The sequence below is a fragment of the Taurulus bubalis genome (assembly GCF_910589615.1).
Source record: "Taurulus bubalis genome assembly, chromosome: 14".
NCBI lineage: Eukaryota > Metazoa > Chordata > Actinopteri > Perciformes > Cottidae > Taurulus > Taurulus bubalis.
This window is the reverse complement of record NC_136602.1, coordinates 16,794,750-16,856,126: the sequence shown is the minus strand read 5'-3', so window position 1 is coordinate 16,856,126 and position 61,377 is coordinate 16,794,750. Positions and strand designations below refer to the sequence as shown.

The 61,377-nt window shown below is 44.0% G+C and overlaps 2 protein-coding genes across 2 annotated transcripts; both read left to right on the top strand.

Moving 5' to 3' along the window:
* Positions 1 to 8,137: 8,137 nt before the first annotated feature.
* tacc2 (transforming, acidic coiled-coil containing protein 2) lies at positions 8,138 to 49,786 on the top strand (the record flags this gene model as incomplete). Its single annotated transcript, XM_079229557.1, has 20 exons — positions 8,138 to 8,418; positions 18,814 to 19,950; positions 24,011 to 24,307; positions 35,271 to 35,377; positions 35,814 to 37,212; positions 38,941 to 38,998; positions 39,116 to 39,323; positions 39,756 to 39,805; positions 39,936 to 40,045; positions 40,364 to 40,517; positions 40,908 to 41,054; positions 41,393 to 41,485; positions 42,343 to 42,402; positions 45,189 to 45,329; positions 45,417 to 45,493; positions 46,560 to 46,603; positions 47,899 to 48,059; positions 48,183 to 48,289; positions 48,624 to 48,744; positions 48,851 to 49,786. 20 exons carry the CDS (start codon positions 8,138 to 8,140, stop codon positions 48,914 to 48,916), a joined length of 4,818 nt encoding a protein of 1,605 aa, XP_079085683.1. The 3' UTR covers positions 48,917 to 49,786.
* Positions 49,787 to 50,953: 1,167 nt separating this feature from the next.
* Positions 50,954 to 53,708, top strand: ly6pge (lymphocyte antigen 6 family member pge; the record flags this gene model as incomplete). Its single annotated transcript, XM_079230151.1, has 3 exons — positions 50,954 to 51,014; positions 52,834 to 52,950; positions 53,515 to 53,708. 3 exons carry the CDS (start codon positions 50,954 to 50,956, stop codon positions 53,706 to 53,708), a joined length of 372 nt encoding a protein of 123 aa, XP_079086277.1.
* Between the last annotated feature and the right edge of the window lie 7,669 nt (positions 53,709 to 61,377).

Here is a 61,377-nt window from a genome sequence, read left to right as displayed (position 1 = left end):
TGCCATCTCCTGGGTCTTTTAAAGGGACAGGCACCCTTTATGCTGCCTCCCCATCTCTTCCTCTCTGCCTCTCTGAGCATTTTTTTCCCTCCAAAGCAGCGCTTCAGTCACGCCCGTGCAGCGATGTGAGGCTAAGCTGCATCTGAGGCTGGAAACAGAAGCTCCCTTTTCTCCACACTCGTTTGTTGAGGTTGGATTCCTTATGTAATGTAGGTTTTATATAACAATGGCTTGAAAATATATGTCACAGGCGCACCACGGGCTATGCAGGGCCGTGCACTTATTAGTCACTCAGACACACACTCATACAGCCAGAGGCGTGCACGCACACTCACTCAGCAGCTCCAGCAGAGAGCTGCCTTTCCCGGCGATGCTCAGTCTTAACTGACTAACGATGCAGTTCTGCAGGAAGGTGCTCTGCAAGCCATGTAGTGCCAGAGTCACTTCACCAGAGGAGGACATGGAATACAAGATGGGGAGCTGCATCGGAATCTCACGAAGACAGGTAAAGGGGAGGAGAGGGAGAATGCTGAGCAGAGGCGGTCTGCGGTGTAGCATCAATGCCTGCCCGAGCGAGCAGGAGACGGAGTCGTTTACACCGGTCAAGAACTGAGTCTTTACTCAAGTCTTTACTCGGGCGAAATGAGAGAGAGAAGGTGTCTTTAAGTGTTGGAGGAGGGGCGATTTCAGCAGGAAAAAAGGAGATGTGAAGACGGTGAGGAAGGGAGGAGCTGAGAGAGTGATGCTGATGGTAGTGGAGGAAGATGGGAGGCATGTTGACCAGAGAATGGATAGTGTGCATGTGTTGGATTTATTTTGACAAAAGACTGAACAACAGTTGAGAGAGGAGAAACCTGGCTTGTCAGAAACGGAGCTGATCCAATCAGTGTTATTTATAGTTATGATATTAGGCCTGCTGAATCCCAGCCTGGGCACTAAGCTGAAGATGGCTTGTGATGAAGGCAGATGAAACAGGATCCTAAATATATTTCAAACCCTCTGATGTCCAAATATGTAAATGTGACTCCTGTTTCCAGGAGCTGCTTTCTTATTCTGCCATTAGTCGTCGTGTTAGAGCAGGTTTGCGGTAGTGTTGTAACTGTTGTCCGCACATGTCAGTCACTGCCAAATGGACATGCGAGAGGCACTGAAAGAGCATCACAGTGTTGTTCTCAGTGTTGCCTCAGAACTAGCGTCCCCTCCAGCTGACTGCCAGGCCTCCTGAGCCCGTCAGAGCAGGTGATCCTTTCCCCCACTCCCAGCCTATAGCAGACATGGCTTCCCCAGCTCCAGTTTGGTCTCCTCCCCTCGGTCCTGTCCCTGTCCTGTGTCCACCCTCCGTCCTCGTGCAATACAAAAATAGCCACAGCGGGACCGGGTCTCCTCAGTGGAGAGGACAGACACAAACATTGGCCTTAAGTTCGGCAGTAAACAGAGTGGATTTGGGTTTGTCACAAGCTTGACACGGTGTGTGGAAGAGTCTCTTGTTTGCAGCGGTGAGTAGTTGATGAGTTGCAGCAATGATGCCGATTTACAATTATTTGTTTGGTTTGTAGGAGTCAACAGTATATGGAAATTGAAGAACACAGGGTAAAGAGTGGGGGTTGTGAAGGTTTCTATTGAAATGTGTGTCTGTTTTCCTTTTATTATCATCTGGTTTGATGTTGTCTGATGATATTAATGTATTTACTACAGTGGCCTTAGTCAGGTGGAATAACTTGGTTTAAACCACAACTTTATCTGTACTATGAGCACCTGCTTTCCTCGGTCTCATACCTTGCTAAATTATATTATGTGTGTTATCTGAGTACTATAATGGATTTTAAACTTCTTTTTTGTTAGAAATGCAACATTGCAGGTTATGGTTCTGCTGGTTTTCTTGTGCCAGTGGAGGGGTCAGTTACAGGGCAGGAAACAGTAACCTCATACTCTAGGTGTCCATCCAAAACCAAGAGCTTAAGCGAGGGCTCATGTTGAGTGACTGACTGACAAGACGAGGTAAGAAGAGACCTGGCAACAATCGAATCATATGATTTGCCCCGGTGCCAATAAAACACTAAAGTGCGCACACGTCCACAGCTTGAAGGCTGAAATTACACCCCATTCACACAAATAGCAAGCAGGGAGAAGCGTTGCCACATCATAGAATAAGTGACAATTAAGATGTAAGGGTAACAGTTCCTCAAGGGATACTTAAAGGAAATATGCTGGACAAAAAGAATGTATTAATAATTTGCATATGTAACATTTGCTTGGAAATTGGACAAATTGTGCACAAGACTGGAATAAAGTCGAACAGCAGTGGACAAGGCAGAACTCTATTTATAAAGTCTTGCATATTCAGGTCAGTGCTTCCTGACTATACACAGCGACCGTACAGCCCTGCAGCCGTATATGAGGAATGCACAAACATTTCTGTTGGCACGAGTGTTTACTGCTCAGCTGCAATTCATACAACAAAGAAATGAGCAACGAAGATAATTGTCAGAGGATATTTCATAGGGTTATGAAAGCGATTCTACTCATATTTGATATAAAATCAGTCCACATATAGAATCTTTTGTCCACTTCTTCCAATAATTAAAATATTGTTACAATGTCTTTCTAAAATATACTGTTTATGTCATGATTACAAATTGGATTAGAGATGCTCCTGAATGATTTCAATAGCCTTGACTTCGTTAACAGACTGAACACTGCTGGAAGCCAAGAGGCGCCACAATCTGTTATTTACCACATGAGGATTACCTTACTGAGCCTCAGTCACCGTGTCAGTGTGCTACAGGCACTCAGTCGCATCACACGCACAACATGACAGGCTGCATGTGAAGGTGCTTTCATTCTGGGAGGCAATGCCATTCGTTTGAGGTAATCCAGACCAAAGGGACCTGCTGGTCGCAGTAAATGTACCATTAAAGTAATAAGAATACATGTTTTATAACTACAAGATGATGTGAGGATGCTGTTTCTGTTTTTAAGCCCACATCAGCAGAGGTAAAGCCTGCACTTTGATCTTGGAGGGAGGTCTTGCATCACAGGTCCCTAATCTCTAAAACAAGACACACACTCAACCGTTCTCCCTCCCTGCTGGTTCCACCTCATACCAGAAACCTCTAATCCTGTGCAGCATGAGTCTGAGACTGCTGAGGGACCACAGATCCCCCGTTCAGTTTGTGTCTCTCTGGGAATAGTCGCACTCTGATGGTCCTCCTGTGCCGGTGTCTTTCAGCCAGCTGATGTGAGAGGCTGTTGGTTGGGGCAGTTGTGGCGCTGCAGCTGGCTGAGCCATGGGGAACGAGAGCAGCACACCTGAAGTGTCGGTAAGGGCGAGCTCGCTGGCTTTGGATGGCTGGGCGCGCTATACTTGCAGCCCAACAATAACAATACTTACAATACTAACGCTGGCTCACATGGTTACTAACTGTTGGCTTCAGTAAAACACATCGGATGTACTGGGAGCTGTGTACATTCCCACGCTTAATTGAGGCTTGTCTAATAAGCATTTAGATAACATGCCTTGCTCCATGCTTAACTGTTGTAAAGCAGAGGTAAAGATACATATTAGATGTTTATGCCATCTGTGTTTACTGCTACCCACGTGGATACTTCTGAGCTTCCTTTCCTGCTGCTAATGAAATCCATCATCCGTATGATGGTTGAAAGGCTGCTACGAATGCCTCCAGTGTGCATGCAGAGCTATCGCTGGATTAGCTTGTTTTAAGAATCCATTTTTGCTGTATTTATGTACTTTATAATTAAAAATAAAGACAGCAATAACACAGTAATTTCCACATGTGACAGGACTTCAGGGGTAGAATTCAGGATTATTTTAATAGGATTAACTAAAACATTTGTCTCATGAGCAACAGACTTTCAAATCCATGTGCTGGACCTTATTAGATGTGAATGCAGGGTGAGGCTTAACATTTTTACTTGTGCCGTAAAAACAATAGTGTTCTGTTTTCAGTGATTACTGCTATACACTGTAATCTATGGTTTCCCCCATAAACACCTCCAGTTGAACTCGTTCACTCCCTATTACAGCCAGAAGAGGGCGCTCCAGAAAATGTTCTTCTGTTTCCACCACAGGAAAATCTAAGTGACTCTCTACAGGTAAAGTGTGTGTGTGTGTGTGTGTGTGTGTGTGTGTGTGTGTGTGTGTGTGTGTGTGTGTGTGTGTGTGTGTGTGTGTGAGAGTGTGAGAGTGTGAGAGAGAGAGAGAGAGAGATAAACATGAATTCTTAGAAATTATGATTTTGTTATGGCTCTCAATAGTGCCCCTAAAAAGTGTGCTTTGGATATTTTGAAACTCAAAATCAGAAAGTGTGTCCTTTATCTTATAAAAGGTACAGATTGTGTATTACAACTTGCATCATAAAAATCAAATCAATCATACTAAAGTACTTACTGTTAAAGTAACAAATAATTAATTAATTAATCCGATTTCAAGCTCTTTATCCCTATCACATTTGTGTCAGTATCCCTTAAGGTGACGCATAAGTTTGGCCATACAGGTGTGCTGCAAAGTCAAGTGTGCATGCCTTTTGGCATCCTCCAGAGGCTTCTGACTCCTTGTGACCGCAAATCCATCAATCAAATAAGAAAGGCCCCAAAAAATACACAGAAGATAAAATTGTTGTCAGCTCAATACCAGTGAAAAGCCACAGGAGACACTTACAGCTGAACACGTGCAGTGTGCTGACAGATGTTTGTGTTTCTTACCCAAGAGGCATTCAAGATGAACACAAGGTGCTAATTAAGTATCAAGGTGAAGGTGCTGTTGTGTCATGTGTAATAATGATGTCATCCCTTACCGACGCTCAGAGGTCAACGTTGGATGAAGTGGCAGCTTTTGCAACGCAGTAGCATCATAGAGTAGGATGCTGTGTGTATGCAACCAAACCAAAGCTGCTTGGAGTGTAACCCGATCCGCTCTCAGGGGGTCACTGCAGGCCTGACCCTTGGCCTAATTCCCAGGATTCACCTGCAGAGGCTGTCAGTCAGTCAAGGCCACGAGCCAAAGACACAGCAGCGAGAGAAGGGAGGAGGGGGAGGCCGGAGCAGAGGTGCGTAGGGAAGGACGGGAGAAAGAAAAGGGGGAAAGGGGAGAGACCTAGGAGGAGGAATAGAAGGAGAGCTGCGAGGAGAGTGTTTACAGTAAAGGGGGAGGAGAATGCTCGGCACTTCCCCCGTGGCCATACCCAGTCAGCAGCAACACGCTGTGTTTGTCTCTTGACTCCCAACACGCGCAGCGAGAGCCCGAGGAGGCTTATCGAAATTGAACAGGGGGAGGGAGCGGCACTGTGGAAAAGAGGGAGGAGGAAGTTAGCTGAGTCACTACAGGAGAGGAGAGGAGAGTGAGCGTCAGCAGCATGTGTTGCGGCATGTTTGTGTCTGCGGAGTCCCGCACAGGCTGCCTGTACGGTGAGCGAGGGAGACGGGTAGAGGAGCCGCAGCGCAGCGCACTGTAGAGTCACCTTCAGCTCGGTGGAGCACGCGGCCGGGTGAGTGCTACACGGGGGGTGAGACGTGACAGAGAGGGAGAGAGGGAGATAGAGAGATAGAGAGTGAGTGGACGCGTTAAAGCTATGTGGGGTGTGTGTGTGTGTGTGTGTGTGTGTGTGTGTGTGTGTGTTGTTTGTGTGCTTGAGCGCGCGCGCGAGGGCCTGGTTTCTGCTTTAGCACCGCCCCCCTCCTTGTTGACAACAGTCATGTGTAAAGCATTAAAGTTGAGTTAGCACATGAGCACTGACACATTGAATGAGCTGTAAGGAGAGTGTAATGACGGTGGAGCAGTAGCAGTTCCCAAGCAACCTCAGCTTGCTTTCTGTGTTGTTCCTGCTGGTTAATCAGTAACAGACAGTGCTTTATGTGTGTGGAGGTCAGGATAACTCATAATCCATCTCACTGAGCTTCCACTTCTTTGTACAATATCCAGTCATATTGTGAATGAGTGTCTCGAGTAGCCGTAAACTGGGACATGCTATGCCACCTTGTTATTCTGTGTTTGAGCTGTTCTGAGTTGAGTTTCCACTGTTACATCTGGTCTTGATAGCAAGGTGAGAAAGACAGTTCAGGCTGGAAACATGAAGCCCAAGACACGTCAACATACAGCCATCTACGGATAATATCTACATGTTCATGCCTGTAAACACGGCAGCGTTAAATCATTTTTTTAATAATCAGATTATGCAATAGCGATGCAGAAAAGGACAGCAGCATAGAGATCACAGCCATTCAGAGTGACACGTACCCTGCAGCAGCACTTTTTTCCTTTAATGTTCTCTTGTGTTTTTTTTCCTGCAACCAAAGGTTTGCTAGCAGGAGTTGTCTAAATTAGAATGTTTATAAATAACCTAATACGGCTTGAGCTTGGCATACACAATGAAGAGAGCGGCTACATAATTGCCCGACATTCTTTAACATTTGCTTTAAAGGCCTAGTGCAGTCAAGATTTTGACTGTTTTTATTCTTGTGTGAGCAAAATTCATGTCTGCGATACTTCAACTGTGCTGAATGTGTCACACAAAGACGACTATTTGTTGTAGTTAAACAGGTGAGAGCCTCCCCAACACACACAGCTTTACTGGTGAACCTGTCTCCAGTATCCACATCAAGGAAGTACACTACTGAGGGGAGAGGTGGCATTTTGTATTCTGTCTTGAAGGAGGGGTTCAACATTTTTTATTTTTTATTCAATCAATGCAATGCAAATTTGGCTTGCCATTTTGTTTTTTCCATTAATGGAATAGATAGATAGATACTTTATTAATCCCACAAGGTGTGTTACTACAGCATTTATACATACAAGTAAAGCAATATTAATTATAAAATTGCACAATAAACAAAAAATAGAATAAAATAATATTAAATGAACTAACAAAACAATAGTGCAAAGATGTAACTAACCAAACAAACAAACAACACTAATGTAAATGAAGGAGAATGCAAGCATACACTAGATTATATATATTTGTCTCCAAAAAGAGTTATTCATTGTTTCCGCTTGTCACCTTTTCCTGTGTGCAGCCATGCTGTCTACGACTGGTTTATAAATAATGAATGAACAGATTAAATTCTGAATCTCAGCTGATATTCAGCGGAGAGCATAATGCTCAGTACTGTTTTATCTCTCTGTATCATGCACGTTAAATCTACTCGCATCGGCATTTTCTAAAAACAGGACCTCTCTGAGAGAAAGCGCTCACATGTTCCAGGCATACTGAGTGTTAAAGGGCTGCGTTACATCTGCACATGTTTATATGGGTCTTTGCGAGTTAACGTTTTTTTTTTTGCACCTGCACACCTCAGTTTATATCTCACCGGGTGAAATAATGGAAACTTTCCCTACTGTAAACTGAAGACGGCCCATGCGGGACAAATTCCCCAGTGGAGTGTTGTGAGGGCAATGTTGCTGCAACACGATGCCACAGCCAAGTGTTGTGGTGCGAGGCTGTGGTCGGACTCTGTCTGTCAAGCAGTGTGACAGACGGAAAGGAAACACAGCAAAAGCCAAGTGCTCCATGTTTTGGCTACACACAAGATTTCGAGCTGCATATTTAAAAGCCTTCTTTTCCTCTACATCTTAATGATTTACTTGAGATAAAGCCAAGAATGAAAGACAGTAAATTACATCTTAATGAAATGCTGATGACAATGTTTAAACCACATGATTGTACTTGTCACAGTCCAGCTGGACTGGTTTGTCTTTAATGATTAGTCCTACTCGCTGGGTACAATGTTTTATTGTATCAGACTTCCTTGTAGAAACGGGGAAAAGCACCAGACTTTAATGAAACATAACTTTAAGTAGTTAATTTTTTCTTAAAGAATCGTCGTTATGTGACGCTTAAGAGTGCAGTGTGAACAAAGCTACAGAGAGCTTGACATACATTATAGGCTATACTGCTGGAAATAATCCTTTAATCATAGTAATAGCATAAGAAAAACAAGTTGAGGAACAAAGATAGAGGCTCCAGTCAATATGTGCTTTGCATTACTACACCAACGACACTTTACCTAATAGTTTAATACATGGGTGGAGTTATTGGTTGGTGATTGGCTTTGAGCATTGAACCTGGAGGTGTTCCCAAGTTGGCACTCCACATGCTCACACTTGTTTAACCTCACACTAACTATGCATAGTGCAGAAGAGACTCAAGCAAGTTTTGCTGTCCTGCAGGCCGAAGCTCCTGCTGACAGTTTGACCCAGAGGGACGACAGAGCGCTTCTGACCGAAACCTCGACCAGCCAGCAGAGTCTGCTGTCTGAACCAGTGCTCTCAGACATCTCAGTCATCACCGGAGTGGAGGAGAGCAGAGGTGCATGTGGAGACCAGGACGAGCTTGAGTTTCCACACGACCTGCTGCCCAGTCTAGACTTCAGCAGTGAGTTTAACATCTGGGAGTCCTCGTTGGGGTAAGTTGAGTGGTCACACACACACACACACACACACACACACACACACACACACACACACACACACACACACACACACACACACACACACACATACATAAATCAGTAGGTAATTAAATCAGGTACTCTCATAATGTCTAGATAAAACTGTGACTTGTTATCACAAAAAGGCTTTTGGTGGCTGTTACAGTTCGGAGGAAATATGAATCATGTTATTAAGTACAGTTTGTATTCCTTGTCTACTCCAGTAGGTATTTTTGAATTATCTGTGTTAGATGCGCAACAATGTATAAAACACCAAATACCACTGTGTAGTATAACTAGTTTTAAAGACCTAATTGTCTTAATCAACTTATTATTATGAGCAGTGGGCTCCTAAATGAACCTCCATGAATGTTCTGTTATTTCAGTTGAAAGTTTCTATATTTGAGTTTTTGTCGATGCTTTATCACTGCAGTAAAGTAAGGAAAAGATGACATCACAAAATGTTGTGCACCGATCAAAGTTTAGCAACATTTGGATCACAATGCAAGGGACCCCCCCCTCAGAACATTATCTTGTATTGTCTATTCAGCACAACATATTTATTGTTATCGAAAAACTATTTTTATGTTAGAGATCTTTCCTGTCAGACAGACCCATTCCCTGATAAGTCTGCAGTTTTTTCAAAGCATCCATCCATCTATTTTTGACACCTGTTGAGGGTCATGGGGGCACTGGTGCCTATCCCAGCATGCACTGGGTGAGAGGTAAACATGACCCTGGATAGGATATGGGACGCATATACAAACAATGTGATTAGCTTTAGATTCTGTAGGCATTCAAAAGTCTTAACTTTACTTTTGATCAAACTTGCCTCCACACTGTCGTAACAAGAAGCAGTTTATCATACTTAATATTGACATTAGCAAGGTTTTTACAAAAGGTATAGTGATTAGATACACCAGTTTCATGATCAATAATCATATTATTATTGCATTACTATAGATAAATGTATTGGATACTATTAGATAGCCTGAAAGAAACTGATTTGTACCAATTCTTCAGTCAAGGTGAAAGTTAATCAAGTGTTTTTGTACATGTGTGGTGTGGGTTTGTGTTAGCAGAGCTCAGACTAGCTCATGTGAGAGGAAATGTGAACAGGTGAACCCTCTGCTGGCGAGCCTGCAGCACCGCACTGAAGTCAGTCGACCACCGGTGGTTCTAGATACAAGGTACCACGTAGACTCAGCATGATGGGGGAGCCGGGCGTCTGCTGGGAGAGTGGGGTCAGCAGGGAGGATGAAGAGTAAAACCAGGGAGCATGGAGTGAAACAACCCTGTGATGATATCGCCTGTTTGGGTGTTGCCTGTCGAAGCAGCCTTGGCTTGAGGTCTTTTTTTTTTCATGCTTGGGTGAATAATCTGCAGACAGACATCATGTTCTGTTTCAAGTGTTGCCTGACATCCTGCCTTTGTCTGAGTGCTGAAGTTAATTGCACTAATTTGTATGAGGCTTTAATGTGTTCTGACAACCCAACCTCTAGCGCTAGTTTAATTAGAATTGCTTGATTTGAGTGTGTAAAACTATGAGTTAAGATAAGGGTAACACAGTAACGAAGTAAATACCGACAGATGATCATGAAGTAATGGGGGATTATTTAGTAACTACTCAGTGGGATGTACCACTTAACTTGGGGGTGCACAAAAAGAGAAACCCCTAATTTGTGCTGCTCGGTGGTTAATTTGCTAATCAGGAACTGCGAAAGTTTTTGTTTTTCCAATTGATTTATAGACTCATCATTACAAAATGATCCACTGATATAGTAGATCCTGGTCTGTTCTATAGTAACTCCTCCAGTAACAATTCAGAGTTATTCAGGAACTACCCATTAACAATTCATTAATTATCAGTATCTAATAGATAGATAGATAGATAGATAGATAGATAGATAGATACTTTATTAATCCCCAAGGAGAAATTTGTTTTCGTAGTAGCGCCTTACAATTTACAGCTTGCAGATACAAATAAACACACAAGATAAAATATATAAAAAAGCAACAGGAATGAAAGATATATACAAAATAGCCATACTAACTACTCATATTTGTATGTACCATATTGTGAAGTGTTACCAAACTAAGTACTGTGCAAAACATTCCTTGGATAGATTAAAATTCAACTAAAGAAGCCAAACAGTGCAGAGTTACAGGAGAGACACAGCGCCTGGTCCATTCCTCTTCAGGTAGATACGGCAGGCAACAGCTTGTTGCATAGCAAAACCTTCAGTCGAATCTGCTGCTCCTCCCTTTTGGTGAGAAGTGCCAGGTGAATGAGATGCAGGCTTGAGCAGCAGGTCGGTGAGCTGAGTAACATGTTGTCAGGGCTGAGGTTTTGTTTCCACAAGCCTTTATGCAGAGACTGTATTGATCACTTCCATGCAGTGACGCTCAGTGACATTATTTATCTTATATTCTCTTATTTATTTACATCTCAACACGAATAATGACGATAGTGGTTGCTGCATTAGTTAAAGAAATAGATAAGGACTTGGTTTTGTAGGGGGAAGATTTCAAGATACAAGCTGATGACATGAGTAGCCAATCTTATCTTATTAACTATTGATGGTGGATCCATACACTCAGTCTGGGTTAAGGATTAAGACGGTCCCTCAGCATTATCCTGTGTTGCCAGCTAATGGCTGAGCAGTGACTCAGCAGTTACAACTTACTGGCACGAAGCTCGCCGAGTTGTTAAAGGCATTATCTGTACTTCAGGGAGTGTTCTGCAGGGCAATGCCACTGCTTTGATATCTTTTGATATACCGTTTATTATGAGGCAGTATTTGGTTTGGTGAAAAAGCACGAGCATGTGTAAGGTTGTTTGTCTGGTAACAGGATTTTCAGGATTTTATGACCATCCCTTTTTTTCTGAAGGCAATAATGATTAGGCTCTATTGTAGCATTTTCAGTTACATCATAGAGTTGAGTATTCATCACAGCGATCAGAATGATGGGATGGATTGTATTACTCAGTAGACATAATCACAGTTTACAACAGCTGTGGCTCGAACAAAGACATTTCTTTGTGCTTACTAATGTACAATATGTGGATGCACCTTGGTTCTTAGTAGTTGCTTCTAGTTGTAGTATTGTACATTTGTGCTGGTAGTACTAGGTTCATACTTATAAGGTATGAAAGCATGGTAATAAGCATGAAAAATATAGGCATAAACACCCTTGTTAAGCTTTTAGTACAATTACAAAATCAAGCAGTCACTTCAAAATATGGAAATTATAATTAAAGGCTTTTTGAAAATTGCGATGCATAATACAAGTTCATAGGTAGTACATACAGTAGTGTAACACTGGAATAAACCATGTTTTGGTGTGTATGAACAAACCTGCATGTTCAATAACAAGCATATGCTCACAGACAGTTGGTATTATTTCTTGAAGGGGAATGCACATCTCAGAATAGGCGTCCTGAGTACGGTTGTGTGTTGTGTGTGCATAGCGTGGAGTGCTGTGTCTGAGCATGTGCTCTACCAAAAGCAGCGCTTTGTGGCATCGTGGAATGACCAGCTGTCTGCCAGCCAGACTCTTAACTGTGTCACCCTACCCTTGCCTCAGGCCTCATGACAGCGACCCAGTTCTCACAGATGCTCAGCCTTCACATCGGCCTGCTGCCACACCTTACCCGTTGGCCCGACCCGTGTCTCCTTGTTTATCCGTGCTCCTAGACCAGGAGCTCCAAGAGGCCTTCCAGGAATGTGAAGAACAAATGGCCTCCCTGGGCATAATGAATCCCACAGGGCCGTCCAGCACCACGTCTGAGACGGTTAATGATGTTGAAAAGAAAACCGGAGACGGGATGGTTAATAAATCCAATGAGTCATCGTCATTGCCTCCAATCGTAGTCCAGCCAGGACATAGCAACGGGGTCCATGGAAACAAGAGTACACACGGAGAGAGTGAGGCAGCAAACAGTCAGGCGGATACAGTTGTGTTTAGTTTCAGGAATTACATATTGGGCACTGGGAATAGTTCTATGGCAGCAAAGACAGAGAGTGAAATAAAAGCAAAACAGAGCCTGGATACATGTCCAGAGATTAAGACAGAAAAGGAAATACAGATAGAGGAGCTGAAGGAAACATCCTCATGTACACAACTAGAAACAACTACAGATGCATTTAAAGATGTTGCGTTCTCTGAGCAGAGAGACAATTTGAGAGAGGAGCATGCAGATTCTAATGCAGCCATGGAGGAACATGGCACTCTGGATTGTAATACTGTGACCAGGGAGAAAGGTACAGAGGCAAGAACAGAGATTGGAGATATAAAGAAAGAGAATTGTGGCAATGAGTCCAGTAATAACGTTTGTACAGTTGAAACGGGAAAGACAGATGATTCAGGTAGCAAAACATCAGAGAGCAGTAAAGATGCATTATCGGAGACGACTACAGGAGCAAATAATTACAGTGATGAAGATCAGGAGTCAAACACGGACAAATGGATGAACTCATGTGACCAACGGGCCGGGCCGGACAAAAAGGCAAAGAAGAAGGAAAAAAAGAAACAAAGGAAAAAGAAAAAGATGGAAGAGAGGAACACAGAGCCTGAACAGAAAGCAAAGACAGTAGTACAACCTGAAAATGATTTACAGGTTGTGTCTCTCAAGGATGCAGGAAATCACACCGATTCAACATCAAATGTCGAATCAGTGACACAGGCAGACGCTCAGGCTGTGATTAGTGGGGAGCAGCCTGATAATGGGTTTCACTTCCAGCAGCTGAGTCCCGGGGGAAAGCCCAGCCCCAGTTCACTATCACCCTCTCATAGCAGGCGGGATCGTCTTACTGACTCGGCCTGTTCACCTGCTTCCAACCAGGCGTTTTCACAGAGGCCTCATCATTCAGATGACCACACCCATACGAGCGTCCCATGTGGCATTAATCACAGCTCGGACGAAAGCCCACAGCGGAAGCAACATGTAACCGGAGTTGTCATCGACATCCATAATACACCCACGACATATGTCCAAACTGCAGTTATCAATCCAGCCGTTTGTCCCGATAAGAGATCAGATGCACAGGAGGCTAAAGTTACATCAGAAGCAGCGGTACTCACACATGAGATTCGCAGCCCACTCTCCAACACCCAAGCTTGTGTGGGAGCGAGCGGCGTGGAGAGTGCCCTTGAAGAGGCTTTAGTGGTGGTTGCTGCGTTGCCACGGGCAACACCCACGATGCCAGAAGTGATAGAAAGCAAGAGAGAGGGAGAAAGCGAGAGGCGTGATTCACTGGAGAGAGTAGCTACTGTAGCGATCGCAGGGAGTGAGAAAGCAGTAGGAGAGAAAGATCTGGGAGGAATAGAAAAGTGCCTCAGCTCCGCAGACGGAGAGAAAGCAGGACTCCGGGGCAGCCTTCCTCCGCTCGCATTAATCTGTGCACAGGGCAAATGCTCACTTGCATTCACAGCCAAAGAGGGAGAGGCTACATCTGGGGAAAGCTGCAGCAGCAAAATGCCACACAACTCGGCTGAGACCGAAGTGAAGGGACCGAGAGAGGCAAACGCTCGCAGTGCGGACACAGAGACACCAGCTGATGATGGACACGGAGAAAAGGAGGCTCTCCGGTTAGATGCCGATATCAATACGTCTCCCTTTGAGCTATTCACTGGTGCTGATTGTCAGCATCACGGTGCCGTGGGATTGGAGGGAGGAGGAGGAGGAGGAGGAGGAGAAGAAGAAGGAGGAGAGGAGGTGGGAGAGAAAGGAGGGCTGACTACAGAGCACAGCTCATTCAGCCAGACAGAAGGCTCTGATAGCGGGGTGTCATCAGCTGAGACTGAGGCTCGTCCGCCCACTGATGTTGCCGAGTCACAGCTGAGGTCACAGAGTTGGAGTGAGCCGATTGCTACCATCTCTGGGAGCATCTGCACTGAACGGGACCGTCCCTCTCAGCCCTGCCAGGAGCAGCATGGAGCAGCAATTTTACCTCTCCTCCCTCACCCTGAACGGAGCTCCAGCAATACAAACGGAGGGGTAAGGGCTGATCTCAAACAGAATTTGATTGCAGAGGAAGCCCTGTCTTTGGGACACGCTTGTGAGGAGTCATCCATCACAGAGACGGAGAGAAACCACCGCCACGTCTTCCTGCCTTTAATCTCACCTCAGCATCTGAGTACTTCACAACAAATCCCAGCCGAGCTGCAAGCGAGCAGCAGTCAACAGGTCCAACCTGAGAGTAGCACAACAGAAACCAGGACAGCCGAAAGTGCAGCTGATTTCCGAGACCAGAACCAGAGTAAAAGAGGTGCTATGTCTGTTGTGGGTGTGTACGCATGTGGCAGCCGTAGAGGCAACAACAGAGTTCATTTCGCGGACACTGTAAAGCAAGAAGGCAGTTCCTCTGCGGTTCTCAGAGGCTTGTCGGTGTCGGCTATGGACTGCGCCTCTTTGCCTCCGCTGACTGTACATGAGAGCTTGCACTATCCCGTGGTTGAGGCCAGCTACACCTTCCCAGACTTCCTCGGCCTGAAGAAGCCAGAAATCCCCACAAATGTACCTCGTGCCACAGATGAACTAGCAATACGGAGCTCAGCCGACTTTCCAAAGCCACAGAAAGATGTCCATTTGGATGAAGGAGGTACAGAGACTAAAGATACCAAGGAAAAGATTAACATCGATCCATCAGGTCACGACAGCTTGAAGGGAAACACTATGGATTTACAGTCAGTGGGCGAGACCTGCTCAAAACCGCCCCTATGTGCTACTGAGAATAATCTGACTGGTGACCTTTCACAAACAGCAGAAAGTGCCACCTCTGAGGCTGATCTTTCAACCGTTGAACAGGTGTCAGCAAAGGTGACAAAGCACTCCGAGGCGGAAATGGAGAAGGGTGCTGCAAATCTGTGTTTGTCGACTGAGAAAGAGATGGATAAGTTACATGCTGAGCCTCAGGAGTCGCCTTTAATTAGTGATGAAGGTAACCAACATCCTCTCTCATGTTCTGTGCATCCAGCTGATGATGTTACCTGCAAGCCTTTAAGTGAGTTACCTGCTGGGCAGCTCTCTACGGACCTTGAGTCTATGATCTGCACAGCCTCTTTTAAAAAAAAACCTTGGGTCCCCAGTTATCAGCCTCCCACCCAATTGGATCAAACAGCTCCTCGCGAACTAGTTAGCACAGATGCCGTGAAGCCCATAATTCACTCTGCCGATCTGCCGAAGGATGAATCAGCGACTTCAGAAGTGACATCCTCTGACCTGTCAATTCTTGTTATCGAGCAATGTTCCAGTAACTCTTCTTTAGCGCTGCGGCCCCCTGGCCCAATGTTGAGTCACTTGGAGTTAATCACAGATTGTGATATCACTCTTCCTGAGCACACAGATTACTGTGGCATTGATGGTGACAGCACCAAAGTCGAGGGAGAGGTTGATGGCAACAAGAGCAGGGAAATGACACAAATGTCCTTAGCACAGACTAGTTCGAAACTGGAGGACCGAAATTATATTATGGAATCTGTCGCTAAACTTGAGGATTCTGTAGTTAACAATGTAAATATTCCATTTCCACAAGAGGAACATCTGTCTCCTCCTCAGCCACCCAGTACAGTGGATGTACTGGGAAAAGGTGGGTCTGATGATGTCATTCCTCTCTCTCACACTGAGCCAGGCCGTATTGGCATCAAAGCTGGTGTTTTTGAAGCTTCCATTAAGGATGATCTCGTTAATGTCAGCTGCCGATGCAGATCTGACCTGCCGACCAAAGAGGCTTATGATGACATTAATAAACCCGATATGAACAAGAAACTGCGAGATCAGACCTCTGTGCTGTTTGCAGAGGAAAAGAAAAAAGTTGAGGAGGCAACAATAGATAATCAAAAGGAAACGACAGACAGCAGCAAGCTGCAGACAGGAAAGACAGACAAAACACCACAACAGCGTAATGGGCCAGATAAGGAGGCTGTAGAGGAAATTGAAGACCTGCAGCCACGACATGAACATACAATTCAAAAGACTGAATCCACAGTAACGGATATTAAGGAGGAAGGAGAAAGTGGGATAGCATCTAAAAGCCAGACAGAAACGTCTTCCTTAACTCCCGCAAAATCTGCAGGGTCACTCGAGCATGGGCTCAGTACGAAGGTAGAATCTGGTATTGAAGCTCACACTATTTACGATCTGAGTTTGTGCCGAACTCCGACGGCAACACTGGAATGCAACTCCGACAGGGACACATCACCAGATTTGAGTGCAGCTCTTGGCCAATCACAGTCCACACCAGAGCCAAAGTGTTTTGCTCAGCAACAGGAGCAACAGCAGTGGCGCCTGGGATGCAGACATCCGACAGAGGAATTACCAGGTAGCTGTCTAGAGCGGGAAGAAAAGACTAACAGTCAGGTCAGGCAGATACAAGCACTGGCTTTAGGGGTGAAAAGGGTGGTAGAGGGAGGAGACAGCTCTATTTGGAGTTTGTGTCAGTCAGGAAACGAGGGTGAGTTGATATGTGATGACAGCAGTGGTAATGGACGAGCAATAGGTTTAGAGAAAGGCAAGGCAGAGCGAGCTCAGTCTGCAGCAGTGGTTGACAGGGTTTATGTGCCGTCTCACCTTGCCAGTGATTTTAATGAGAGTGGAAGGGTGGCTGAGAAAAATGCCTCGGCTGACATAGTGAAAGTAACAGTTTGCTCTCATGTAGGTGAGATAAGCCCCACGTTCGAGGTAGTTGGGTCAGATGCAAACATTGGGTTTGCGAGTGATCTGGTTTGTAAAGGTCAGCAAAAAGGCAATCTATCAGCTGCCTGTCAAGACCAACTTGGAAAACCAGAGACCTCAAAGAACACTGCTGCATCTGTTGAGTCAGCATCACAGGAACCTGAGACATCGCCTATCCAAACGTCTGTTTCATCAAAGTCCATCACAGACAGCCATGGCATTCATACAGCAGTTATTCCAGGTGAAAACCAGGCTGGAGAAATTCCTACAAACACATTCTGTACTCTGGTTGGGCAGACAGGATCTGTGGAAACGGATTTCAGTGCTGCCAAGGCTGTGAAAAGAAACAGTGGTGAAACTGAGGAGTGTGAAATTCAGAATACAGTGTGCGAGCCTCTACAAAGCTCCAATAAAACGTCACCCACACAAAGCAGCCCAGGAATACAAACACCCATAAAAGGCCCTGATGTAGAGGAGATCACAAAGGAAGATAAAGCTGCTTTGGATGAAGAGAAAGCTAGCAGCCAGGGGAAGGGACAAATTGAGATAAAAGCGACGAACAATAAAGCAGTGACAAAGCAGGAGGTCATAAATCAAACTCGGAGTCCTAAAGACGGTGACTCATTTGATCTTTCTAAGGAATCAGAAAATTACATTTCCCACTGTGAAGGAAGACCAGTTGGAAAATCTCCAGTTGAACAAGTGTCTGTGAACACAGAGGCTGCCGATGTGTCAGAGAGTCCTGCTCCTGGGCTAACGGCCGGAAAACCAGAAACAAGCTGGATACAAGCTCTGAAAGAAGCTGCGTACCTTTCTAAACAAGATACCTCAAGGTAAACGCAAGAGCATGCATCTGTGTTTGAAATGATCATATGAGAAAAATGAAAAAAAATCTGAGATTAAAGAAGTACACATTAGATTTACACATACAACTCTGTTGATGGCAAATAAATGCTGTGCAACCACACGTGTCTGAAAGGTCAGTGGAGGTCATCATGGGCCGAACCTTAATGTGCCATACAAAGTAGCATGTTAGCATGCTGTCTCATATCATCTGTTCAATTACATCACAGAGAGAACGGCATATGTGTAGTCTAATTTATGTCTGTTTACCAACCACAGCTGAATAATTATGAATTGGGTAGTAAATTTACATTTACTTGGATTTTTCCATGGGTTGTAAATCTGTGATGTTCAGCCGACTGGTTATTTTGTACTCGTATATTGCTGTCGCTTATTTCCAATTTAGCATTCCAGTAACACCATGTCCGGGACTTGTTTTGGAGTGATATTACAGAGAGCCGTGTGACAATGAATATGAATGAGGTGGTAAACACAGAGCTGCACTTTGTTTTGACTTGAGCTTGGGTCAGATGACTGTGCCTTTTTGAAGTCTAATGGAAGTAATGCAGCCCTTTATATTCAAAGGATGACATCAGCTGTGACATCGGCCCTGCTCTCCAGGGCAAGAATGGGCCTTTTCTCCCAGACACAATGCAACAACACAATGCAACAACTACACAAACACACACATGTACCTACAGTAGTTCTGCACACATATATGCACTTGTGGCGACACAAGCTCCCCATACCACACAAACACACACATTTGTCAATTGTCAATCAAACCTTGTGCATGTGCTGTAAACTAAACAACAAATCCCTCAACCCCCTCCTTTGCATTGTTTTTCCAGACCCCTCCCATCTCTGGAGTCTCCTCAACTAGAGTTTCATACTCCGACTGAAGAAATAGCTGCCCCTCTGAGACAAGAGGAGATCCAGCCACCAGACCGAGCAGCAGAGAAGACAACAGAGATACCACCTCTGAATCTTGTGAAGAAGCCAGTGGATCTTCCTGAACCTTTAAAGACGACAGCAGAGCTCCTAAAACCAACACGGAGCACGGAAGTAGAGTTCCCTAAAGAAGCGAAGAAAGTAGAGCTCCCAGTAGAAGCGAAGAAAGTAGAGCTCCCAGAACTAACACAGCAGAAAGTAGAGCTCCCAGTAGAAGCGAAGAAAGTAGAGCTCCCAGAACCAACATTGCAGACAGAAGAGCTCCCAGAAGAAGTGAAGAAAGTAGAGCTCCCAGAACTAACGCAGCAGAAAGTAGAGCTCCCAGTAGAAGCGAAGAAAGTAGAGCTCCCAGAACCAACACTGCAGAAAGTAGAGCTCCCAGAAGAAGCAAAAAAAGTAGAGCTCCCAGAACCAACATTGCAGACAGAAGAGCTCCCAGAAGAAGTGAAGAAAGTAGAGCTCCCAGAACTAACGCAGCAGAAAGTAGAGCTCCCAGTAGAAGCGAAGAAAGTAGAGCTCCCAGAACCAACACTGCAGAAAGTAGAGCTCCCAGAAGAAGCAAAGAAAGTAGAGCTCCCAGAACCACCACTGCAGAAAGTAGAGCTCACAGAATCAACACTGCAGACAGTAGAACCACCAGAACTAACACAGAGCACAGCAGTAGAGCCCCCTGCAGAAGAAGTTAAGAAAGTAGAGCTTCCACAAACAATCAAGAAAGAAGAAGAGCCTCCAGAGGAGCTCCCAGAACCAAAAAGGGAGCCAGGAGCTTCCTTAGAAAGAGCAAAACAGCCAACTGAGCTCCTAGAACCAACACAAATCCCAGAAGAGCTCCCAGAACCAACACAAAATGAAGTAGAGATCCCAGAACCAACAAAGACGTCAACAGAGCTCCCAGAACCAGAGAAGAGGCTGAGCAGTGAGCTGCCGAAGGAGCTAGGGGAAAGACCTGTAGAGCTCCTACCTGAGGAGCCATTTGAAGTGCCAGCTGAGGAAACTGCAGCAGCCCAGGACCCTGCTGAGGAGCAACAAGACAGCGGGTGAGTGGCTTTGTAAAATCGCAAGATTGATACATAATCAATCACGGGGAAATCTTTCTTTTAACACTGCACTCATTGTCCCAATGTAGAGTTTACAGTGAAAGCATCCATCACCAATTTGTGGAGTAATGTTTCCCTATGAGGCTGCTGCTCTTTCAGAGCTAATTCAGTCTGGATTAAAAATACATGCCCTTGTAATCCTCAATCGACTAAAATATCAGGATTATTGCCTTTTAAAATGAAGAACAACAGGTTTACGGGGAGAATGGTACATTTGTGGTTGACATAGATTTTCAAGAGCAGAATGATTTGTACATGACCTTTTAGACTTGATAGTTTTTCTGAACCATATACCATTTCCATTATAGTGATGTAATGGAATTGCCGCTCATTTATTTGAGAAAAGGGAGAATCGCAGGGTGACATGTGCTTTAAAGCTCAGCAATGTTGCCTGTCACACATTTAAAATGGATTTCCATGCGCTTGGAGATTCCCCTTGGTGGGTTTGTTTGATTTTGGACACCGCGAGGACGTCTGGTAGGTTGTTGCTGTCTGCAGCGGTTTTGCAGTGGATTAGACATTTGTTTGGGTCGGTGACACGGCAGTGAGCCATTTCTGTTAAAACTCTTGACTTAGTTAAATACACATAGTAAACCAGTCGCTCAGTTCGTTGGCCATGTGCATTCTGTGTTTATTTAAGCTTTTTAAGCTCTGGCTTGACTGACTTTCCATGTATGTCATTATTTTATTGTAAAACTTAATATGTCACCAGAGTGTTCATTGTGTATTTAAAGGTTTGTTTTTCCAGTTTATTTAGTGTGCGAGGAGTGGCTTTTTGATATATTCTTATTCACTACAATCATTGCTGCTTTATTGCTGCATTTATTTCCACGTAGCTTTAGCTTTTCTCAGCTCCCTCAGTTATCTCTCTGAGTCGTCACTCTCTCTCCTGCCGGTTGCTGCGTGCCCAGGAGCCATCCCACATGCCAGAGTAGCGCTTGCTGCTTGTCACTCACAACACTTGTCTCATCACTGCTGTTGGAGACAGAAAGGTTTGTTCAGAGGAGGAGTGACAGTGCTATTTCCACTACAGGATTTACCCATAGATAAAGTTACACTTGTGTACGTGTGCCAGAGAAGGAAATGTGACTGCATAGTCAATGGTGTGTGTGTGTGTGTGTGTGTGTGTGTGTGTACATATGGTTTTTTACCCCCGCCCCCAGAGGCTGTCCTAGCTGTCAGTCCTGCTCTGTCTGTGCGGCTTTGTGAACTGAAGCCTGTAGTGGGAGGAATTTAGGCAGGCACTCAGCCCCACTGAAGTCATTTGCACCGACCAGACAGAGTGGAACAAAAGCCAGAGTTCAGAGAAACACTTGAGCATGTGCTGCGGCGTGAGTGTGTGGGACAGAGTCGTCCGAGCCACAGACAGAGGAGAGAAGGACTGGGACGTACATGTATTGGCTCTGGTGTTTTGGAGTTCAGCAGTCGCTCAGCAGAATTATTTTCCATCACTTACTTGTAGTTTGCAATGAATGTGTGTGATGGATTCCTCCCCGGCTGAAATCTGGGTGAGTTGACAAGGCGTAGGTTACTTATGTATTCTGTGTGTGTGTGTCTACTGCAAGTGTTTGTGTTTAAGTCCCTCCAGGTTGATGCAACAGATGGTCTGTAGGTAACTAGTGCTAATGACGCTCTGTCTCCACTGACCTCACCAGAGGGGAGGAGGGGAGGGACAAATAGAAACTGAAGGGGCAGAAGGCGGAAAAGAAGTTGCGAAATGAACGGTCTACTTTAAAAAAAAGAGTTACAGGTTAGAGCATGTCGGGCTCCTCTGAGGCTGCCCGATTGGCGGTTGGAGAAACATCACAGTTGTAGTCAAACTAGTGTTTAGATACTTGCTGACATGGTTCACTTTTGAAATGAGGAGTTATTAGATGATTTGGGGCCAAGCAGGAAAGGACCACTGACTGATTTGCTGTATGACATCAGGCAGTAAAGAGCCATAGTAGTTGTTTTGTAAAATGTTGCGTAACTAGTATTTGTAAAGCCATTTTTACTCATGAAACAAGATGGGATTGGAGTAAAAAAAAAAGTGAGTAGGATGTGCTGTAGCCCACACGGTACTGTAAATAGACTAGTTGCCTTGGCGATTGTAGGTTGAAAGGTCCTCTTGCTGGCATAAATGAAATAGATAATCACATGTCTGTCATTCATTCAACCCCACAAGACTGCCTTTAAGTAATAATTGAATCTCTGTAGTCGCATAAGTGAATTGGTTGATTATTTATTCATGAAGTAAGTCTTTACAATTTATACAATGTGTTGTTGAATGCACAGTAGCCCTAATGAGTGTGTGTGTCTGGACAGTATGAGCTAGCTGCTGGCTGTACGACAGAAGTGGTCCTCCCATTGTTACAGCGTACAAAAAAACACTTTTCCAAGCACTTTCAGCTGGTTTTATTTACAACGTTCTGTTTATCATTAAACACCCCGCCTGGGCTTGCTGTCTTTCATGTCCAGCTGTTTCCCGGAGATTACGCTGAAAGTGTGTGTGTGTAGGTTGTAAAATCTGTTTTGGTTATCTGGACTGTGATAGAAAACTACTATATATCATGGGACGAGCCTTGTAAATTCTGAAATGAAGAACTGCTTATGAGGTGATCTTGAGTAATGGCCTGCACACTACTGAATTATTAACAATAACAATCTATTGGACAGCCTCCAGGTGTTAATGCCAACCGTAAGACTACACTGGCGCGATGAAGTGTGTTGCTAAAGAATAGCACATGTGCTCTGACTAACTTGTTGCATTCCCTTTGTTATGGTGATAAATCATCTCCACGTTTATACACATCATATCTGGAATAAAATATCATTATATACGTATAAGAAGATGTTGGAAAGCTCCAGTTTTTGACCACCTGAGTGGGTCAGCTGCCATAATCTCCACATAAAAGCCATTGAACCAGTAAATACTTCACACTTAAGTTCAGGGGAATATTTTTCTCTTCTCTATACACGCTCGATTTATTTTTTATCTGCTCCATTTTTTTCATGCAGTTCCTGTCCATCTGTGGAGGCAGCAGTGAGTCTTATGCCAGTTTGCTCGGACTATGTTGTGCGTTTGGTTGTTTCTATTTCCAGGCTGCATGTGCCAAGTTGACCACAGATGCTGACATATGTATAGCTTTGGCCTGCTTGTGTAAGTCACTGACTTGTAACGAGAGGAATGGGACCAAATAAAAATTCATATATGGATTTGCAAGACCTTTCCTCTTCTTGCAGCCATCCTGTATCAATTAGAAAGTTCTGCCCTTTTTATAATGGCAACCAGATTTGTGTTCGATGCAAACTGTGACGCCCTTAAGAAAAGCACACGCCCTCATTAAATGTTATTAAGGTCTGACTTTACCGGAGAGAGGGAGATGAAGAATAACAGAGCTCAGTTTCAGTCTGACATGAGCTGGAAAGGACGTTTGGAAAGTGCTGCTCAGCAGACGGTTGAGTTCTGTACATGTGCTTTAGTTGATGGAGGTATGGTGAAGCTCTCCTCTGCAGAAGAGGCTACTGAGGTATTTTTAGAGCTAAACAGGAGGCATGCCCCAAGTGGGGAACAGCTGCATGGGCGTCCATCGCATTGCCTGTCAGATTAGAGCGCCTACTACTCCTGATAAGAGGGGCCTGGATCGGGGCCAAATGCACTCCACCAGGTGGCCATTGATGACAGAGCCAGACGTTCTCAAGCAGGCTACTTCCCTGCAGAAGGCAAGTAGAGCAAGCAAGGGAAACATGGCTTATCATATAAGGGGACTAAGAGAGGAGTTACAGTTTGTTCTAATTGAAATGGCAAAGCGTACTTAGGATGGTTGTGGGGAGCAGTTTAGGTCGAGGCAAATCCAGACGAGTGCTCCATCTTTCTCTACTTTGACGTAAGTTTCCGTTATGGTTATTATTTTCTGGAGGCAAGTGGAGTGTGTCCTCAGAGTGCTTTCTGAATCACAGTTCTTGGCCTTCTTGTGGCTGGTCCGGCTGTTGATGTGTTGTGCTCCCTCCCCTGCAGGTCCTCCCTCGCTGAGCAGGCAGTGAGAGGCGACCGTGTCCCTGCCTCTCCCCTGCCTCCTACCTCCGAATATCACCTCGTGCCTGCCATCCCTGCTCACCTCCAAGACACCACAGAATTTCCCACTCCTCCTCCTACACCCCCAGAGAGGCTCACTCCTGAAGCTCTACCAACCCTACCTGCATCTCCCTGCTTTCCTCCTCCTCCTCCTCCTCCAGCCCCTGCCTCCCCTCCTTTACCTGCTTCCCAGTGTGAGGACCACTTCTCTGCTTCTGCACCCTGGCCCCCTCCTTTCAGGTATGCACATAAACTCTGCCTGACTGTCACTGTTTTATGAACCAGCTCATTGGGTCATTTTTATTTTCACTGTAAAGTTCATAATCGGTTTTCTTCCGTGCCTCTGCTTGCTACGTTTGTAAGACCTCATAGAAGATTTGTCCAGTGCTGACATTAGTCCCTTGAGCCTGCTTGACGAAAAGTAGCCATGTCTTATCCTTTCAACCCTGATTCAGGTTAAATTACATCATTAAATCGAGATCTGGCACACTGAATTACCTCGTAGATGTTGATTTTCAGAGCTCCTTAACCGAGCAAGAAACTACTGGAAATGTAGTTATCCACGCCGTGGCCTTTTTCTAACTTAAAGGGATAGTTCAACATTTTGGGAAACATGGTTATTCTCATTCTTTTTTTTGCAGAGAGTACAGTGAAAAGATTGACATGGGAAATATGTGGGTGGGGTAGGTCATGTAGTTATCTTAGCTTAGCATAAAGAAAGGGAGGAAACAAGGAGTCGGGTCTGTCCAAGGAAATATAATCTGTCAAGCCACACCTCTATGTGCTGGACTATTTCTTGGCTGGTTGCAGTAACACTTGGAGTCTTTGCTGGTTGCCTGATCTCAGTACCCTGCCAAGAAATAGTACACATAAACCCCACGGAATTGTTTTATTGAACTTGAAAATGTTTTCTTTTTTCAGTGTAGATGAAACAAACAAGATATAGATGTATTAAATAGTGAGTTTTATGGGTGCAGGTAGGTGGATCTTTGGACAGAAGCAGGCTAGCTGTTTTCACCTGTTTACAGTCATTGTGCTAAGCTAAGCTAACCAGCTGCTGGCTCATGCTTTACGTACCGTACAGACATGAGGGTGGTATCAATCTTCTGATCTCTTGGCAAGAAGGTGAATAAGCACATTTTCTTGGATATTGAATCATTCCTATAAGGGATTGTGAAATATAACTCTGAGTGCTGACTATATACAGATATGTCACATACAGCGTTATTACCATTTTCTGGGTGAAATCCAGAGCAACTCGTTCGTCTTCTATTTCAGCAACCAATTTTAGCACCTCATACAATTACAGATTAGCATTGCTATGCTCGTCTACCACATGAAGTAAATATTGAATTGAGTGGTCATGGAAACTCAAATTTATACTGTACAATTGTGGTTTGTTAATGTTGGATATAGCAAAAGCTTCAGGGTGAAATGTTTATATGTGAATCCTTACATTACAGGATAAAGTATAGCACTTACACACCATGCTTTTTCACATTAAGGCTTATAATAACCACATGACATATTATGGCTGATTTCTTGCCATTAAAGCTGCTTCTTAATAGTTATGGTACGAAGCTAAAAAACACAATGATTTGCTTTCATAGCGCTGATACTAATTACATTAAAATGCTCCTCTTTTGCCATCAGCACAGCTTCCATTCTGAAAATACAATTTATTTCATAAACATGCTGTATATTAGGTAATGCCTCTTTAACAGTGCACTGTTACTTACAACCAGCAGAGGGTGTTTTCTCCTCACAGAGTCCAGTGTTTATGGTCCACTGCCAGCCTGCTTCTGCTCTCTACTGTCTGAATGCTGCAGGTATATGAAAGCAGCACATGGAGACACACAGCTCGACTATCTTCCTATGCATCAGTGTTGAATTGGAACAGACTCTGTGTGGTTTTCTGTGTAGAATTATACCTATTTGCTTGTGACTTTATACTTTTTGGCCTTTTAAACACATCCCTTGCTCATTGAGGACTAGACGAGGATAGAATAGTGTTGTTGTGTTATTTATGATATCTGAGAGTCCTGTTCGGTAACAGTAGAGAGGAGAGGTGTACCAACACATGGAGTAATCTGATTGGATGCCACAGATTATCCAGAAAACACGACCAACATGCGTCCATGTCAAAACTATACATTTAATCTGGTATGTTAGTTTGAGTGTGAAAGCCATTATGCAAGGCAAACACAAACAAGGCAAACACAAAAACATACAATATATGCTACTGGTAATAAAGTGATGACAGATTAAGCAATCTGCTCGACATTTCTTATATAAAAAAAAACACACACACACATTTGATGTGCTTTTTCCTGAATGATTCATTGAGCGTTGCATGACTAATAATTAAATCCTTCCTTAAACTAGAAAAAAAACAGTCAGGCTTCCTTTGTTGAGTTAATAATTAGTGACTCCATGCACTTTGTACTTTGGTTTTCTGGATTTCCCTGAATACCCCCACCCAAAAAAAAACCATCAGCTCCTCCACTCTACTATTGTGACTATTTGAGAACGCCAGATATAAAGCACTGCATTTTACAATAGTTTAACAGACAGCCTTTTTCATGTATATGTAAAGAATGTGTTCTCCACACTATCTTCTCCGCTCACAACACATGTCTTGCGATGGAGATAATGGGTAGCCTTTCTTTATGAGGTCTCCCATTAAAGTGCTCATGATTACTCCATTGATTGTTTGTATCATGTACTTTATGACACAACGAGTAGGAACGCTACAGAATCTCACAAATATGTTGTAAGAAGAGCTAATGTAAATGCAGACTGATGAAGTCTGAGCGTAGTTGTTTTGTAGACACAGCCTCAGGGAATTGCTCCCTCGAGGGATTGTTTATGGGAGGAATGCAGCCTTTACTTGGCATATGAGAAACAAAGCTTTGTTCAGGAGGAGGATCAGATCAGGAACAAGCGTCCTGTCACAGATGTCTAAAACCAGGATCCCCCAAAACCCGTATTTGAACTGCATGTCAATGTGACAGTGTATCTTTAATTTGCTATTTTGTTATGACCAACTGAGTCCATACCTATAATTGACTGTGGAAAGGTGGTCCCATCTTTTGTGGTCCTTCGTGAGGTTTGTTTGAAAAATGATTGGGTCCCTGAGTTTCGCAGTGCCAAATTAAGGGTTATATTGTTTGTTTTCCTTGTTTAATTTAAGCCTTAGACAATCTTTGAGACTGTACCTGTAATTAAGGTACATCTTATCCATGACCCCTTTGATAAGTCACGCTTATCATATTTAATTCTGACTTAACTGTACCTTTTTAGATTTGTTTAAATGCAAAGAAAACCCATTTCAAGGGTTACACTCTTTTCTAAACTGAATAAGGTTTTGCCAAGTCTTCACACAGATTCAACGGACGGCCATGAAACCACGAATTGCTCTGCACCATCGCAGTCTTCCTAAAAGCATACTCTATTTCCATTCAAAACCCTTTGCAGGCTGCACATATGCGGATGGTGGTGACCTTGATTCCTCTTGAGCGTCGTTATGAATCTTTCAGAAAAAACTGCCACAGCCATATCTTCCAGTGCCTGAGTTTGTTGAATTTTTTATTTCTTCATTTTCTTCGGTCTAGAGTTGAAACGGCAGTGCAGGGCCAGGCTCTTAGGAGGACTTTAATGTCAGTCATTCAATAGATTAGGACTTTTACTTTACACAGGATTTTCTGCCCCAGATACAGATATATATATTTGAACTGGTTTGGGGGTAGGGATGGCAATAGCAATCAATATTTTTGCTTTAGCAGGGGTGTGTATTGTGAGTTGTGAGTGGGCATCGTTTTTACTTGTCCCTTCGGGCTGTGAAACATCGACCAACAGGCCCACCCGAGACTAGAGTCACATCAATATTCTTTGTGAACATCAGTTAATGGACTTCATGTTTACATGCAAACGCTCAACTTTTTAAATGTGGTGTTCGGTTGGACATGAACACGGGGTTTTTGTGTGACGCGTTGAATTGGAGATCCTGTCTTTTTAGTCTTTGTGGGATGAGGTACGACACCTGAAACCTGAAGACAGCAAGTTTGTGTGACTCCAAAATGCTTCAGGCTGGAGTCGCTATTGTAGCGAGCCCTCAATTCCTCACTTTCCCATGAGTGTAGAATAGATTTGTTCTTCTCATATTTCCAACGCCTCTCTTTCCCATTGCTCCTTGAAAATTAATGGGAAATTTGCAGATCCTGTTCCTGCTCTTATTTCCATCCCACAGGACAAATTCCCTGTGTCTGGCACACACACGCACACGCACATGCATACACGTCTAAACGAAAAGACGGCTAGACAAAATATAATTATTGCTTCTCCACTCCAGTCTTTGATGCGATTCAATGTTTGATGAGAGTGCCAGTAAATTGGATTACCGACCCAGCCTGCTGTCCAGGGATTTAAACACAGACACTGTATTCATTTAGAAATGTGGCATATGTGTCCCTGCTTCTTCACAAAAGAATGACACCTTTGGATTAAGCTTCTATAATTAAAATCTATATCTTTAACATTTTGAGTCTGATAAGGGTTGTTTGAGGGGTAGTTAGATTTTGGTCTCTTTTTTTGGTCTCATAATACCTGTTTTGTCAATGTGTGCTGGTGGAGTGGCTTGAATGAAGGGGAATATAATAGGGTCAGACTTAAATAGTACACACACATACTAGTTTCTCATAGTCTATTGTTTACCTCCGGCATCACTCTGGTTGGCCACGCTGCATGTTGGAAGCATCCATTGTGTGAAAAGGAGACACACAAATGACGTCTTCACTGTGCAAGTCACTGGCTGAGAGAGGAGGAAGACGTGAGGTATAATTGCTGTGCGAGGGAGGAAGAAGGGGGCAGACAGAGCAAAAGGGAAAGCGCCTGTTAATCAGTTTTTTTTGGGGGGGGGGGGGGGGGGGGTCTGCTATTGTTCGGCTCCCTTGCATAGTCGCGGTAGCAGACGAGAAAAAGCATGTCTTTTTAAAGGCACAGGAGGCTGCAGTCGGGGGAGAGAGTGGATGAGAGAGGGGGGAGGTGGCAGGGAGAGCAACAACACAGCTCAGCGATATCAGCAGCCAAACAGAGAGGAGGCACCTCAGACACTCATGCAAGACAGCAAGACAGCCGGATTGCTATTCCATCCTTTTTGTTTTGGATTACTCTTCTTGCAATTTTTTTACTCTCGGAGATTGTATTCCCCCTGGTGGTGCATCATTTTACCGCCAGATGAGACAGGGGAATATTCTGTAAGCAGCAGCGGTTCAGGGATGCGGCGCTTAAAGTGAGGAGCCGTTACTCATCCGCTGCTTCGCTCCCGGATGCGAGCGGGACTCGCTCATCCTCTGCACTGCAGCAGCGTAAGCTCAGCCGGTGCTCACCTCCTCTGACTCAGGCTGCCTGCCTCCTCTATAAGGGTCAGCCTGAAAGGACAGGGGGTTTTGGAAGGGGGTGGCGGGAGCAGGTGGATGTGGAGGCTGGCTGAGAAACAGGAGCAGGCAGGGGGGTCAGAGCTAGCTGAGGATGGGAGCCAACGAGTCCATGGAGCAAGGGGAGACCCCCTGTGCCTCTCAAGAACACATGTGAGTTGGACTTCACTTGCATTCCTAGAAAACCACCTCTTTATTATGCAGAAGGCAATCACCTTTGAGTAGTATTACGTGCATGGTTGCCATTTTTTGCATTATTTTCCGTTGCATGATGAAGCCTGACAAGACAAACATCTCTGAGACATTGTGTTCTGTTGCCTCCCGCAGGTTTTTGCTTTTCTTTACTCTTTCCTTTCATGCGTCTTGTCACAAAACCTTCTCAGACTGTAAAATCCACTGTGACCAACTGAGCACGTTGTCGTCGTTGTTGTTGTTGTTGTCTGCTTTTGTGATGTAAATAAGGATGGGAAGAATTGGGAGCACGTGTGCAGGCTCATGTGCATCATTGTCGCTCGACTGTACGTGTGGGTGAAACATGAACGCTCTCCTGGTGAGCCCGTGGGAACCAGAACTAGGCAATGAGTACAGTAAGGTGCCGTCGGGAGGCCGGTGGGCTGATGTTTTGTTCTGCGTGAAGGAGGACGACACTGCCATGCTGGGAGCGAGAGCTGGCGGCCGTGTTGAAATAGAGCACGCTGTGTGGGGGTGGAAGAAGATAACTCAGGAATATGAGTGGACGAGAGCAAGAGAGAGTTAGGGAGGGAGAGAGACGAAGAAGAAGAGTGCTCCACTTTGCTGTGTTTTATTTATATCTCAGACACACGACTGCACAGGGGAGGAGGGATCAGGGGAAACGGGGGAGGGATAAGGGAAATGGAGTGACTGTGTGTGTGTGTATGTGTGTGTGTGTGTGTGTGTGTGTGTGTGTGTGTGTGTGTGTGTGTGTGTGTGTGTGTGTGGGCTGTTTGTAGTGTAGAAATGAATGATTTATAGCATAATACATAAGTCATTTTCTTGTATCTCAAAGCTCTGCTAAATTCAGACCTCAGTGAACTGAATATTTTTCCAAGAATATCAGCAGCAAAGTGCTTCTGTCGTTGACTTAACGCACGGTGTCCACATCATCCCAACCATTAATAATGAGGCTTTTACTGAGTTCATGGGAATGTAAAATGAGTGGCCAGTTTGTTTGTGTCTGCGCTGATGGTGGGTTGGTCTACTCCTGAAGGAACCTATGGCATCTGATCTCATCTTCAAAATGGAGAGGTGTTTTAACCCCCTCCTCGCCGGTGCTCTGACTCCCAGACCTGGCCTGTCGTTGTTTAATGTGCCATCTGCTTGCAGTCAGAGTCTCAGATTAGGCTAGATGAGGTATTACATGGAGAGATAATCTTAGTCTGACACCTTTTTTTTAACTTCCTTGTTTTGAGATTGAGTGGATTTCTTGGATGAAGGGATACTAGCGATGAGAGTTGATATCCTCCTCGATAGAGATTAGAGACATCTGCTCTGTTTTTATAACCTGTCGATGGTACAGAGTGATTCTCCATATGAATCAATTGCAGAAAACAAACAACGTGGTCTTGTTCCCATTACAAAGCCTCCTCGTTGCTCACCACATCTCATCTGTGTAGAAACTGAAGAGGCTATTGTGAAAGGAGAATAGGTTGTTGTGGTGTTTCACAGAGTGTTTAGTTCCTATGATGTAATGCATTATATTCAGACACTCATTCATCAGAGGGATAACAGCACAGGAGCTCCCTCTGTTGGTCTTCATTTATATCTCATAGGACACTGTATACAATATAGGAGAGACCCGTAGTATTAACTCCATCTTTTGCTATTATATAATTTCACCCTCTTCCTCATTTTTTTAACAGACATTTACAGTTACTAGCATACAATCAAAGTACATGCTCTAAAATATTTACATCCTAATGGCATGTGACAGGTACATTTCATGATAAAAACAAATTTTATTGTATTCAATAATTATTGCTTTGTAACTGACATTGGCAATGCGATGCATTGAACTGCCACATAGCCCATTGTCATGCCTTACAGACGGGCACTACAGGCCAGCAGCCGATCAAAAATCAACTTGATATTGAAAGCGCCTCAACAGCAGAGACGGATCGCTGAAGGAGGAGGAGGTAAAGGGGCAAAGGGATGAAGAATTGTAGATATGTAGCGGGAGGTGAAGGATCAAATGTCAAGGGACAGATGATAGTTGAGTCCAGGGTTCAGAGGAGTTTGACAGCCGAGAGACGATGGAGTGGATCTGCGGCAGCTAATCCATGGAGGCTAATCACACAGCTGCCTCCATTCATTCATCAATGTATGTTTACATCAGCTTCCATCAAATCACAGTGGCCTCTTTATCGCTCTCAAATTCTGACGTCAGATTGAGCATATTTTGCAAAGAGCAGATAAGTGCCAACATCTTCAAACTTTTTTTGGCGATGTGCATATCTAGGACAGACAGGTGGTGTTGTGTTTCCATGTTCCTCTCCCCCGGGGCTGGTGATGGCTCTGCCTCCAGCACTGTGAAAACTGTTGAGGCAAGTCAAGGAGGATTTAGCTCAGAGCAGAAACACGTCTGGCTGCCTGATTCGAAGCGTCTCCCTGCCTCACGCTGCAGTGTCTGTCTCCAGGCAGTCATCAGCCGGAGAGAAGCTGCTGCTGACTGCTGCTCCCTTTGTTTCCATCGGCCCCCCGACTGCTCACCCACACGCTGATATGTTGTGTCTGCAACCGAGTCGCATAAGAGCTACTAAAAATATGACTGTATTAACACAGAAGACATTCCCAGATTGATTTGTATTTACATTATTCATTTATTTAATTACAGATCTCATTTCAATGTATAATTTCATGTATAGATGCCAATTGTTTAAGATAATCAATATTAACCATCCTGCAAGGAAAAGAGGAGTAGAATAAAACAAATTCAGTTAAATCAATTTATGGGCTGTGATCAGAATAATGCTGACGCAACCACGCTGGACCTCGCTGGTTAGGCAAGCGTCACTTGTGTGTGTTTGGGTTGGACTGTGTGCCGCCATCTTTACTTCCAACGTGGAACATATTGCGGGAGCAACCTCCTGTTACCATAGCAACACAGTGTTTGCAGCCACATGAAAAATGTCCTCTGCAAGGACAGGAACAGAGCAATAAAATGAGCCCTAATTACCTTATTATCTAATTGTTTCCAGTTTTATTTCCATTCTCAGAGAAGCAGCTTTTATCTGCACATTTTGATGTTGCACAACAAAACAAAGGCTAAACATCTTCATAGATGAATTGGTTTGGTGTCTGCTTATTTGGTCTTGGTAAGTGGGTCCTGCCCTTGGAGCTTCCTGTCAGACCATCTGACACTGTGGTCCTGGTTCCCAGTGACCCAGATGGATCTCCAGGCAGACCAGTCTCACCCTGCTGGGACACACTGGGCGCTCACAGAGATTACGGCTCTGGCTCTTTACTTTGCCATGTGCTGTCTTATTTTTTGAATCACCGTCCTCCAAAAAAATGCATGTTTTTTTAAGGAAATTGAGTGGGGGACTTAACATATGAAAATATAATAAATAGGCACTACATATCACTGTATATCATGTTGGAGCTTGTGTAGCCTTTGTGAATTGTTGATATTTGTCAGTGGATCAAATTGAAGTGCAATCTCGCCATACTGCTGGCTTAGAGGAACCTCCATCTCTGCTGGGATGTGACCCCAGGGATAGTGAACATATTGCAAATGACAGCAAAAGACATTTATTACTAGCCTCCTCTATAAACCGTAATGGTTGCATCGGGCATATTGGGCTCAATGATGTGTCAGGCCCCCCCATGTCTTCCATACTACAGGGTTTTATTTGATCCATGTTTGCGTGTGTGTGACAAAGAACCCACATAGGCTGCTACATTGCTCCATCAACGCCCCGAGCTGAATCCCTGTAGATTAGCTGGATCAATATAGCGTAGGGTCATGGAGGTGTCATTTTACTTGTCTCTTCTCCTGTCTGTGCTCTTGTGTTTCTGTGTTACTGTTAAAGGGATATAGAGGTCCAAAATAATGGCAGCTTCCTCTAGCCATTGCATTTTTTATTCATATATTTATATTGTTTATTATAAAAGACTATTTTCATTGTTTCAGATATAGTAGTATTGTGTATAAGCAGCTGCATGAAGCAATTTGTGTTCTGTATCATGCAACACTTCACTGGACCTCACTAGTTAGGCAAGCCTCTGTGGTGTGTGTGTGTGTGTTTGTGTGGGACTGTGAGCCGCCATCTTTACTTCCAACGTGGAACTTATGGCGGGAGCAACCTGCTGTTACCATAGCAACACAGTGTTTGCAAAAAAGACCTTTATTTAAGTTTCTGCGTGTCAGAACATGACCTGGGTTTGACGAGCACAATCTGGGTGTGTGTTTGCAAATGACCAACATTTTTTTTACATTAGTTTAATTAATTTAGCCAGGAAAAAAACACAAAGTATGAATATATATAATAATAAACAAATATGAGTATCAAATGCACTGGTGGTATATGTAATGAGCAAGCTTCATCAGAGCAGGTTTGACTGGAGGGAAACATCCTTTTCTTCTGTGTGGATGCAGCAACATGGTTCTGGAGCAAGAGACAGAGAGGGGCGGGGGGGGGGGGGGGGGGGGGGGGGCTGAGAGAGGGAAGGGGAGAGAGAGAGAGAGAGAGATCGAATATACAGTGTGCAGGGTGGGCTTCTGCAGCCAGTCCCGTTTAGATTGGGAGGCATCATTACCTACTGGGGAGGAGTGGAGACAGACTGATACGGCTACAGATGACAAAGAGGAACGTGAAAGGACTGTGAGCGTAGATTGAAAACAAAGAGGTATTAGACCGGAGAGAAAAAGAAGACCAGGCTGGATCTGGTGGTCTCAGTCGTCATCCTAGGAAGAGGCTGTGGGTGTCTACCTGTGTGTCCGGCAGTAGCAGCGTAGTGCGAAGAGGTGTAGCCCGCCATGGCTGTGAGTACGTGGCAGGCTCTGTCGCCACTGCAGTGGGCTCGCTGGGGCTGGGACTCGCTGCTGGGAGGGGCAGGAGACGGGGACAGTCCGGGCTCGGATCCGGCTCTTGGGCTCCTCCGGAGCTTCTCCTGGGGCTCACGTCATGACAACATGATCAGCGCGGCCGCGGAGGCGGTCAGACAGAGGTGAGATGGGACGGGAGGCTGAGGACGGTAGTAGTCAGGTTGCGTGTGTTTGTGTGTTGCTGAGGAAAACCAATCAATATGTCTTTTACATGGATGATAACATTGTAATTTTCATTTACAGCCTATTGTCGTGCAGAAATTGGCAATTTCTCCATTTTCGGCTCAGTGTTCCCCATAGTCCCTCCCTATCTATTTAATATCTGTGATGTAGATCTTGAGGTGGTTTTGTGTGTTGCATGAGTGTGTTGAGGTACGATGATCCTGTGTCTCAGATGTGTCGTTATCTGTCGCCTCACTGCAGATTCAGCGTTTTCATTTGTAGCCATAAAAGTCAATGAGAAATGAAAACAGAAATGCCCGAAGGCCTTTTTTTAAAAACACGTACACACTACTGGAAATTGCACCTGCTGCCCTCACCTCACCACCGGAAGCACGAAAAAACGAAGAAAGATGTATCCTTCGTGATGTCCTCTGTCTGAAGGAGAGACGTTTAGCTCACCGACGCATGGCGTGAATAATCCAGATACAGTCACGAGAGTTCAAGTGATGTCAGTCTGATGTATGCTCATCTTTTGTTATAGGAGTTCAGACTCTGATGGAGCGTTTGAGACCCCTGAAGCCACAACCCCAGTGAAGACTCTTTCTCCTATAGATTCCCCAACCCTGCAACTAACGTCTGATGACAAAGGTAGGGTACGAAAATTACGCCATGATGTGCGTAAGATGCTGCGTTACAACGTCATGAAAAAAAAAACAGGCGTAAGAAAGTCTTGTTGCACCATCTAGTGGAATAAAGCAGTATCTCCTATCTGGCTTTGTTTGCTGAGAGGAGCTTCTGGAGCTTTTGGGATATCTAGGAACGGTTGACCAATCGGTTCAGTCTCTCTCTCTCTCTCTCTCTCATGTGGTTAATTCTCATTACTTTTTTATCCAACTGGATACTCTTATTGAATTATTTAGAGCCCATTTATCTCTATAATTGGATATGGCAGCAGCAGCTGTTAACTCCATGCAAGCTGTCTTGTTCACAACTGCATCTCACCCACAAACCAGTTAGAAAATATAATCATCTCAATTTAATTTCAGTAAAACCTCTTTACGTTACGTCTCTCCATCTTTTGCAGTAGCAGACACATCAGTCAGTCCTCCTGACTCTGAATTGACTTCAGCTGATGCCACATGTCATTCCCCGTCCTCTGGTTTTGATGAGAACAAACCCATTGCAGCCAGTGGCCAATACAATATCGAGCATGGTGGAGATTCAAGTCACACTCTGACCCGCTCGCTCAGCTTCCAGGGAGGAGAACTAGAAAGTGCGGGCCTGTTGGACGGATCCTCAGTGGGAGGCTTCCGTCCACATTCTGAATCCTTCAGCGTCGGCACCGAGAGCGCTCCAGGGACACTCCGCAGGCCCAAGAAAGTCCATCCTGGGTCTGTGAAGAAGAAGCCTATTCTCAGACAGAACTCCAACCCAGAGAGTCCGAGGCCGGCCTCATCCAGTAGCACCCCGGAGATCAAGAAGCGCGCAAAGCCTCGAACGGCCAGCCCTCTCCAGCCTCAGGAGGAGGCAGAGGGAGGATCTGCAACCCCCAGCCCTGGAGGAACCCTCCGCAGGACCAGGAAGAGCCGAGTGGAGACTCCTCCTCCCCTGCTGGAGGAGACCAGCCTCACCAGCCAAGAGGAGAGCATCCCTGCCTTACCTTTGTGCCAGGAGACCCCTCTTGCGAGTAGTCCATCAGGCAGAGAAGAATCTCCCATTCCCCCTAGTACGTCCTACAAATGGGATCCAGATAATTTTGAGAACATCGATCCTTTCAACACTGGAGGTAGTAAAATTGCCAATTCCCCCGAACTGGGTCGTAAAGGCCCTGTGTGTGCCCCCATTGCTACTCCCCCAGAAAGACCCTCTGTGTCTTCTGTAGAGCCGGGTCCCCCAGCTCCTCTTCAAGAGCCAATCACCAACCCTGAAGAACAACCCATAATAGCCAAGCGCCAGGCAGTAAGGCTGGAGTTTGACTACTCTGAGGAGGGCAGTGAGGCGTCACACCAGGCCCCTCCCCCACCCAAGAAAGTGGGCAAGAAGCCCGGTGCGAAGATGCCTCTGAGGAAGCCCAAGCTGGGGCTGAAGAAGGCCCCTCAAGCGCAGACGGAGCCGCTGGACAACAATCCTCCAGCAACCTACAATGGCAACGAGGAGGAAATCATTGCTCCTGCAGTCTCTTACAAGTTTGAACCTGACAAGTGGGAGGATCCCAACTTCAATCCGTTTACTTCTAAGAAAGACATTCCCAACTCCCCCAAACTGTCCCAGCCGTCTTATTCCTTTGACACCAGTAACTTTGATGACTCTGAAGACCCTTTCAAATCCTCCATTAAGATGGCCAGTTCTCCTCCGAAGGCCTCTGCCTCCTTCGAACTGTCCTCCAATGACTATGACAATGAAAATGACAACGACAACATCGGGGAACTGGAGGACCAAAATCTGAACAAACCTGGCAAGAAGAAGAAAACTCCTATCAAATCGTAAGTTCACAATCTATCACCACAGTCACGGGAGAGTCCATACTCACTTCCAGAACATTGTATTCATGTGAAGGAATGTAAGCGTCTCTGTTAGTGAGGTTAGTCTGTGTTTGTATGTGATCCTCTTGTCTGTTATGCCAGTGTCCTCTGTCTGTCACCTGTGTCTGTGTATTCTCATATGTCACAGGAAGTCCAGGGGTGTGTCTTCTCTATGTTGTCTGTTGTAAGTACAGGGACAACACAACCATCCATCCCTCTTTTACAGCAGCATGTTGCCCTGTTGTCCCTCTTCCTATTAACAGAAACACCACAATCCCTTGTGCCCACTATCAAACAATTCCATGGAAACCTTTTTTTATCCTGTTTATTTTAACAGGACATACCTTTTTTCTGTGTATGTTTGTATTGTGTACAGTACAATCTCGCCTATGAAATGGCAATTGAAAAACATCATAGTACAATTAGAATACTCTGTGTTTCATCTCAATAATTGCTCATGTGTTTACATATTCATTTAAACATTGAAGAGTTGCTACACACAAACTTCTACTCATTCAGCAAAACTATACAGCAGAATGCACCAAAGTGTAGCGTTGCGTTGCGGTTGTGTGTGGTCGGCAGCGTAAAAGGCTTGAATCCTTCCAAAAGAGGTCCATGCAACAGGGTTCGATGAGGTGCTGTTGAATAACAAACTTAACACATTGTGTTGTTATTGAGTTTGTTGTGTTGCTGCCTTTAGCAGTCTATCTTTACAACATTTAGAACAGACTCTAATAGTTTACTATCAGCAGTAAACAAAAGTTAATATAATATGTCTCAATACGTTTTTCTCGTGAAGCTGACAAAATATCTTTCTTTGTTATATATATATATTTGTTAACCTGTGTCCGGTCTGCAAGTGTGTAACAAAGAAGGTGCTTGTGCTCCCTCTTGTGTTCATTTTTGGCTATTGTTGAAAAAACTCAAACTTTAAGATTATTATTATTATTAGATATTTCTAGATATACATATTTTAGGGCGAGTTATGGGCCCATTTATTTTAATTCCAAATGAATTCTGTTCAGAATTTTAACTATGAAATACTGGGCCTAAAACATTTTTATGTGACAAGGTGCAGACATTTTCTGCTCAGATTAATCAGATATGTTTATTAGTAAATTAATAGTTTGAAATAGGATAGTGCATTGTGTTGTAAATTGATATACAGGAACTTCCAATCCTTTTATATTTAAAGGTTTTGTGGGATATATAAATTGAAAACTAAAGTAACAAAAGTAAAAGGCACTAACAGTTAATCTACATTAATAGATCATGCATCAATGTCCTAACTAACCTGTTATATTAACAAACACATGGTATCTGTGTTATTAGTCTATTTGTGTGAAACGTCAACTATTCATAACATTACATTCCTTTACCACTACTATTGACTGCAGGTACTAACTAGATTCAACCCTCCTCATGGACATTTCACTGTTTCTGTTCATTACACCCTCGCATAGACTACAGTAAGTGGTACTGTGACTCCATGTCATTATGTTATCACGTTATGAAAAAGCAGCTGTACCCAACCAGGTTTACGTTTCAGTATTTGCAACTATACACACATTGGAGATGCGACGCTAGTACACAATACTTGGTCTTCGACAGTGGCCGATGGATCTAATAAAGTTGTGTACTGAGTGACTCTAGATCTTGACAATTTATGTTTTTTTTCCTTATTCTCAGTAATACTTTCAGAGTGAAAAGGTCGCCAAAGAAATCCCCATCGTCTGACCCATCCCAGGTACCTAAATCTTCATACCTGTACATCTCTCAGTACACTTGAGTCTCTCACTGTCGTCTGCCTGCAATTCTCCCTCTTCCCTCCGACTCCGTCACTGGCACCTTCTTTGTATTGAAGGACCCTACGTCCGCTGATGAAACTCCCTCCCTCCGCCCACAGGACGACCACGCCACAGACGAGGAGAAGCTGGCCTCCTCCACCAGCCACAAGTGGGCCACCCTGGTCGACATGGATGCAGATCTGACCTCTGACCAGCAAGACTTCCCTCAGCCATGCGACCTTACTTCCTTTGTTAATGAGAACAGTCTTCCTCTCCAGACTCCAGGTGAGGCTTAGCTGTCTGACTCTCTGAGTCCTCTTTCTGCCCCGGGCCACCTGTGTTCAAAAGAGTGCTGACCGAGATCAAAGCATACCGCAGACAGGCGGTGCTTAAAGGACATGTAAAGCTTATGTTTGGATGAACCATCATTTGCAGCAACCATCCCCTTTACTCTTCATTCATCCAGCAATGCTATTGATTATTGTTGTGGCAGTGAAATACGCCTGTTGGCCCAGTTCTCTAGTGACCTGTGACCTCTAAAAGAGCCTCCTTTTCCCAGAGGCTGTGTGGCTCAACTCATCTGGGTCAGAGATGAAATAATTACCAGACAGCCCTGCCTCTGCCTCTGACATCATCAGTGCAGAGCTCTACACTGGCTGTAATGCCTCTCCATTTCTTCTTCTGCCTCTCAAACTTTGTTTTGTCTTTCCGTGACAGTGCAAGATTATGAAATTGAGTACATGGAGAAGCTTGGCACTGCTTCGCCTGTGAGTATTTTTTATGTTATTTAGAGAATTCATCAAATGTTTGCTGCTTTCTTTATTAAGAATGGTTTGTTGTGTATATACGTTATTTCAAAGTAGAAAGTTATGTTTTATTCCCTTGTGTGTCTTGTAGCCACTGTCTGTGAAGAAGCCGTCTTTGTACTTGAAGTTGGACTCAGTATCTGACGGCTTAACCAAGAATTCGTGTGCACATGAATCTGAGCCCAGCTCCCCCTGCACAGGGTACAACACACTTCTACTGCTCTGCTTCATGTTTATTTCTGTGTATTTATCGTTTAGCATTTCAGACATTGTATGTTTTCTGTATAATGTTGTAAGTCTTACAGAGTCTTACATTTGTCAGTGCTTTACTGGTACGGTAAACTATCTACTTTGCTAATTGTGAACCAGAATAATTTGGATTGCATAATGCATGCAGTTCAGCTGCTCCAGCAACTTTTTCATTCACACTCTCATCCATCATATACAGTAAATGACACACCGTGTCCCTCTCTCGCCCCACCCCCCGCCTCTCTCCTCTCTTTCTCTCACTCTGAGCAGGAGTTTTGAGGAGATGGAGGCCCAGATAACAGCTGGTATGAAGACACCGGTGCTGAGCTCCCGGCCCGGTCTCGAGGGCTCCGCCGGGGACAAGGGCCGGAAGAGAGAGAGCGAGGCACTCAGCCGAACACAGAGCTCAGAGAGGGATGAGAAGGTGAGCCCAATGCTTGTGTAAACGTTCAAACTCATCGAGCAGCTATCACATATGTTGTCATTGCTGTGTCTTGTCACCATCACATGCGGAGAATTTGTGAGCTTTGATTTTGTAGAATTTACAACGTGTCATTGTTAAGTCTCGAGGGGGGAGAATGCCACACTGCACATGCTTTACTGAAGGCCGGGACTTGGCCCTCCCAACATGAGCGCCATCAGTCAGGGTGATTCTCATTAAAGCCTTGTCACCAATGACACATAGCCAGCCCGTCACACTAGCTTCCCAGCTTGAACGCAGTGACACGGCTCCCGATGCTGCCACTCAAACACTCAGCGCTTTGCTTTGCCATGCTGACCCCTGCCCTCCTACCTACTCCCGGTGCCCCTGTAGTCCCCTTACCAGGGCCCTGTGGAGGCCCCTGCTCCAGTCCCGGCCATGCCTCTGTTAGACAGGCTGTCTGAATGTGACGACCTCCTGCAGTACCTGGAGCCTGACCTGGCTGAGATCAACCCCACCGCATTCGCCCAAAAACTACAGGTGTGTTGACAGACCAGACATGACCCCTCTTGATGAACCTTATAGGTCTGACATCTTGTGGCCAATTTGTGACCCGTATAGCCGTTTGTGTGTGTTTTTCACGTTGTTCTCACTGTATCACCTTACTACATCCTGCCTTTTCATTTTCCCATTGTTCACTTCCTATGCCTCAGTTGCAGGTTTTTTAGCTTACTGTGTAAAATAGATCGATGGTGTGTGCGCTCAACTCAAGTTTCTATGTTTTCCCTTTGCTCTCTCATCCTTGGGCCGCAACCTCCCCTTCCTTACCCCCGAAATCCATCAATCCCCCTCCCAACCACCCCATGTGTGCGGCCCAGGAGGAGCTGGTGCTTGCTGCCCTGAGGATAGAGGCTCTGCAGGTAGCCAAAAACATCTCTCAGTGCCCCTCCCTCACCACTGTAACTCCCCAGGTACTGCGCTGAGACCTGCACCTGCTGTATGCAAGTGTGTGTAGGAAGAAAGATGCATCTTTTGAATGAGTGATTATAGAAAAGCAGGTGTGTGTGAAAAGCACGTGTGTGTGGCTGTAGGTGTGCGTGCATGAGTGTGTCTCAGCCTGCCTCCCCTCCCTTCTAAACACACAATTCTGAGTGACTGTGAGCTCATGGCCTTATCAACATGGTGGCTGCATCGCTACATTCGCAGACTTCAACAATCCCCCACATATGAAATCTTGAACATGGCTTAAGGTGTGAAGCTCCCTCCCCGACTAGCAGCGAGCTGTTCCAGGTTGTCTCCTCAGCGACAGAGTGCTGTGCCTTCTTAGTCCCTTGCCTTTATAATGCATGTTGGGCAACATGCATGTTGCCTGTTCATGAGAAGCTTACATGAGCATGAATGTGACTGGGACTGTCTCACAGTAGATTATATCAGCTGCTGAGGAGTTATGAGGATATAACTCTCCCAGATGTATTTGTTGATGCTTTGAGGTCATCACCCCAAAATCCCAGTCACATTCTTGTTTTGTGATTTGGTCCTTTTTCCAGACTAACAGCACTAACAACCAGGTCCATCAGGTAGGTGACAGTGTCAAGTTTGGCTGGAATGTTAGGTAGCACTTGGTAATGTTGCTGGTTGAAGGGATTGTGTTGAAACAGCCGATGCCTTCATACAGTAGAAGAAGGGGAGTGAAATTGTGTTGCTTAATCAGTAGTGAATCTACATTGTATGGTCAGTAGAAAAACTCTATTAAGAGTTGGAGCAGGGCAGTCACTTCTCGCTCCTCCTTCCATCTACGTCTCATGCTGTTGTCCCACACGTTTTACAGTCTCGACTCAAGAAACCCAGCACTCGGCGGTGGAATATCAACGGTTCACCCTTACTCAAAGTAAGAGGAACATATAGCCCTTTGATCTGTCTTGGCCTTCATTCAACTACAGTGCAGTCCAACTATTTGGACATCAACACAATGTGTTTGGCTCAGAGCACCAGCACACTAGATTTAAAGTAACTATGAGAGTTAAGGGCTGATGGTGAATGAAGGTGTTGTAGGGTGAGTGTAGGAAGCACAGCCCTTTAAAACACAGTACCTCCAATTTTGTACAGAGCTCCTCAGATGCTGTTTGAATGTAAATGCCCTTTAATTAAGCCTCAGCCCTATACTCACCTAGTGCTGGAGTACAGAGCCAAAACAATTGTCCATATGGCCACAGACTGCACTGTAAACTATAAACTCCTGTAGAACCCAGAAGTCTGAGATCTTGTTCTAGGTTTCGCTACAGTTTAGCCTACCGGTACCTTAGCTGTATATTGTCCCTGTGAGCGAATTTGTCTAAGTTGTGTTTTCTGGAGTTATGTATATTATCTCTCGTGTAATAGTCTACTAATGGGCTCTTTTGTGTTTGAAGTAGCTTGTCTTGTGTCTTCAGTTTTCACTTTGTTTTGCTCACATTAAGTAGTTTTTCCTCAAGTCGACAGTAGGTGTTTTAAAATGTTTGCAGTTTACTTGACGTGTGATCCAGGAGGTCTGGTAAAGGAGTTTTGTACTAGACCTAGTACAAAACTGCCCTAGGACTGGTTGTTTGTTGTTTGTGTTACTTTGTGGTAATTTCATGCAACAACCTCCTGGTGTGAAAAATGAAGCTAAGTGCCTTGCATTCTTTATAATAGCCAGTTGGGGGAGACTCATCTGTTTGAAATAAGGAAAATTGGAAAATTGTTCGATGAGAAAATTACCATACATATTTACCACCTCACTTTATGATATACCGTCAGGAAATTATGGTCCCATTTAGAGTACAAATGTACCTTGTGATTGACAGGGAGCCATCACAGTGTTCTGGTCTGAGAGCTGTCTGCATTTCAGCTGTCTGCATTTCGGCTGTAGCTCAGGGGGGTGAGTGGTCGTCCCGCAACCACAAGGTAGCCGGCTCGATCCCTAGTCCCCCCATAGCTCACATGTCGAAGTGTCCCTGAGCAAGACACTGAACCCCCAACTTCTCCCCGGGCGCCTCACAGGGCTGCCCACTGCTCCCTATCCAGGGATGGGTCAAATGCAGAGAAGAATTTCCCCAAAGGGATTAATAAAGGATACTTTCTTCTTCTTGAACCCTTTCATAGTGTGTTTTCAGTTTGTAAAAGTTCATTTTAACCGTTTTGGTCGCCATAAATGGCCACTTGACACTTCAAAACATCAGTCCACAAACCACTGGGTGACGTGACGGTTTCTACATCCACTGCTTACATACATTCTATGGGCAAAATGCACTACAGAGGGACTATTAGTAATTGTGCCCAAAAGGGGCATTTGCATTTTTACATCTTGTGGGCCTTGCGTTTCATAAAATTATTAAAACACGTGTACAGACATACAGTCGATCTGGGGCAGGATAGTATTGTAGTTTAGAAATTGTGGTTAGTTTTATGGGACTAATTGGACTGGGGGCATTTCAGTTTGTGTTGTGGTCAATGGGAGCCTCACGCCCCCTCAAGCAGCAGCCAATGTACTTTCAGTAAGGACACACATGTATTCAGTGTAACGGATGTTGCTTTATTATACTTTATTAAAATTGATGGTACTGGCATTTTAATGTTTTTTTTTACTAGGATTGTCTCTGTAAAACAGACCTCTAAAATATAGGTTACTGTGAGTCATACCGGCACTTTAGTTTTGGCAGATTCTCTTTAAGTTTCTGTTTAACCCTCACTGAAGTGGGAGGGTAATCCCACTGAGCACCTGAAGAAAAGCAAAAGAGGTTCATGGTTACCTGAACTCGACCGGTCTTTACCTTCAGTGGAATAATGGATTTACTGCTCTAGCCAGACCAAACACTCTCTTTTCAGCATATTAGTAGATCTCAGGCTCCTTGTCCCCGGTGAGCCCAGACCATTTCATCAAATCCTCCCGTAATCCAGCTCTCACAAGGATGACCAAATCCATTTCAGAGCATAGTTTTAGGGGAACAAAAATGGTGCTAGAACGAAGATGGTTTTTGTATTTTGATATGATGAATTGTGTGAGGACGTGGTGTTGGTAGAGTCGGAGGTTGCAATGGTCACATGTAGCGTCTCTCAGTACACCGCAACACTGTATCCAAAGTCTTTCTATTGATAAATCCTGTGAAAGTCCCTAGTTCACCTCAAATGAAGGCTTTGTAATAGTAAAATAATCGGGGCATTGCTGTAACAGTTCACACTATGATTCTAGCCACAACAGGTAAGACCAGTATGTTGAAATACGCTTTACCATGAGACTAACATCTATTTCCCATGCTGCCCAGTCCGCTGCCTTCCCCTCCCTCTCCTGTATATGATGCAGCCCTTGCTGTATCAACTGCTGCCCTCCTTCCTGTGTACCTTGCCTGGACCTAATCACATTCAGGCTCCTGACTGCTCAGCTGGGGGCAGCATCAGCCAAATCACTTGGCTAATACTGTGGCAATGAAGACTGTTTCATCCAATCATGTGGCAGCTGACCAAGTCTTCAGGAGCATCACCAGCCTATCTCATTTACATAATGTTTTTGGAGTGTTTTACATTTTGATGTAGTTAAATGCTGCCTTGCCGTTTGATTCAGGCCCCGGCGGTGAGGGTGTCCCATCTTTGGCTCGGTCTGGTTTGTAACTGGTTATGTTTCCTTTCCTCTCCCGCCTCTCCGCTGGCTCCTGGAAGCAGCACAAAGACGTGTCTTCTCCGATAGAGAGTGCCGTGTCCAAGAACTCACTGTACACCAGGACCACCACCAGCTACATCGAAGGGGACAGTCCCCACCTGCCCAGAGAACTGGACCACTCGCTGGGAATCGCACGAGAGGAGGTACGCTTTAAACTCTTTCTTTTTATCCTAAAAGTCATTACCACTGTCAGTACATCACACACTTAACTGTTTTGTCACCCTCCTCAGATCGTGACAAAGGAGAAAGAAGTGCTGGAGTGGCAGAGGAAGTATGAAGACAGCCGACAGGAAGTGGGGGAGATGAGGTAGGAAGTAGCACCTTGGGTTGTCATCACGTCCATCACTGTGAGGTTCCACCCATACACTAGAGGAAGGACTTAACGCCTCCCTGTGCGTCTGTTCAGTGGTACTCTGTCAGGATGCTTCGTGTCTTGTTGTCAGACTCCACCCATCATCGTTTAACCTACCAATTGGTTTATCTTGCTTTAAGTGTAAAACAAAGTCACAGCTAATCAGAGTGAAGAGCCAGTTAAAGAAGTCCATCTGAGTCCTACTATCGGGATGAGCGTTATAGGTGGAGAATAGATGATTATGATATATGTCAATTATCCATGAGAAAATCTTCAAGGGCCTTCAGGTGTCATTTGGGTTACATCAATATCTTAAAACTGTGATTGTATACACTTACATTTACGTATCCAGATGATCAATACATGTCCGACAAATATAGGTTCAAGGAGATGGAGATACGAGGGCTTGTTCTCTGTCAGCAGGTGGTGGTGTGTGGGTCCAGCTGGCCACAGCTCAGTTGGTGTGAATAAGACAGAGCTTACTTCATTTGGCTGATTGGGCTCAGGATAAGGAGGGGCTAAGAGGCTAAGGGGAGGCATGGCTAATCAATCCTCTTACCTCTCTGGCAACCTGCTTTTGCCAAAACAAGGCTTCCTATTGGGCCCTGCTGCTCTGAGTGTGGGGGGAACTTCTAGCTTTAAGACTCGGATGGAAACTGGACATAGTGCAAACAGATAAAAGATATAAAGCTAGTTTAGGGCGCTTAAAACTCTTAAATTACTCAGTAATCCTATTATCTGAAGTTAACGGCTGGAGAGCAGTGTCATTTACCTGAATTCTAAGAAAGTATCTTATTGCACATTTTGCACCTAATTTGGACTTTTTAATATCAGATATTTACAGCATATGAACGCATTAAAAGCAATTATGACAGAGAGCACAAATCAGAAGTGCCAGATCCAACCAGGTCAGGCTATATGTTTGTATTTAAACATCCTCCAAACAAAGTTTTATGAAATAATTTGTCATAGTGATGTAACCCTTTCCATATACTGATGAGCCACACTTTTTCATCCATAGGAGGATTGTTGCCGAGTATGAGAGGACGATTGCACAGATGATAGGTGAGTTTAGTGTTAAGTACAGGTGCTCAGTTGCTAACAAAAACCGAGCACAGGCCCAAGTTACTGTGTTTTTTATTACTGTGACATTTATTTCAAACCAACTTTTTTTTTTGTTCCCCGACCTCCCCACTTTTTGCTACACTTGTTTATTTGCAAACTGAGCAATATATACTGTATTTGTGCGCCACAGATTTCAGAGAATTAAGTACTCTTTTTATCATTCAAGCTAGCTTTGCCATGCGCTTGCTTCCATGTTTGGATATGGACTAAATCCTGACGTCATTGGAGGGGAAGTGCTCACTTTTAGCCCACGCGTGTTCAGCTTCTCTGAACTCATTAAATCCCGTTGCAGGTTCACACTGCATTATTCCTGCTCTCACCTTCTTTAGCACCTGATGATTTGATTTCCACTGCTGTCTAATTTCTTACTCTCATTAAAAGCACTGTCACAAAAAAGGAACAATCTATATCTGCCTGTGTCTAACACTCGGCTCTCTCACTTGTCTTGCCCCTCCCAGCTTGACTTAACACAGTCCATTCTTTTCTGTTCTGCTCCCATCTTTGCTCCCCTTACTATTTGATAACCCTGACAGGCATGCCAGGTGAGTAACGCAGAATTCTCCTTCAGTTGTTTGTGTCAGCTCACATCTCTCCACCCGTCCGTCAGAGAGGGGAGCAGATGTGCTCACTTTCCTCATCTCATCCAGTGACATTTGTTTGTCCATTTTGTTGCATTTCATCCTGTATGTTTTTTTTGTTTAATGAGTAAAACAGGTAATTTGCCATTTACTTGATGTAATTCTTTAGTTGCTGATATTAAATGGAGCATACACATGTACATATGCGTACTGAGAACCTTTACATGCACACCTGCACTGTAGATGGTTGCGGAAGTCCTTCATGCAGTATTAGTAAGTTAAGCAGGTTGGTCATGTCTAAGCTAGTGACAGGAAATTAAAGGGAAAGCTGGAAGGAGGCTAAAATACTTTGTAAGCTTTATCATGTAATACTGAAGGACCTGGAAGCCAGTTCTGTTTGTATGGTTTACAGGTGTCTTTGATTTTCCCACTGTTCAGTGTTTTTTTTGGTTTGCATGCTTCAGAAATACTCATATAGTGTAGTATAAAAGGCTGCTAAATCACACTAACCCACAAATTCATTTAAATATATTGTCAAAGATCAAGTGTGTGTTTGTACCTATGTGTGTCGGTATATGTGCCCAGTACAGCAGACTCTTTAGTTAGTACATATCGACTGGTGATCTGATCAACAGTATATTTGTGTGTGCCCATCAGAGGATGACCAGAAAGAGAAGTCTCTCTCCCACCACACCATCCAGCAGCTCATCCTGGAGAAGGACCAGGCCTTGTCCGACCTCAACTCCGTGGAAAAGTCTCTGGCCGACCTCTTCCGGCGTTACGAGAAGATGAAAGACGTACTGGAGGGCTTCCGCAAGGTGACTGACGCACATTGTTCACAACTAATGAGTCTTTTCAGCATAACCGGCCGTGTAACTCATCTGAAAATTATCTTGACAATCCTTATGGCAAGTAATACAAATATTTCTCACTCCCTTCAGAATGAAGAGGTTCTGAAGAAATGCGCTCAGGAGTATCTGTCCAGGGTCCGCAAAGAGGAACAGCGCTATCAAGCTCTGAAGATTCACGCAGAGGAGAAACTAGACAGGTGAGTCTCACTATTGCGAGTTTATTCCACCATGACGGTGTTATTTCCTCCAATGGAAAATACATCAACTTACACGTCCTTTTATGCCGTTCTTTTGTTCCGCTGTTTTTGTTTGTTTATTTTTTATTAATTTTTTATATTCCATTTGCTCTTTTTGGTTATTTAAAAAAAAAAATGTTATTCATTGCCTTTATGGTATGTTTTTTTTTGTTTACCGGCATTGTCGTTATGTATGACTATGCTTGGCTTCTCTGTAGAGCACTTTCCAAACTCTGTATTTAAAGGTGCTATATAAATAGACTTGATTGTCATTGTATCACTTGTGCGTTCGCAGGGCCAATGCAGACATAGCTCAGGTGCGGGTCAAGTCCAAGCAGGAGCAGGCCGCCCACCAGGCCAGTCTGAGGAAGGAGCAGATGAAGGTGGATTCTCTGGAGCGCACTTTGGAGCAAAAGGTCAGTCCGAATCCCTCAGTCCTCCGGTGTAAAAGGATGTGAAATCATTCAAAAAATATTGATGCGGACAAGTATAAAATTTGCTATTTTTGCAATTGTTTTATAGAACAAAGAGATCGAGGAGTTGACAAAGATCTGTGATGAGCTGATCGCCAAGATGGGGAGGAGTTAGCGACCACAACACGCCCAGGCCAAATCTCACAGGGAAGAGGAGCGGCCTTGGGAGGACACACAATTATATTTTACACTCTTCCAAGGACTGATAGACATTTAAGGCCAAAATTGGTCTCGGCGTTACATTTCCGACTGACTTTGTGCAAACAGAATGACTTCCCCGAATCACTCTGTACATTTTTGATGTGTCAGTGTATCATACTGTATCAGGGGTCTGGTTTAAAGTTTAAGAAAATGTATCATATCACTAATGAGTGTGTCTGTCTGTATGTGTGTGTGTGATAATGAGAAAATGAGAGCATGTGAGTTAAATTATCTATAATGATGTTGCCATGACAGTCGCTGAGGGAGAAGACTGTTTACCCGTTCCTGTTGTTGTCTGCTCTTGATACAAGAGGAAAGATACGACTTTGAGAAAGAGATTTAGATTCATTTAAAAAAATGTTCATACACCACTGAGAGAACTTAAACTATCACAATAGCTTATACTGCATGAGGAAGAGAAAGGAGAACTCGTCATGTTATATATGTTTGTATATACTGTAGGAAATTCCAAGTATGAAAAAGATTCATCTGCATTTTTGATAGTTATTCTGTCATCCTCGGCACGCTTTCCTCATGTAACCTTGTAGATATTTGTCATACTTGTCATAGCTTTCTCGATGAAATTGTGCGACTATTTTTTGGGATTTTATTTTGATATAAAGCAAACTAATTGTGACCTTATTCAGTCATGACAGGTGTAATTTAATTGTGGATGGATATGTCCTAGTTCTGCTGTGGTCGTTGTGTCACACTGAGGAATAACCTTTCTGCACAGCTGCTGTACAGCATCTGCTTACAAAGTGCAATAAAAGATGGCAATACAGCACACTGTATCCGTTTGGTTGATCTGGCATGACCAGCGAGACATTCAATTCAGTTTATTTATGATTATACATGATGTTGTGATCAGGATCTTTTGACATTGTGATGCATTCATGCATTATCAATGTTTGTTTTAGGGTTTATTTTCTCTTACTTTAGTTCTGTAATTCCCAATCATGGGGACAGGGGGTATGTGGGAAAAACAGATGATAAGCACATTTATAGCCACAATAACACATAAACTACCGGCTACAAAATCCCAGCTGCACAGGGCATGGCTTCCTATCACGTGTTGTGAGAGTTTGAAATGGATCACTGAAAGTAATGGATAGGTAGTTCAAAATCAAGCTTCTTCCACTTCTTTAAGTGGCAGCAGTATGAATGCAAACCTCCAAACCAAAGCCTAAACATCAACAATTCAAGGTCATTCAAATTCACTGTCTTGTATGAAAATAATACTATACGACTTGTAAATAACAAAAATTGTTAAATAACATCCAGTTTGAAAGAACACCTTTATAACATGACGAGTGGAGTCCCTGAACTTGAACAGTACTTGACTTCACCTGACAGCTGTGCAGTGTTCAATAAACATGTGACCGGCATAACATATTTAGAATAGCACGGCTATTGAGACAGATACCAGCCAACCTGAAATTATTTACTGCAGTTCTTGAAATGTAGAAAATGTAATATGTAACTCTAAATATAGAGTTATTCTTTCCAAATGTCCAACTGAAGTAGAACATTTAAGGGGTCTACATAAACGTCAGCAAAATGTGGCCAAATACTAATCGCACCCTGTCACGCGTACATCACAGGACAACACGCATCTTGTGGCAAATGAACCTGGCACTGAAGAAAGTAAATGGACTTCTGTAGGGCCACAATGTCAGTTAGAGTTCAGAGATCAGGTGGAGACAGGGACAAGAGAGGGAGGAGCCAGACTCAGGGTGGGTGTGGCCACAGCACGGTGGTGAATGGTGCGGTGAGTACAGGACGAATCCTTTTGCCCATCCAGGCAGAAGAAGCAACGATTGACACTCAACACAGCGCTGTGGGCCCCAGTGGAGGGGCTGCTAATCAGCACAGGAGGGGTATCAGCTCATCTGATAGCAGATTAAGCTCAGGGGGCTTTTGATCAGGACCACCGAGGACCACCGACACCATGAGAACTGTCCAGTACTGCCCGCTGCTCCTGCTTTCTTTGGTCCTGCTAGCGACCAACAGTAAGACTATTGTTTTTTGTTGTCTCCCCCCCCTCTTTTAGATGTACCCACTACCTTTTGTCCACCTTTCATTGCTTAGTGTATACTTCCAGGTACTCATCTCCCTTGCCATTCTTGCATTTCCCAAACTAGTGTGTACACTCGTTTTGTTCTGTATTTCTGTCATCTCCTGAGAGGCAGGCACCTGTTGAGTGAATATCTGTCCAAAGTAGCTTTGCTCTCAGACGTCAGGACAGGTACTGTTGGACATAACTGCAATTATCATTATTTTTCAAAAATGTCCTTGCATGTTTAAAAATAATAATAACAATTCAGTTAGAGCTTCTATTGACACTTTACGTGATGTCATCTTAGCTAATTGCTGTTTTTCTAGTCATTTTCCTGAGTTTTGCATTGTGTGTGTCATCCTTCTCTTTAACTAGCATGCAAGCCCAGCAACTAATCTCTTAATAGGCCTGAAGGCTAATACTTATAGCATGTGTGGGAGGCTGTGCTGTGGGGATAGATTGGGGTCAAGTGCGAACAGCAAGGGGGCATTTATACGTCATGTCAACACAGAGGGCCACAGGAAGCAGAGAAAAGAGACCAACTGCTCAAATATACATTTTGGTTTGCTGTTGTTTTTATTGTTTTACTCTTAAAGTTGCGCTTTTATCTGTACAAGGGCTGAAAGTCTGATATTTTTAATTTTGTATTTATTACTTATTATTGCTTCTGACTAAGTTTAATTACTGGTTTGTGTCGACAATTTGACCAGATTGGACACAACACTTTGAGCGTCTGATCAACTTTTCTGTCCGGCACAACATAACCGGATGATACAAGACAAGTCTGGTGTTGAAGGAGGTTATTTTGATGGCCAAGACGAGATATGTGCTGCTACAGAGAATGTTTGAAGTCACGATGATTCCTATAAGCCCGGCTTGGTTTGATCCTCTTAGGAAGCAGCAGTAAAGCTTGTTTCTGAAGGGCCATTTTAGAATTTAGGAGAAGGATGGGGGTTTTCAAAAGGAAGCGTTCAACTGCTTTTTCAAAGGTCAGCTAGTTCTCGAATAAGCGATCCCTCCTGTGGAGAGCTTTAGAAAGACATTTACATGCTTTATGTGCTGAAGAGGGCCCCTGAGGCTTTAGGTAAAGTTTAGAAAGATGTGTTTTTAAATCTGAGCGCACTTGTTTAATTCTTTGCTTGCTAGGGGCAACTTGTGTGAAGGAAGCGATCAATCAGTGCTCTCTTTTGACTGTTCTCTCCCTGTGCATCAGAGATGTGAATCCACCATCCCTGGGTGTATCATGCACATCAGACCCAGAGATCATGTGGTGATGATGGGTAAAAATATCCTGAGTTGAGGCCTTCTTTGACACTGCATGAGCTTAACTAACAATGAACCGGAATCTATGATAAATGTGAACGAGTTATCTGGAATACCCCACAATGCAATGCAGTCTTTACCATGCCAGAGTAGCTGCAGCTGGCCCACTTGTACCGATGTCTAGAACAAAAATGGCTTTCTATTCATGCCTTGAAAAAAAGTAAAAACGTCCAACACAGGGCTTTCAAGATTATTATTTTTTTATATTTGGTGGTCACCCATCATCAACTGCAGCAATAACACCAGGTCAGCCAGAGAGTGACATAGTGCTGGCATTTAAAATGTGCTTTTCAGGTAGTGACATCTTTGATGCTGCATATCTCTACACACCGAGCTAAAACTATGCATTAGAGATCAGTAAACTATTTCCCCTCAACTTGCCATGATGTTGTATTGTCAACCTTTAGTAAGCGTGCACTGGAGCAATATTTCTTCTGTGTGTCCTCCAGGTGAGGCTCTGAAATGTTATACCTGTATGGGCTCCAATAACGACGACTGCAACCGGCAAGGCTCCAAATCTTGTCCCAGCTACTCTGATGCCTGCGCTGTGGTGGTGGGCCATGACAGTGAGTCCAGCAGTGTGGTAGCCTTTGATATTAGTTTTCTTTCTACCGACAGTACAGATACACAAAGCTCTATTTGTATCTGTGTGTGAGGATATGTGTGTTTGATGGAGGGCATGCTGCTGTCTAGAGACACACCCCACCGGCAGGGGGTCCGAGGCTTTTAAGGAATAGAAGAGCTTTGCTGCCTAGATCATGATCCTTAATGAGGACACCATGTGCTCATGTCACCGAGACAATTCCTCGTCACAAATTTAATTTAACTCTGTTTATTTATTTAATCCTGCATAAGAGTTTTCCATAAAATATACCTTATTAATCATCAAAAAATGGGGCAACAAGAGAGACCATCATCCTGTCTGTAAATTACACATTGTAGATGCAACAGTTTTCCCAGATTGAATTCTGCCGTCAGGCACGTGGTAGTGTTTACAGTGTGACCCCAATGAACAAAGTGAGAAAATAAAAAGATAAAATCAGCAGCAAGTTTCATCAAATGTATATTGGTTGGTCAGTGGAAGGCAGCTGCAACACCGGTGACTTCTGTTTCTGTCATTTGTTTGTCAGGTGGGGTGATGAAGTCCTGCTCCTACAAGTCTTTCTGCAGTCAGGCCAACAGCCAGGGCTACAGAGCACCAGGGGTCAAAGTTCACTGCTGCTACGGCGACGACTGCAACGTGAACAGCTTTGCCTCCCGTCTGCCAAGACTCCACAACCTGCTGCTGTTTCTGCCTCTGTTGTTACACTGTTTTTGCAAGTAGACTCACATTCACGATGCCAACAAGATTTCATCTGCAGCACAAATGACAACTAGTGTTCTCATTTACTCACAAAATGCCAAATAACCCTGCCTGATTTCACACTATACACAATGTATCGACTGTAACCATCTACAATTCCACTCTGCTTTGATTTACCGTTAAGCATCTAAACAGAAGCCTTTACATTAAGGAGTTACTGTACATGGAGGAGCTAGAGGTGTTACTGCGTGGATTACACACACATTGTTGGATCGCCTCCATTAAGCAGTACTCAAGTAGATGCGTCTTTCAATGGATTTCACTTAGCTAATAACGAGAGGATCCTAAGGGACGTGCTAGAATATCAAGCAGAGGTGATTTATTTCTTGTTTCCCATATTCAAAGAGGAAGCGATGCTGTTCATCCGTTTCCACACTCTGGTGTGATACTCAGGACACAATGTGTGAAACTACAGGATGAAACGAACAAGTGTTTTTACTAATCACCTTTTAAGTGACGCTTCACTGCATCCGTCTTTCTTTTCACCTAAACCGACACGTCCACGTGTCTCAGCATTGCTTGTGTTGCAGCAGATGTTCCTGTGGCTAAATATGGCACCCAGAGTTCAATCTGATGGTGTCAGCCGTCTACCTGTCAATCACATATCTGACGAGCTGTGTGGGATATTTTGGAAGGCAAAGAGAAAATACTTCTCCCACATATCCACATAAGCCTTTAACATGCACGGGGCATGGTGTGTTACACAGACGAGGTTAATCCACTTTGTTTGAAGTCACTTAAATAATTACGTTATGAACAGAGTTTGAGCACGCCTTAATAGAAGGTGGCCTGAGGCGACTGTATATATTGTATAGAAAATGTAATTTTAAAATGAATAATGTCTATTTGGTGACATATTCTGTTTATTGTGTAATTTTCTTGTAACTCATGTTAAGAAATATTTTTGTTACAGTCTGATGTACATTAAATACAACAATCTGCAGCTGCTGGCATCGTAACACATTTTAGTACCAACTATGAAGTATAATAAGTTTAAGCAATCTGCACACGAAAATCTTTTGTGGATTCTTTTACTTATTTCTATACGTTCCTCATTACTTACGAAAATAACACTAATTTAAATAAACTATGGATATGCATATAGCATATTGTCAGGAAATATTCATAGCTAATACTGGATCTAGAGAAATATATGAAAATGTTGACATTCATAATTCAATGCAAATGCAAAATGTAAAAGTCTCTCTGTTACTGCCCCTGTCTGTAATAGTTTCTGTCCTCACCTGACAATGTCCATAAAACAAGCTGAAAACTGTCTATTGTGTGATATTGTTTCACCTCATCTCTTGCTGGCAGCGTGACATTATTGACGGGTATATTTCTACAACTATTGGCACTGCTTAACTGCAGGGGTGGAAGTAACGAGTTACACATTTCACATTGACTGTAACAAAATTAATGTTATGTTTACTTATACTTTTTAAAGTTTAAAAAAAAAAACACTTCTGTCTTCTCTACATTTGAAATAACATAGCTAATAAGGACATTCATATATTATACTTAAATAATCTATTCAAATTCGGCATAAGTGATAAAAAAATGTCCAATAATTAATCTTGGCACCACCCGGCCAAATCAAACGCACCCAACAGGTGAACGCTGGGTTTGGCAGAGCTTTCTGCGGCTCAAAATGTCTGAAAATGCGGAGTGCAGTGTGTCGGAGCCACTGGAAATGGTTACACTGGGACAGCGAAGCCGACTGGGAATGAACTAGCAGAGAAGGTTCACCGTGCAGATTGAGTTCAGACAGGTGAGTAGAGCAGCACTGTGTGTTGTGTGTGCAGCCACCCGGTGTGTCTGTGTGTCTCTGTAGTCTACTCGGCTTTAATATGTTTGTTTTTTGTATTCTGGTGCTGAAGTTTATTGTTTATCTGTGTTGTTTGCTTTGAAAGTGATTTATTTCTGCTGTTAATTCAAGAAGGGCAGGTTATTGAATATGTTGCTCAATAATTAGTGCACTTATCCGTTGTGTTTATAGACTTTTTGTTTACATTTTTTATATTGGTCTGTTTTATTTAATCATCTGAGTTGTCTGATTAATTCTAATAAGGCCTTCACTGAGGAAGGTCGTTGTATAATTGATATTCAGATGCGTGAGCAGCTGCAAAGTGGCAGCTATATTTTTTGTTATTCCTACTTTGTAGCCTAAATGTCTTCTTTAAATTAATAGGTTTGTTATATATTGGCCTTGTACGTTAAAAACGCAGTAGTAATAATAATAATAGTAATATAATTTAGCTGACTTTCTTTTATTAAATTTGTTTTAACTTGTATCTGAGTACATTTATACACAAGTACTGTTACTTGAGCAAAGTATCTTCAAGGAACGGTACTTTTAATTGAAAAAAATATTTTAGTGGATTTTGTGATTTTTGTGGAAGAAAAAAACAAACGTTTGAATGAATTATGATGAAATTTGCACGACCAATAGTTTACTCTTCTTTTTACTTTTAGTTCATACTGCCGCTGCTCTTACAAAGTACGTACCGTTGCATGTAGTATGCATTCAATTGCTCCTTCACTAAGCACTGCTCCTCGCTGCTACTCCATCAAGCTGTCAGAGGTATGGAGCCCAAACTGTCTCTAACTGCACTCCCTGAAGGCATTTTTGTTGTCACAAAAAGACATTTCAGAGAGAAGCAGACACACAGTTCTACAATATGTGTTTGAAGGATGTATCCAGAAAGCAGATTACAAAGATAAAGATAGAAGCTAAAGCCGACAAATCTCAGTGTAAAACTGAACCTCACACTGAAAATAAGGAACAGCACAGTTCCTGTAAAGCTGGATGGGTCTTTATTCACTGTTACATTCATCAATCCCCCCCCACACGTTTAAATGTGCAAACACAAATCTAACAGCTGGGAAACCACAGCTGCTCTCAGGTTGAACCAGGTTAACATATTATGATAATACTTGGAGTGACATCTGTTTCACTGATGATATTCACTGCTTGAAGAGAAGCATAGACACATCTGTGAACTGGAAGATACATACACTGCCAATGTAATCAACGTGAATAGACTGAAGAGACTCATAAGATTAAATAACGTATGAAATATAATGCGTGTACGTAAAGCCAAGCGGTACGGTGTTGGTAACAGGAGAGCTTATGAAAATCTTGGATAATGGATAAGAATTCACAATTTCGTGCATAACTTAACGCTCTCTATGTGTGAGTTGTGACTTACCTACAGTAGCATCTTCTTTCCCAGCATGCCTGCTCTTGTAGTTCACACAGCCTCCACCGTGAGGCAATCTAGCCACACTTCAGACCTCCGCATTGTCCTCGCTGTCAAATCTATAAGACTGTTGCAATTCATATTGACCAACCACGCCTCAAGGGGACCACTGAGATTGGCTTGAGTCAATACTGATAATAATTGCACTGTTTTATTGCTGTCTGCTGGGGTTTGTACTTTATTTAAAAATGTGGAAACTCTCTCCCTCTCTTTTCGGTTCCCTCTTCCTCCTGCTACTCTCTCCTTTTGAGAGGCAGGTGTGAGAGTGTGAACGGATTGTCCTGGAGGGGGATAGGCACTGAACCCAAACCGTGAGTCTCCAGGCTCGGTCAGCCGGAGCCTGTTTGTGGTGCTCACGTCTGCAGACGGCATAAAGAATGGGCCCCTTGTCGGCCCCCGGCAGCTTTATTTGAAAGGCTTCTTTCTCATTAATTAGGGAGGAAGGGGAAAGTTTTCATAAACCTGAAGGGCTGATGGAGGGTCGACGGGTCAAGGTGCTGCTGATGTGTCTGAAGTTTGTCTTCTGGGGCTCGTAGTTCAATTGGCTGTTCAACAGTGTTAGTCATGACTAATTTAAGTGGGACTGTTTGTGCACTACGCAATTTCCCTGCTGCATGTCTGTGTTGTCTCGTTTGAAACGCCGCCCGCACCTCTCACCAGTACACATATTAAAGGACAAAGTTTATAGTTTGATGGAGGTTTTCGAAATTGGAAACAGCAGTCACTGTATTCCCTCCCCACCCTCGTGTACGTCATCTCAGCTAAAACTGAAGGTCATCGCCATGGCAACATTGGTGTTTAAATTGGAGTATGTTTAATCCCAATCCTCTGGCACCTGAAGACATTACCACCGCAAATCCCACTGTCAGTCATCAAAGGGATGAGCTGGCTGCCCTTTAAGGGACTAAAGTTAAGTTAAGTAAACCAGACAGGTTTCACTCCACGTGAATGCCACTGAATGTCCCACACGGTGACACAAACACATCCATGATTATTTTTGGTTTGTTTGTGTGTTTGTTTTGCTGTTATCAGAGAGCATTTATCAATTGTTGAGTGTGTGTGCCGCTGAAAGATTGACGCATTTCTGAGAAACTCGCCTTCTGTCACAAGCCCTCGCTCATCCATCTTTCTGCTGGGAGATTGTCTGTTAAGGCCTTCGTTGCATTTTCCTTATTAAATGTATTTGCTTGGTGTATTGATTGCGTGACCTGTTTGTAATGACAGCCGGCTGCAGCAGATTAGACTGGTCAATACAAGAGGTAAATACAAATTAATATACTTGTTATTTTAGAAAGGCGGTTGTGTTTTTCAGTAATGTTACTTTTTTTTGTGCTCAAATCCCCTCCTGAGTAAATTGGGACACTGACATCAGGCAGATGGCTTTGGTTGGAGACTCCTCTTAAACAGGGAAATTAACTTTTTGTGGAATCCAGGTCCGGCCCACTTAGGCAAACCACCAGTTCATCTAGGGCAGTTCCCCACTGGATAAAGAGCAGTTTCAGTCGTTCCAGGACGGGTCAGACGTCTTGGCAACATTGAGCTTGGGATGCAGTCCCTCAAAATAACCAAATGAAAAAAATCATCTTAAAGAGTTATGTCCAGAGCATAAAAAGTACATTTTTTTTGGTCATTGATCATTGAGCCAAGTGCCCAACATCATAACTGACTGGTTGAAAACAAAAACAAACGCGTCCAAAGTAAAAAGAGCCCACTCTGCTATATCAAATGCTTACGCTATTATGGGGTGGGAACATAAGCGCTCGGGGGAGAATGAGAGCGTGTGATACGTTGGCTGTGTTTACAAGCACTCGGGTCCTGGCTGGTTGGCACGGGTTCACCCAACGGTCACCAGTTCTGAGGTCTCCGGGTCTCTGGTCTTTTTGAAAAAGATCTGTGAAGCAGAATTAAAGTGATCTACCTCCAGACGGAGGACCATAAGGGCTTTCGGTCTTTGAAACAGGGGAGGAGGAGAGACACAGAGAGCTAGAGTGGGGGGGACTAAAGAGGGAGCCAGGGGGGAAAGAGGAGAAGAAGAATTATGTGTAATGAGTGTGTTCCTCTGCTGTAGCTACTTTGAAATGTGACTAAATGGCCCGCCTTCTGTGAAGCCTGTCCCTGGTTTTGAGGGCAGCAAAGAGCCACCGAGAGAACCTGAAGCTGACCGGAAACGGTGCGCAGACTCGGAAAGGTGTTCAGCCTGGTCGGATAATATTTCCTCTAATAAACCTGGTCACAAAATGTAAAACACTGTGATTAGCATTGAAGTAATGTGTCACTTTCAATTGAATCCCTACTACGCAAATTAGTCAGTAAAACTGACTGATCCTTTTGTTTTTGCCTTTTTTTACTGCAGTAATTACCTCAGTTCCAAGTTGAACCATCTACTTTTGTAATGTCTAACATAGAGGTAAGATGTATACAGTAGGATTATCATTTGAACCTATGAATACTACTTTTTCTTTTCTTTAAAAGAGCTGTTCCAAAACACCATCCTGCAAACAGATTTCATGAGCGATATGAGCAATTTTCCTCAACATATTTCACATGTCATAGCTATTCATTAGTGGATGAATTACAAGTAAACACGCTTTGAGCCAATATACAGCATCTAGCATCTCCACCATATGTTCTCTGCAGTTTTCACCTCCTTCCCAGTTCCCTCTCTTGAGAAGACAGTGTTTGCACCATTTCTGTGTCAACTATAGTTGTGATACAGGCTGTCTATTTTTGCTATCCCCCACAGGATGAACAAAGGAGCAGGATTGTATAGAGAGAGGGCTCCTGTGATGAGCTTTTTGTAGAATTACCACAGCTCTGCTAATTCTGTGCGTCTTAAAAGGAGGAACAAGACATGCATCCATATGCACGGGCACTTAGTTTTTAATTGGGAGAAACGCGAGCATAACAAGTCGTCATGACAAAAACACAGAGGGTCAACAAATATCACGGAGAACTGTGGAGAGGGAAAGGAAGCTAGACTCGGTTGGGAGGGTTTACTGCGTTGAATGAGTGTAGAGGGAAAGGAGGATAACAAAAGAGAGGCGAGGAAAGCAGACCTTGGAGCCAAAACCAAATCACATCAGTAACCGCTGCGCCCCGGGGTGAGGGCAGGCTCAGTCAACCGTACCATGCAACTGGGATAATTAGTTTTGGAAAGGAATATCAACTGATATAATTGAGCATTCTCCGCTAATGAAGATCTTCTTGTGTTGTCACTGGTGAGGCGCTAATTGATGAGAGAGAGGGACGGGGTGGGTGAAGGGCTGTGCAGGATATGATGGTGGAAGTGCTGCCTGCGCTGGGAAAGAAAAAAAGTTCTTCAGGTTCGTTGATCTCTATTTTACAGGTTTCATTTAGCAGACAGTGACTCACTGTATGCTTTCATTCGCACAAAGGCCGGTTATTGTGTGTAAGCGATGGGCTCATTTGCAGCCGTATGCTGTGTTCCCTTTTAAAAGGTTCGTTCGGACATGAAAGAAAACCTGCCGTAGCGTTGAGACAGATAAGAGCTAGAGGCGGAATAAAAAAAGCAGGAGTCCACAGGATGGGGGGTTTAGGGGTTGCACAGGTCGTGTTGGGAGTTTTGATCGAGGGAAGCAGAGGGTCGAGGATTTGTGGAGCGAGGGCTGTGAGGAGGGGTCATGGTGGAATCAGTTGAGGGAATAATAGGAAAGCAAATTGGTTTTGACAAGTTTGGGGAACTGGAAGTAATGCGGCCCTTTTAAAGGGGAGATGAGGGAATATCCAGAAAAACTATGAGATAATCAGGGGTACCATTCAGGAGCAGAGTGAGGCGAGGGATCCGAGCCGGAGCACGGGGCCTGCTGGTGACCCTGAAGGCCCCCGGGGACGGGGCCAGCTCTCATGTGCAGCCTGCAGGGGGCGACAGGCTGAAAGCCGAGTTGATCATTTTACTGGAAAGTGAAAGTTGTGTTGAAGCTTTCACAGTTTCTAAAATCTTTACCATATGACACACTTTCTGATAACCATCAGTCTTCTAAGAAACAGTCTTCAAAGCCTTTCAGGAGATGATATTTGTATTGATTAAATGTATTTTCACGTCATGAATAAATCAAACAACCAGCTTGCCAAATGAATAATGCTTTTTATGAAGATGTTTAAGACATCCTTGTTAACTCGGAGAAGACAGGCAGGCAGACGGATGGAGACACAGTAAAGTAGATGTGCAAAGTAATACACACACACAAACACAGATATTCAGACAGTCAGGCAAATGCAGACAGACGATACTGATCAACTATTCCCTGTCACTCATCTACTGAAACGGGCAGCGTCCCCAACAGCAGGCGGCCTGCCAGATCGGCTCCACTGGCAGCCAGCTGCACAGACTGCTCACAGCAGCCAGC